This window comes from Chinchilla lanigera, unplaced genomic scaffold (assembly GCF_000276665.1).
Source record: "Chinchilla lanigera isolate Chin_1 unplaced genomic scaffold, ChiLan1.0 scaffold00007, whole genome shotgun sequence".
Taxonomy (NCBI): domain Eukaryota; kingdom Metazoa; phylum Chordata; class Mammalia; order Rodentia; family Chinchillidae; genus Chinchilla; species Chinchilla lanigera.
In genome coordinates, this window is record NW_004955408.1 from 16,630,673 (window position 1) to 16,681,647 (window position 50,975).

General features: G+C 36.8%; 1 long non-coding RNA gene across 1 annotated transcript; it reads right to left on the reverse strand.

Annotated features, from left to right (window-relative positions):
- Positions 1 to 7,235: 7,235 nt before the first annotated feature.
- Positions 7,236 to 35,022, reverse strand: LOC102004356. The gene is made up of 3 exons (XR_259690.1): positions 34,736 to 35,022; positions 7,607 to 7,644; positions 7,236 to 7,423 (listed from the first exon to the last, which is right to left on the reverse strand). It is a non-coding gene; the product is annotated as an uncharacterized LOC102004356 (long non-coding RNA).
- Positions 35,023 to 50,975: the final 15,953 nt, after the last annotated feature.

A 50,975-nucleotide genomic window follows, 5' to 3' on the forward strand; every position in this document is an offset into this window, starting at 1 on the left:
TGTTTGGAACTCTGTATTGTCTGTATTGTGCTTGTGATATGTTGTAAAATGTTGTATGTCTGTTAATGTTTCCCTCCTTTTATCCTTAAAATAAAAAAAAAAAAAAATACCACTTCATGTCCTCATCTCATCCCATGTGCAGATTTTTAATCCTTTAAAAGGCAAAAACTAATCTATAGGTGATGTTTTATTGGGGGTGAGGGTATATTTTCTGTATCCCTTTGAGGAGGACTACTCAAGCTCAAATGTATATCAGGTGTAGAAATTATCTTAGAAAGAGAAATTATGTGAAATGGACAAATGGTGTGTGATGTCTCAAAGATATAACCTGGCATTTAATTTCAAAGTATGCTGTATGAAGTAGCGGAGCTATAACCACCTGCAGAAAACTAAATCAAAGAGCCTTGTAAGAATCACTTCAATCTATTCGCCATCAAGAATTCCTCAGAATTTATTATGAATTTTCATTCTATTTATGAGATATAGTGATAATTTAGACAAAAGTAATGTAAAAAGTGTAAAGGTTGAACTCAAATAACTAAAGATTGGAGGTTTGTTCTGTGAAATTGATATATCTTAAATATATTAAGCCTGTAGTAATCTATGTAAGTGGGGGAAAAATTGAAAGCAAGCTGACATTCTTACTTACCTTCCACCTTTTGTGTTACAGACTATAAAATGCATTAATAAAAAGGTAAGTAAAAATCACAGATTTCCTCCCTGAACAATGAAGAGTGAATCTCCTTGATCATTCACATATTCAGCCTTTTATTCACTCAACAAGTATTTTTGAGCATATGCTAGGTAGCAATCACTGTTCTACTGACCATTTCAATGCCACAATAACTAAGCAAAAAATAAAATAAGCTGGAAATCAGATGCCTATGATTATCCTTCAGGTTTCAGAGGAAGGACCTTGAGATTTTGTTTTGTCTATATTATATGAAATTTAATTTGTATGTTTGATAATGCTGCTCTCATAAAACACACATTTTCCTGTAGGAGAAGTTTGACATTAAATTAACAAATAATAGATACTATGAGAAATAATTATAAGTATTAAACAAAACATATAAAGCAGGCAGATGGTATTATTTGACAACCAGTAATGAGGAAAGGTCTCACTAATAAAATAGAATTTAGACAAGATCTGAGGAAAGGGAAGTGTGAACCATGGTATTTGGAGCAAGTGTTCTAGGAAGAAACTCCAGGGAAGGACCTAGAGCAGGAGCTTAACTGGGATGTTTAAAGGACAGCAAAAGGTTAGTATGATTAGGAAACCAACTGAGAGGTCAAAGGGTAGGAAATGTAGCTAAGGAAATAATAGAGGGCTGATCTCTGTAAGCTATTGAGATATCTCTGCTATTTATTCTGAATGAAATATGAGATCAGTTGAGGATTTTGAGAAGGAAGTCTTGACCTTATGTTTTTCAGGAGAAAATTCAACACCCACACCAATATTCCTCTGCCTACTATATTGAAAGTGGACCACAGGATAAGTAAGGAAGGAAGTGGGAAAATCAGGGAGATAAACCAAGGCAGTAATGTAGGAAGAAAACAAAATTGACATCTGATAATGACAAAAGTGCTAAGAAATGGATCAAATCTATATGTATTTTTTTTTTTTTTTGTCTTTTTGAGTCAGGGTCTCACTGTACAGTTCAGGCTGGCCTGAGCTCACCTTGTAGCCCAGGCTAGTCTCGAACTCCCAAAGATCCTCCTGCCTCAGCCTCCCAAGTGCTGGGATTACAGGTGTGTGCCACCATGCCTGGCTCAAATCTATATGTATTATGATAGAAAATCCAAAAGAATTTTCTGAGGACCTAGAAATATGTTACAGAGAAATAAAGAAAAACTATATTTTTAGTTTTGTTCTTTTGTTTTGTTTATTTTCATGCAGTACTCTCCTCCCACCAGACTTTTTTCAATTTTATCTTGATTTATCTGAAGGAAGCTGTTTCCATTTATGAAAATAGGTAGACTCTGGGAAGAGTAACGTTGAGAGAAAAACACAAAAGCTAGAGTTCAGTTTCGAACACATGATGTTAAGTTTGCTAAGCCTGAGAAATAGCAAGTGGAAATAAAAGGTAGGAAGGGGTGGGAGCTGAAGACAGACTTTTAATTCAGTATTCAGATTGTATTAGCTATGTGATGTTATGGATTCACAAAGTAAAAATTTGTGTATAAGGAAAGGACATGCTGTAAGGATTTAGCTCTGAAGCAACCCAGAGAAGTTGGGGACATAAGGAAGGACTAAAAAAGACTAAGAAAAAGTGATTAGTGTGTTAGAATGGCCAAGAACAAGTGGCACCTCCAAAGCTATGCTGAAATTTAGAGCATGAGCAAAAATGTCAAAAAATCAGAAAAGTCAAATAAGAGCAGAGACTGTTCATTACCTTAAGCAAAAGAAGTCAGTGAGGATCTGGAGAAGTATAATTTTGATATAATGTGGAGGCAGCTGCCAAGAAAAAGTGGACCTGAGTCCAGATAATATCAACAGTTGTTTCTAAGGGTTTATTATAGAGGAGCTAAATAATTGGGGTGGGAGTCAGAGGAGGAGATATAAACAAGAGATGTTTTTAATGGATAATATTTCCTCATGCAATTATACTGACCAGAAATCACAGCAAAAAAAAATTTTTACAGGTGAGAAGAGAATCACTTCAAGAATATCTTTGCTCGGTTAGAGGAAAACCAGAGAAAGTGTTGGTCTTAGTAGAAGAACAGATAATTTTTCTACAGTCAAGGAAGGGAAAGCAAAATAAATGATATAGATGCAAGTTTCTCATATGCGTGGTTGCGTCAAATGACACCTGTCTTGGTTACTTTTCTCTCGTTGCTGAAACAAAATACCTGAGGCCCAGAATTAAGGAAGGAAAGGTTTATTTAGTTTATGGCTTGTGGAAGTTCCGGTCTATAATCAGCTGGTTCCAAGGCAGAGTTGCACATGGCAGAGGGCAACAGGAAGACAGCAAAAGTAGAAAGAGATAAGGGGAGGAGCAGTGGAAAGCAGCCTCTTTCCCTCCCTTACATTGTTTCTAAGGGTTTATTATAGAGGAGCTAAATAATTGGGGTTATTGGAGCTAAATAATCTAAATACTGAATTTAAAGTCTGTCTTCAGCTCCCAACCCTTCCTACCTGGCAAGCTACCCACCCCAGGGCAGGTGTAACCCTCACATCCATGATCTCAGCATTGGACCATGAATCCATCAAAAATCTAGAAGCCTGCCCCATGACGGCATGAAGATTTGAGGGGACATGCAGACACAAACCATAACACCCCATATCAGCTCTAAAAAAAATCTTAAAATTTTCATTTCACTTTATAAGAGGGTAAATGAGTTATTCCATTATTACTCCAGTAAACTTCATTAGATTATTTTGATTCTAACTTCTTGGGCATAAATTGTGGTTGAATATGTTTTATAGAAGTATTCTAACTCAATTAGCTCCAAAGGAAATGCACCAAAATAATCAATATTCAGATATGTAATCAATCAAAATGATCTTGCTTTAAATGTTTCCTAACAAGGAATGGAGGAATTTAAAATCTTTCTCCCACTTGATTATGCTAAGCTTGCTATTTTTCATATTTTCCATCTGATTAATAACAAAACTCAATGATGTATAATTTCTCATGACTATAGTTGGTTCCAACCACTGAATGAGGCAACAAATTACATCCTGGCTTAGTGAATGATGCCATATCTCTATCAACATTCCCATTCAATTTGACACAAATACCTAGAGCATGGTAAGTTTGATACAGAAATAGTATTCTAAAAGGCTGGAGAAAATGATAATGCTGCTAAATCGTGTGTTTCTGAGTGGGATTCAAAAGGTGATTAACTTTACCTACTCTCCACTTCAGGCCAAAGTCCCTGGAATGCTGAAGCATCCTTTCTTTGACCAGTATCAGACTTGATCAACATCTAAAATAAATCAATGATATAGGAAAAGTTGAACAACACTGGCCCTCCAGCCCCTGAGAACAATTTGAGGTTTGCATTTCTCATTCTGATGAGCTCACCAAAAAAAATGGAATAATGAACACGCATAAGCATTCTAAAGCATATTCTCAATATTCGGTAGCTTTAGAATGGCACTTCTAAATGCAAAAGCATCTTTGCCTCTTTGAAAATCTTCAGATCTACCCCCAAAATTCTGACTGAGCCAAAGCCTGCAATTATTTTATTTCCATTAGTCATTTTGCTTCTGGTGTATTATACCACTTCTCTCTGTCTGTGCAAATTAACAGACAGAGTTGCCCTCACAGCAAAGCAATTCTTTTTGGCAGTACAAAATCAAGCTGTTTACTTTCATTTCCAAATATTGAAAGCCTTTAGAAATTGAACCTAGACTTTACACATTGCATTTTAGAATATTCTTCACCATTACTAAATGGAAATATGAAATACTTAGCTCTAAACAGGAAAAAAAAAAACCTCATTATGTAATAGGTAATATTGTCATCTTTTGGTACATTATTTGCTGAGCCCTCACTAGACAAATCTGCATGAGGCACATGTCTTTGCAAAATCAAGCCCAAGAAATATTTGAAAGGAAGCCAGGTACCTGACAAACAGGAAAGAAGATGTCCTAAAGGACAAGTGGAGCTTTCCAAGTGTTCTAACCTACATGAATCATTAATATTTCTTCAATTATTTAAGAATTTTTTTTATTTTTCACTGGAGCCATCGTGAGAAGATTCCTAATAGTTATTTTCAGTGATTGCAAAACTACCTCCATTTATTTAAAAAATAATTTATCTTATACTTGAGCCCACAGCTACAGCCCAATGCTTGTGACCAAATGCAAAGCACAACACATTTTTAAACCTTAACCAGTTTCTTTGTATTTGTGTTCACAGTTACCAAAGAGGAATATTTTAACATTTTAAAGTATATGTCATAAGGAACAGCAGCAGAAATAGCTGGAAAAATAACTATACCGACTATCATTAGCTGATATATAGTTGTTCTGCCTCCACAATGTCATCTAGTACTATCAAAGTGGAGCTAATAACATGAGTGAAAGCTTTCCCCTGGAGAAGCATGGTAGCACACATCCGTAGTCCCCGTCACTGGAAAGGCTGAAGCATGAACCTCGCTTGAGTTGAGGAGTTCAGGGCCAGCCTGAGCAGCACAGCAAAAGTCCATCTCAGAATGGAATGGAATCGAATGGAACAGAAATGGCCTTTGATGAATTCTAGAAGCATTCCTTCTTTTCACGTAACATTCGTGATTGTGAGGTGCCAATTTGACGATGCAGAATTCACAGCTCTGATCACACCTATGAACAGGGTCTCTTCACCTGGATTTTTTCCTTTTCTCCACCAGGAAGAGTTCAATCTCAAAGTTCTTCAGAAATCCAAGACTCAGACTGCTTTATTTATATATTGTAAGGCAACCTCCAGTAAACACAATAAGTGGAAGTGCATTTGAATTTCACTTGTTCTATGAATACTGACAGCAGCTTGTCATGTCGTTTGCAGTAAACTCTGGCATTCTTTCACACATGGACTGAAAGGTAGGAAGTAGATACTCTCAGCATCTATCAAAATGTGAATATAATTTCTGATCCTCTTGCTTTCTGCTGAACCTCCCAATAAGTAACAGCCTTTAGATACTCAATAGGTAACATATTCAACAATACCGTACACACAAGCTAACGCAAACGGATTGCAGTATGGTAAGAAAAATTCAGTGAATATTTAAAACTTTTATTACACTAAAAAATACATTGCCATTAATCCCCCCAAAATACTTCCCCTGGCTTGCAGCATGCTTGTTCCCCCAGTCTTTCCCCTTTCTAAAGCAGTTCTGGGAGTCTTCTTTCATGACTACCTTAGTTATACTGTTGTCCTGGCTATGTCGATGTCCTGAATCAATCCTAACATGCGTCTTTCACGGTCCCTTTGACTTCGGCAATGAGCCGGAAGTTGTGCAGTGTGGTATAACATGACTAAAGGAGATGAGGACACACTGTAATGTTTTTATTAGTTGCTGCTTTTGCATTGGACAACACTTGGCAGTGGCATTCACTGTTTTTTGATCATACCTCCTAAAAATACCACAGAGAATATGGAGGACCACCTAGGCAGCTGTCCTTGAAAGAGGAGCAATTGCCTCCATTTTGGCTGAGCCTGACCTTATTTCTTTGTATTGATATGTACAGAGCTGGCTAGGACTTTTTCTTATCCTTTAATTGGCTTTAAGCAATGCAGGTCAGTCTAGCTGAGGTGCTGATGGTAGTCTTTGGAAATGGCAGCGTGTTTCCTGGATCCCTGTTGTTCCCCGAGTGAGCTGGGATGAGGCGGGATGTGTGAGCCAATGCTCTAAACTCTCAGCTGGGATTGAGCCTTGGGATAGAGGCTATGACTTCCTGGGGCTTCAAAGATTACACATCAGAGCTGAAGGAATAACCCCCAAACATTAGATACTATCTCAATTGTGTTATGCAGATTACTCTTTCTGCAGATCCTTCTCTCTGTATTTGCAGAGGTGATTTCAGGCCTCCTACCTAGCCCAGCTCATGGTACTCACATACTTCCCACAGTTCTCACAGTCACTCGTCCTCAAGCTACTCCCTTCTTCATGAATGAATAAAACCTGGGTTCGGCCTTGGATCAAGGCCTTTGTTCTGGATGGCCATCATCATGGCTGGATTTAGGAGCCCTTGGCTCCCCACAACTACAAATATACCTTAGTGTCTTTATTCTCGCCATGGGTTGCACTGGAAGTGGTAGATTGGAATTAACTCGCTAGAATTACAATAACTTTTCATGGGATTACAAATACAAACTTCCTTGGCCATGATGAGGCCTCGGAAGGGCTCTCTGTAGAGAATTTTTAAAGCTGCTTGAGAAAGTGGTGAGAACAATGAGACAAGTATATGTGAAGTGAATGAATATTTTGAGGGGGATCAATGGCAATATGTCCTTTACTGCAGTTATTTTCTATTAAACACACATTGTCATTTTATTTGCCTTTATATTTTTTATGCAAAAGTATGACTGTGGGGCTGGGGATTTAGCTCAGTGGCACAGCGCCTGCCTAGCAAGCGCAGGGTTGTGAGTTCGACTTCTGGTACCAGAAAAAAAAAAAAAGTATGACTGTTTTGGATCTTTGTTCACCAATAATCCATTAAAAGGTGGTTTCTATATATTCTAATGACAACATAATTCAGTAAGAAAAAGCAGACATAAATGATTAAAGACTTACAGGTACTCCAAGCCACCAAACATTTATTATGGCTGTCTTGCAATTTTCTGGCTTGCTTGCTGGGACATGGGAATGGATCTTGATTAACAACAAGGGCTGTGAAATGCTGATGGAGAAGGCTGGACACATGTTTTCAGCAGACAGATAATGACCAAGGACAGCAGCACTTTTCAGCCCCAGCAGCATGGCACTCCTCCCCCTAAAGGAATAATGCAATGGCATCTGTTAGGTAACACCCTCAATGGAGAATATCTTTGAGATTTGCAGAATGTAAACAAGTGCAGTTCCCAGCAGTACTAAGACTTTTAATAGCTTCCTTTGAGCTTGTTTCCACAGAAGCAAGGATCTACCTATAACTTTCTATCCTGCTCATGGTACTTACAGTAGGCACCAGGGTTCACATCTAATTGGTTAATCATTCTGAAAGAAAACACACAGAAACAAAGCTTACTTTGATGGTAAAATTTTCTTTTAATTTCCCAATTGAAACAAAATCCAGCAATCTTAAGAAAAAAACAAATAAAAACTGTCAGTGAGTATAAGGCACAACCCAGGAGTCCAGGTACTTTATGAACACTTCCTTTGGAAGACCTCTTAATTAACCTCCACTTAAACTACTTATTAGATTAACAAACCCATTCTGTTCCCTCCGATAAACTCATCAAACTAACTGATATCCATGTTATGATAAAATTATACACATTTTTAAGAAATAGGAAACACTGAAGTGTTTTTATGTTCTCACATACTCAACACACTTTATTTGGGGGTTACAAAATGTCTGTCTGGATCTCTGCCCAACACAGCCGATTTTCCAGTGGACACTAATGTAATTCACTTCAGTCCTGACACTGTCTACCTGGAGATAGCATCAGATCCTACAAGTTAAAGACTCAATCCCACGAAAGACTCAGGGCTCCTGATTCAGAAGCCCCAGGCTGCGACCTGTCCTTCTGCAACAGGCTGTATTCCCATGACCGCCTGCCTTGAGGTTAACTAATTTACTATACTGGTGCGTAAAACCCTACAAAACACTTATGTTCCTTGATTGATTAGAAACAATATTACAAAAGACACAGACTAACAGGCAGATGAAAGGGACGTATAGGGCAAGCTATATGGGAAGTATACATACTATAGCTTCCCATAGCTATATGGGAAGGTACATACATACTCTCCAGTAACATCATGTATTCAACAATGTATATCCACTTGGAGGTTTGTTTATTTGTTTTTGTGGATTCTTTATGATGTAGACATGAGCTATTGGTGCCCAACTCTATCTTCATGTCCTCGACCTTCTCAAATATTGAGGGGTTTAACTAAAATTTCTAACCCTCTAATCATGCCTCCGTCTTTCTGATGACCAGCTTTCATCCTGATGCTATCTACATATTGTGTTTCTGCATCCTATTCTGCACCTACCACTTGAACTTGTTAAGGTAACCAAAGTATTTAATGTATTTTACAAACTATGAAATGCAAGTTCAAAAAAATTTTTAATGAAAAGCTAGATGAGTATTTTGAAAAGATCTTTATCTTTATCAAAAAATTGTTATTGTTTTAGGTTATAAATGAACTCTACAAACCATTAAAATCATGGCATGTGGAAGCAAGCCATTTCACAAATATTTTTAAATTCTTAACTTTAGAAGAAATAGAAATTAGAAACCCAATATGAAGTACAAAGAATAATGACTATAGGTTAGCCACAAAAGAATAACAGCACTGCAACCAAAGAAAGACCTCAGATTATGTTAATGAAATTGGAAAAAGAATATATATTTAAATGTTTTGCAGTAAAATAAATTATTTACATTGTGTATTAAGAAATTTCATTTTCATAGAAATTTCATTTTCTATGATTTCTTCTCTGAATGGTTTTTTCAATTAATCCATTACTCGTTTTATACGCACCTATTTTCTCCTGCTTTTATAATCTAACCAAATTTCATTTTCTCCTTATTCTTTACCTCTCCCAAGGCAAACCCTTAGAATGCTACTTGTTAGGAAATCTCATGATTAAAAGAGATAGCAAGGCTTCGCATTCTAACAGTGCACAGGGATAAGGAAGCCTATCAATCTGCATGAATTAAGATTTCTTTCTAGTTTCAATTTACCTTTAACCCTGCTATCATCCCACTACATTTTGCGCTGCTGGAGGGTGGGAGTGGCTAGGTAGGTCATACGGATGTAATTTATGGCCATTTAAAGTGAGTCAAAAAGTTAATAACTTTGAAATAATGCATGCACCTCATACTGAGTTTAATCAGGGTTTATAAAAAGATGGGTTACTTATTCCTTTTTGCCCTTCATCGATCCTCATTTAAAAACAAGTTTAGCAGGAATTAAGTAACAGGCTTTATGGTGCCCTTTGTACTTTGTGAATTGTGAGCTTTCTATAAAAATGCTTGAAGTTAGAATTTAAATAGTTAAATAGGATTCACCCGCTCACCTTCATAACTCCGCAGGTGCAGTATCAGCAGAAAGCACCCTTCCCTTCCCTCTGAAACTGTAGAAAATAACACTGTTGCAAAGCCTCTGGGACTCCTCACAAAACATGAATATTCAGCAACAGGAATAGAATTAAATGTAACTTTAAGAAGAGCTTATCATTTCTACCTCACTTTCATCTCACCCCTCCCCAGACTTCTCTTCCTAATTGCATAAGAAACTTGGAGTCTGTACCTAGTCAGCATGAATTTTATTTACAGGAGTGAGGAGGCAAATGTTTCCCTTCTCCGAGTCCCTAGGGTGAGGAGCATGGGGCCAGTCATTTGAAGATCTGTTGAAGACCAGTCGGAATTAAATGCAGTGTGCTAGTGTGCTATTCAAGTAAGGATGTATTGGGAATTTTCAACTAGAATCCTTTGCTTACAAATATCTGAAACTTAACTGAAGCTGCTTTAAACAACAGCAGAAACTCACTGTTTTCCTTCACCTGGATGCACAGTAGATCAAATGGACTCGGGCACAGTTAGTCAGAGGTTCAAACAATGGCGCCATCTCTTACTACTTCCCTAGGTAATCCTCACATCATAAGACACAAATATTGTTTCTGTGTCCTCAAAGCCTGAAAATTCAGTGCAAAGAGCATCTCCAGGATGTTTATGTCAGTTGCTTGACTGCCCTATCCCTGTTTGGGTTATGTGGCTATATTTTCATAGAGAACTACGATGCACATAATTAAAAGCCCTTTCTGCATTTCAGGGTATGGAGAAAAGAATATCGTCTTCTAAAAGAACAGATGCTGAACAGACCAAAAATAAATAAGACGGCAAACATCCGCAAATGTTTCTTAATCAAGTCAATAGGAGTGGCACTCAGGGGGAATATGGGTTGGGCTGTGAAGTGATGGGAGCTCCATGGGCAGAGCTCTATGCTTGAAAACTTCCTACCACATACAAGGGCCCGAGTCACCTCTTTCAGCTTTTCTCATCTGTCAGGCAAGTCCTAGTTTGTAGAAATATTTCAAGCATTAGATACCTTCTTGTAAAGCAATTTGTGTGAGTTCTGCTACACATTAGATGTTGAATAAACGATAGTAATTTTGATGAAACAAGGGAATCAAGATTAATTTTAAATTTCAACAAAAAGAAGCAGAGATCCGAAAAGATGAGGAAACTATAAAGTTTACTCTATCCACAAGTAAGTAAGTAGCCATATTTGCTTTAAAATATTTCAAATAAGAATTAGTATTAACATAAAATATCAGTTATATTTAATATAACTATGAAAGTGTTGTTGTATGATGGGGGTTTAGGGTTGTTTTGTTATTTGTTTTGGGGATTTGGGGGGGTTGGCTTTTTGAGACAGGGTCTCGCTATGCAGTTCAGGCTGGCCTTGAGCTCACTTTGTAGCCCAGACTGGTCTCGAACTCACAATGGTCCTCCTGCCTCAGCCTCCCAAGTGCTGGGATTCCAGGAAAGCACCACCATGCCCAGCTCTGTTGTATGGTGTTTGATGGGGTATTATGATGACTTACTGACAAACTAAGCCTGTGCTCAGCATTAATTACAGTAAGAATGTTGCCAGTTTTTTTCATTCTTAATATTACCATTGATATTTATCATACAGTGAATAATTAACTCAACTCACAACGGGCTAAAGTGTTTCTAAAAGCTGAACCAAGCTCAGGCAGGAGCAAAGATTTGTGGATAAATAGGGAACGGAAGGTTACTTAGAGTCTGAGGTCCCATCTCCGGCTTTCACACTAACCTCTGCAACCTTGCTTGACAGCGCATTGAAGTCTCAATGCTACCTTTTCTGCAAAAGAGGGAGCTGTTGAGCCCTAATCACCTCCAAAAGATAGTTTGTACTTAAGAACATAGCATAGAAAATAAAGATTTATTTCAGTTCTTAAATTTCACTTAATTCTCATGCAATTTTTTATATTAGTACATGCTTATAGTACATAATGTATACATTCCTTGTGGGAACTAGTACATTTACATGATCTGTCATAATTCCTTTTGTTCCTTCCTCTACTCTTCCCTCTTATCCCAATCCATTCATCTCTTAATCCCCTTCTTTTTGTTTGGGTTTTGGTGGTTTTTCATACGTGTTTGCCATGTTTACATTTCTTGTGTGGAGTTGGGGCATGTACATAACATATTACAATTCCTTTTTCATCCCCTTCCCCTCCCCCTGCCCACTCTTCATCTCTTGATCTCCTCCCTCACTGAGAACAATCTATCTCCCTATTTCCTGTTATCTACTTCTTAAGTGTGTAATTAGTGAATACATATCTAACCTCCATATGACACTTTCATATTAATCAGGTTTTGGTTTAAGATGAAATCAAGTAAATATACTATCTATAAAATAAATATACCTACAGTTAATACAGGAATTCAAAGTCACGGTATCACAGAGGTATAGAACTAGAGGTAACCCCAGAATTGAACTAGTCCAAACTCTTCATTTTAGAGATAGGAGGAATCAACACAGAGCTCATAGTTTCAAGGCTCAATTTTAGAGAACTTCCATTTTATCATCTAACTGTGGCAGTTCATTCTGATGTATCAAATTCATTGAATTAAGAAATGCAGAACAGATTATTGTAGCACACACTTGGGTGTGTCTGGGTGGGTCATGAGGCATGGCATCGGATACTCTATGTTCTACAGCCCATACTTCTCTGATGCTCTTCTTTTGCTCTGCCTCTTAGCTGCCATGAATGGCTTTGTGCCACCATGTCCTTCTGCCATTACATTCCTACCTTGGTGCAGCTAACTATGGACTGAACCCTCCAAACCATGACCTAAATTCCACCTTTCCTCTATGAAGTTGTGAATAGTGTTGGGTATAGCGCCCAGCAACAGGAAGGCTGAGTAACACAACACTTAACCAGGAGAAATTTTAAAGATTTAAAAGTTATTTTAAAAACAATATTAGTTCTTTCAAGTAAAAACAGTAGAAGAATCTAAATTACAGAAAGATATACATAAGAGGAAGAACTAAAGAAAAATGGTACAGACTGAGGTCTAGAAACTTAAAGGGGGAAAGAACCTCTAAGAATTTTCACATCAGAATTTCCAATCCTACAAAAACAGCACGTGCCCTAGGGAGAAACAGGTACTAGAATTCGTTGAAATTTTTCACTTTACTAACCAATGTAAACTTACTAAATCAGCCCTTGATAAAATAATACTAATGTTAAAATAATATATTAATGTACTTATTTAATAAATGCTACCTTAGTAAACTTACATTGGTTAGTAAATAAAATGTTATTATCCTACATAGTTGTTTTGAATAAATATACACAAATTCTAAACCAAAAATGGGTGATTATTCATAGGCAACATGCGCCAAATAGAAAAACAACAAATCAACTGTTCTTAAAGGTAGAAATTTTCAAAAACTCTTAGCGTCACTGTGACTTTGTTTTAATAGCTCTGAGAGTAAGTGCTGACCAATGAGTGATGGAACAAGACTTTTGCAACAATGTAATGAAGAGTTTAGCAAATTCTGTCCTCAGAAAGTACTAATTCTGATGAACACAGGGCAAGAGACCACACAACAGGCTTTTGTGATAGCAAGTAGGCATATGTTTTAATACCTGGGTGCAAGCAGGCAGAGAGGAATAAGGCTGTCTGCCCCAACAAAGAGAACTGCGTCCCTTTTACAGAGATGGAAAGAAGGCAGGGGACTTTAAGTGGGAAGACTTTAATAAATAGCCATGGTCAAAGCTTCTGGCTTTCTTGCATCTCCATGGACAGGGTCCTTAAAGGTCTGATGTAAATTTTTGGGTGTCTCCAGATGTCCCAGATGTCCCCAGGACCTGGAAAATTCCTTGTCCTATCTTATCTCCTCCATGGCATTCTGTGCTTGCCTATGGCAACTTCAGTGCTAAGGATTCCTAGATGTTAAACTCAGTGCACGGTGACTGCAAGATTACTGAGACCAGGCGATAGACAAATAGTCACTAGGATGGAGATCTGAGTACACCAGGATAAGCCCTGGGAAAACTGGAACACAAGGGAAAGGGGCTCACTGAAGTATGCTGTAGAAAGTTCTGGGTGGGAGGTGGGGTACAGGTGACATCTGTTCTCCTTAAAGAGGTCTAGCTTAGAAAAATGCAACCCCACTGTGTCAAAGGACAAGGGCTTGGGTAAACTGAAATAAGCCCTGGGAAGTTGAGGTGCAAAGGAAGTCTGCTCATCCTGATGTCTGAAGCCTAGCTAACAGCAGAAACCACACTGTTTCATTGTCTCATTTTCACATGGCCACCAAAATAGCCCAACAATGTGAACATAATCCCTTGAACTCATGCACCTCCTCAGCGTCCTATCTTGGAATCCCTCTTGGATAGCGAGAGCTTTTCTTTCTAGTAAACTATACTCGGTTCATTTCACATTGTTCTGTGCTGCACTTCATATCTCACTGTCTTCAAGACAAGAGCCCAAAGGGAAGAGAAACTGGTCACAGGATTACAAACATGTGAAATCATCATAAATATGTTCAAAGTCCTAAGAGAACCATGTTCATAAGAATTAAAGGAAATTAGAATAAGCATGGCACAATCAATAAAGAATCTCAATAGAAAGAAAATTTTTTGAAAAAAATAGAAATTTTGCAATTTCAAATCCGTGTTACAGACCATATACATTTGTTTGTTTGCTGTTTGTCTTGGTTACTTTTCTCTCAGTGCTGGGACAAAATACCTGACACCCAAAATTAAGGAAGGAAAGGTTTATTTCGCTTACAGTTTGTGGAGGTTTTAGGCCATACTTGGCAGGTTACAAGGCAGACTGGCACATGGCAGAGAGCTACAGCTCATGGCAGCAGAACACAGCAAAAGCAAAAAACACACAAGGGAGGAATGGCGGCAAGCAGCCTCTTCCTCTCCCTTACATATGCAAACTATCACCCCAGGGTGGGTGTAGCTCTCACACCCATAATCAATCAAACTCTAAAAGCCCGCCCCATGGCCGCATGAGGCTTTGGGGGGACACCCAGACACAAACCATAACACTGTTATACAAATCAAAAGAGGTCATTTATTTTCACAAAATGAAAAAGGATTTATTTAGAGCTAACTTAAAGGGGATGGAGGGACCCACTTGCTTCATATGGTCATCTCGCCACATACCAGTGTGTTGTGGTCTTTATGGTGAGGAAAAGGAAAGAAGGAACACAATGGAACAATAGACATGTTCAGCTTCTTCCATTTCTTTCTGGACCCAGATATTTCCTTTCCTAGGGAAGTGAAAATGGGCTCGACCTCCTGGTACTACGATCCGAATATTCTATTCATTCATCTGATCTGAGGAAAGGTGAGGGTGGTGTCCACACCCTAGTAATTAAAAAGTTTGGAGAATCCACTTGTCTCTAAAGAAAAAAACTAACTTTCAAAGTTTCATTTTGCACCACCATTTATAATATTAACCAATTAACTTTCCCAACTTCCTAAACCTCACGAAGGAAAGAAGACAAATAATATTTGCTCATTAACTCTTCCATAAAACTTCCATAAAACTCTTCCATAAAACTCATCCAAAAGTGCATTTTACCAAAAACAGAGAAACAAGAAAAGTAAAAGAGACAATATCCTTCATGAAAGTAAATACAAAAATTCCTCCACAATAATTAAGTCCATTTGTTCACATGTTTGGTTCAGCTCTGATATTTCTTTGTTGATTTTTTCTGTCTACTTGATCTATTTATTTGTGATAGTGGGGCATTCAGGTCCCCCATTGCAACTGTGTTAGGGCCTAAATGGGCATCTGAAATGAAGAGACACTTCTCAAAAGAAGTACAACTGGCAAACAAATACATGAAAAAATGTTCAACATCACTGGTCATTTGAGAGATGCAAATTAAAACAACACTGAGATTCCATCTCACTCCAGAAAGAATGGCTATCTTCAATAACAAATGCTGAAGAGACCTTAGGGAAAAAGGAACCCTTCTCTACTATTGGTGGTAGTGTTGAATGGTGCAACTGCTATGGAAATCAGTGTGAAAATTCCGCAAAAAAACTAGGACAAGAGGTCCCATTTGACCCAGAGATTCCTTTTCTGAGTATCTTCCCTAAATAATTAAAAACCTCATACCACCATGATAAATGCATACCTATCTTTGTAAGAGCACAGTTTATAACAGCTAAATCTTGAACACAATCCAAATGCCCATCAACTGAGGAATGGACAAAGAAGATGTATTTTTTATACAATGGAATACTGCTCAACCATAAAGAAGGATAAACGAGACATTTATAACTAAATATATACACCTGAGACCATAGTCTTGCATGAAATAAATTAGATACACATGTGTAAACGTTGCATAATTTCTCTGGTGTGAGAAACTGAAAGTGTAAACAAGAACCAAACTATGAAATGGATTTTGTGGCATAGGAAGAAATTCTTTAAAAGGAAAGGGGAATGGAGCAAGGGGAAAGAAAAAAATTAGAAAAAAAGGATGAAATGGAAACAAAGCTTTGTAAATAAGGAGAGAAAGAGGGGTTGAGGAGTGGGGAATAGGAGATAAAAAGAGTAACTAAGACAAATCATGCACAGGTGTAAGTTCCCTATGATTAATATGATCATTATACATATTTACACTGCACTAATAAACTTAATTTAAAAATTCCACAACAACATATTAACAAACCAAACCAAGTAATATATAATGAGAATTATACATTATCACCAGGTGACATTTCAGAAATGATGTAAGGTTTATTTAACATGTTTTTTTTTTATTTTAAAGATAAAAGAATGAAAACATATTAATAAGTGCACAGACATTTACAAAATAACACAAAAACAAAACAAGCAATAAGGACTTTCAGACAAGGTGATAGGAAATTAACAATGGTTGTTGTATTACATATTGTTATCTTCAAATTGGTTACTTAGGTAAACAAATACAGGAATGAAAGATTGATCAAACAATGAAACATTAACTGTTCCTTTCAACAAAGAGATAGATATCAGTAGTACAACTATCTTAACTATCCTGTGTATACATAAATATATATTTTCCCATCTTTCTTTTCTCTTTTCCCTCATCCGGTTGTTCTTCCCTTTTGAGCAGTCTCTTTCCCTTTCACAATATCTATTGGATCTTTTAGATTTTATTCACTCTTTCAGATTCTTACACTAGTGAGACAATATTGTGTTTATACATGCAGGTCTGATTTATTTCACTTATGAGTATGGTCTCTAGTTGTGTCCATTTGCTTATAAAAGCCTTGAGTTTATCTTTCTTTATAGATGAGTAATATTCCAATAAATAAAAATATCATAACATTTTTTATCCATTCCTCAATTGATGGACATTTGGGTTGCTTCCACAATTTAGCTATTACAGATTGTGCTGTTATTGGTATCTGTGAATTTAATGTGCCTATTAAAGCAAAGGATAAAAATCACATCATCCTTCCAAAAAACACAGAAAACATATCTGACAAAATCCAACAGCTATTCATGTTATGAACTCTACAGAGTGGGAAAATAAAAGAATCATCTTCAACCTCAAGCATTTAAGAAAAATCTCTAATAAACTTAAAACTAAACTATCCTCCCTGCTAAGTCCGAGAACAAGACAAGACTGTCACTGTCTACTCTGCTAATGCTACTTCTATTCAACATTATACTAGGATTTATAACCAGCGCAGCAAAGCAAAATAAGAAGAAAAAGTTTAGAGGAAAAAGGTGAAGAGGGAGAAAGTAAAACTGTAAAACTTTATTCATCTAAAGACCATAAAATATTGAAGAAAGTCCTTAAAAAATCCACACAAAATGCTCCTGAGAAAAATAAATTGAGCAACAGGATTCATTTTTTAAAAAAATTTATTTCATTTTTCCACCTTAATTAGGTGGAAAATTCTGTATAACTGTTATACAGAATCTGTGCACATGCATATATACAATTTGAAGAATTCTGATATGTGTATATGCTAATGTTAATGAAACAGTTAACTCTGTACAAACTGCATAAATCAGAATTTATTGTCTCACAAGGTCAAAAACAGAAGTCAGGGACAAATGGAGGAAGTGAGGACAATGATAATTGGAAATAAGGAGAGAAACAGCTCCTGGTTTCTAGGCGAAGATGGTGAGAGTGGAATTCCAAGGTTCTTTCTTTGTTTTAGTCTCATATACAAAAATAGAGCATGGGAGCTTGTTTGAAACAGGTGGCTCTATGCTCAACTTACTCACTTAGCATAATGTTTTCCAGGCCCACACATGTTATTCCAAATGGTAAAATTGCCTTCATAAAAAACCACTATAATTTTATAATCTAACAATGACCAATTGAAAAGGGAAATTAGAGAATAAAGTTATTCATAATATATTTAAAACTACAATACACTGTTAGAAATAACCAAAAAAAATAAGACTAGTATACTGAAAAGTATACAATACTGTAGAAAGAAGTTAAAAACCTAAACAACTGGAGAAATATTCTATATTAATTGTGATAGTTAATTGATTATTGTTCAACCTGAGTAAGAAATGCCCAGCTATATTGGCTCAGCATAGCTCTGGGTGTGGAAGACGTACCTTAGGGAGGATTGTCACCAGAATGGTATTAAAGACAGACAGAGAAGGAGGGGTTGATTCTGTTGATTCAAAGGAACTCCAGCCTTCACCTTTACCTTGGACATCATCTCTTGGCTTCCAGTGCAGGTTCTTCAGCCTCCAGCTGACCCTTCAGCGTTCCATAACAGACCTCTTAAGGTTCCTGATATGGACCCATATGGGACACTATGGAGAGCTCAGGCCTTCCACTGGATCCTTCAGATCCCCAGTGAGCAGACAGACCTTTGGCACTCTTCCACACCTGACTCTGTGGGCAACCAATGTAAGCCAATCTTGTAAATTCTTATATACTTGTGTATTATGCACTAAACCTGTTTCTCTAGTATGCACTAATACATTAATGAGTTGAAAGATTCAAAATTGTTAAGATGACATTTTTTTCCAAATTGATCTTCAGATTGAATGCACCCAATCAATAGTAACTTCTAATAAGAAGTTTTATAGAAATTGACTCTAAAATGTATATGCAAAATAAAGAACAACCAAAGAATAGGTAAAGAATCTTAACAAGAAAATTGGAGGAGTTATTCACTCTGATCTCAAAATACACACTAAAGCTATAGCAATTAATCTTATATGGGGACTGGGGATTTAGCTTAGCGGCAAAAGCGCTTGCCTGGCAAGCACAAGGTCGTGAGTTCGATTCCTGGTACCAGAAGAAAAGACAAAAAAAAAGAAATCTTATATGATACTGTTATAAAGACAGACATAGATCAAGGAAATAAAACAGAGTCCACAAATAAATAGAAAAAAACTGCATTTAATTCGTGTATTCAACCTAAGTTTAATAGACTTAAGTAGAAAACTAGACTGTTCCTAACCAGTTATGAGTACTAGGCAATTTCTTTAATGTCTCTCAGCCTCTGCCTACTACTGGTTTGTACACAGCCTTTGGCAAAAATTCTAGCAGAATAGAGCATGACTATGATTCAAAGGGGTTTTTTACAAATCTTAAATTCTGAGAAGGTTTGAAATTAAAATTAAGATGACTTAACATATTGTCCAATTGCAATAATCAACTTTCAGACAATGTAGAACAAGTTTATTATTAAAGAGACATCTTGCTTGAGTGACATTCAGGTATCAAGAACTCACAAAAATTCTAGCTCATGGGCAATTAGAGTCATTTTTCTCTTGTATCTGTTTTGAACTTTAAACAACACTGCTCTTATGACAGCAACTCATGGAAGATGATAATTTTTCAGCCCTTTTTAACATAGAATGGTAATAGCACATTATCCTTAGGAGAAGGAAAAAATAGCTTAATGAATTCTATTTGTTTAAATGTTCCATGACATCAGTAGACAAAGCTGAGTACTAAAGGACTATGACTTACTTGCATTGTCTTGACAAGGTATAAAATGCTCTACTCTATATCGTGAGTTTGACTTTTGAGAACTGTCTACGGAGGAGGAATTACTGAGAGGTAGACAGGCAGTAAAGACTACAAAGAAACTAGAGATTCTCCATAACTCTGGCATCAGATGCCTCCTAGTTATGAGATTTTGGACAACTTAATTAAATTTCTTTTCTGTTAATTCAGGTGCAAGTTAGATATAAATAATAACATCTTCATAAGGCTGATAGAAGGATTAAATGTAGTTAAGCTTGTTAAGTGCTTAAAATGTAATAGGGGCTCAATAAATAATCATATACTTTTTCCTTGTTGTTTTTACACCCAATTCTCAAAGTCTTCCAGCTGAAAGATCACTTTAAAAGTAGCATACAATAGTCAATCACAGCTCCTGGTGAGCAGGATATCTAGATATGGGAATTGACTTAGAAATGGAGAATGTCATTGGGAGTATCCTTTAGATTTTCTCAAGGTGCTACTCAATTTAAAGACTTAAACTATTAAGGAGTTAATATTCTTACTAACTTCTGTTAGAAAAATAATGCAATTTGATAATGCTAAAATTTTTGAGACAATGGCTCATATCTAAATAAAGCATTGGAGATTATAGGCTTCTTGGGAAAAATTTTTCATCCTTGAAGAAAATATAGTAATTAAGGAAATGCACATTTCTATTTTTTCATAATTAAATCTTGGTAAGGCCTATATGTCCAGGAATTTGTTCATTTCTTTGAGATGTAAAATTTGTTGTTATGTAGCATTCATAATAATCTCTGATTGTCAGTTGTAACATCTTCCTTTTATCTCTATTTTATTAGACTTCTCTCCTTTCATGGATTAAATGATTGTCTAATTTGTCTGTCTCCTCAAAGAATGAACTCTTTGTTATAGTGATCATTTATATTTTTAGTTTCTATTTCCTTTACTTCTAATCTGATATTTATTTTGTTCCTGCTACTAATTTTTTGGTTTGGTTTGCTCTGGTCTTTCACATTCCTAGAATACAGCAATAGGATGTTTATTTGAGATCTTTATGCTTTTAAGTGTGGGGCTTGATCATTACAAAGGTCTCTCAGTTCTATTTTTGCTATACCAGAGATTTTGCTGTTTTATGTCTCCATTTCACTTGTTCCAATAAATTTCTAAATTTTCTATTTGATTGCGTTCTTGACCTATTGGTAAGTTACTTAATTTCCATGTATTTGCATAGTTTCTGAAGATGCTCTAAGTTTATTAAATTATTATCAGAAAAATACTAAACCTGATTTCAATTTCTTTAATTTATTGAGCTTGTTTTACGGCCTATCATGTGATCTTCTTTGGAGACTCCTCGCTGTGTCAAGGAGAAGCATGTATACTTGGCAGGTCCAGGAAAGAATTTTCTGCAGATGTATATCAAGCCCATTTGGTCGGGAGTGTAATGTAATCCTGCTTTTTCTTTGCTGATTTCATATTCAGGTGATCTGCCTATTGCCAAATTGAGGTAGTAAAATGTTCATTTGCTAATATATTGAAGTCTATCTTTCCATTTAGGTATACTATTGCTTCGCATATGTGTGTACTCTAAAATTGAGTGCACATATATTTAGAACTGTTATTTTGTTTTGCTGAATCCACTCCTTCATCATTATATAATGACTTTTCTTGCCTCTTTTTTTGCTTTGGATTGAAAGTTCTATTTTATGTGACAGTAGGATGCTACTTATCTGCATGTAGGATCTTAATGCATCCCATCACTTTTGGTCTGTCTGTGCCCTTAGAGGTGAAGTGAGCTTCCTTTAAGCATCATATGGTTGAATTTTATTTTTCTGTTCATTCACTGTACATCTGTGACTGAATAATTGGAGAATTCAATCCATTTACATTCATAGATATCTTTCTTGCAGCCATGATGTTTTCTTGTTCTTCTATCATTCCTTTGTTTCTTTTTTCCCTCTTACAATCCTTTGTATGTGTGTGTGTTTAAATGAATTGCTCTACTAGTGTATTCTGATTCCTTATTTATTAGTTTTGATTTATCTATTATAGATTTTTTCATGCTTCCTCTGAGTTTTATAAAAATGTTTTGATTATAATCCGCTCTATTGAATGATAGCAACTAAATAATATCATAGAGGTAAAAACAGAAACAAAAGAACAAGAAAATAATCCACTTGTGTTCCATTCCTCCCCACATTTTGAATTTTTATATCCCATTTTCCAATTTTCTATGTTGTCTGTCTCTTAACATAGTATTGTGGTTACTATTATTTCAATTATTTGGGGATGTTATTTTTATACTAAAAATATGAATGATTTATGCACCATGTTTATGACACTTGAGCATTCTGAATTTGTCTATTACTCTTGCAGTATATTTTGTATCACCTTATATGTTCTTACTCATTAATTTCTTTCTTTCAGTTTGAAGACTTCCTCCTAGCATTTCTTGGAGGACAGGTCTGGTGTTGACATAGCTCTCAGCTCTTGTTTGCTTGGGAATGTCTTTATCTCTCTTTCATTTCTAAAGGATAACTTTGCTGGGTTAAGTATTATATAAGTTGGTGCTAATTTTCCTTCAGTGTGCTGAAAAATCCTATGTCATTCTTTCCTGGTACATGAGGTTTCCACTGAGAAGTCTGTCAGGATAATTGGAACCCCTCTACATGTTATTTGATTCTTTTTTCTTGCAGTCTTGAGGTTCTTTTTATGCAATATACTATTTTACTTAAGGAGTAAAAAAGTTGATCTTTATGCCAGCACCATATTGCATTCCAGTTGACTATGAGAAAACTTAAAAATTCAGAGTTGAATCATTTATTTATTTCTTGCTGAGCTCCTACCAATAATAGCTACAGGGAATTATTCAGTCATTTATAGTTAACAGAGCATCTACATAAATATTATCTTACTTCTTTTTTACAATTTTTGTGTTAGGTAGAAAGATTTTTTCCATCATACAGAGTAGGGAAAAGGGGCTTTAGAGAATTTAAATAGACTTTTCCTAGCCAGGTGCCATTCTACACAAAATGGAGCATTTTTCTCTATCTTTATGAAGATTCTGGATTTGCAAATATCATATTTAATAATTAGAGAAAATGTAACAAAGTGTTCCCGTTTCCTCTACAATTAACAGCAGGACCTTTTTATACCATGCTGTTATGATTACAGTAATTATCACGCTAACAAGAATAGAACGTACTGTAAGAAAAAGGGAAAATGTGAGCCTAAACATTCCTCAGAAGTACTCAGAACAGCTCCTTAAACTTTCAGGTTGTAATTCCCTCCCTGTACTTGTTCCTTCTACCCAAACTACTTTAGGTAACTTAAGTTACTATTTCCACAACTTAGTTCAGTAAGATACTGCATCTGTGAAACTTTGGGGGAAGTCAAAACAAAAAGTCTTAGTTTTTAAAGGAGGTATGGAAATCATATAATTTAAATTTCAAAAGTATGGTTGCTTTGGCTATGCTCTGATCCAGGAGCTTAAATAAAGACATAGGGTTCTAGACCAAACCCTAATTTGATTCCACTTTCCTCAGTATCAACTTCAGTCTTGGGGAGCAAAATGATCACTAGCAGCTCAGACACAGGCCTGCAAGCTCAAATCCAGTAGGAAAAGTACACCCACTTGCTTTCCTTAACATCGCACATAACTTCTTCCTGTGCCTCATTGGCTCTTATTGAGTAACATAATTACTCTCATCTTGGGTCAAGGGAAAAGCGATACTGTGAATGGATAGGTCTAAATGTGAAGTCAGTTCTGTTAAGCTGGGGGTGAATTAATGTCATGTAAAGCACAAAGAATGAGAGTATCTTTACAGCCTAAACTGGATAGTGGAGTATCAAGAGACACGGAAGGATTCATGGGTCTTTCCACTGTATGGCAGCAGTCCCACCTCTTCCTGATGACGAGGGTCAGTTATCACTGCCAGGACAGTGCTTCTTTCCCTGCCTCTGAATTCTTGGCACAGGGCTTCCAAAGTGACTTAACCATTAGCTGTAACTTAGAAGTTGAGAAGATTCTTGTAATATACCCTAGAAAAATATCCTTCCTCTCTCTCTCTCTCTCTCTCTCTCTCTCTCTCTCTCTCTCTCTCTCTCAAAAATAATATCTAATGGGAAAAGAAATCTCTGAGATATTAAGAAAATGATACCAGATGGAAATGTGGATTAACACAAAACAATTAAGAATACCATTAGTGGTAAATACATGGATAAACACGTCATTTTAATTATTATTTAAACATAACTTGTCTAAAACTGGTAACTAAAATCAGTGCACTGTGGAACTGTAACATACACAAATGCAATGTACTGCAAGAGTACCACAAAGTTGGGGAACAGAAGTGAAAAGTTCTAAACTGGATGTGGTGGTGGCACATGGCTGTGATCCCAGCACTCTGGCAGGTTAAGGCAGGAGGATTATAATTTTGAGCACAACCTGGGCAAAACAGCAACTTAGTGAGGCTCTGTCTCAAAATAAAGAAAAAAATTAAAAGGAGATGTAACTCAGAGCAAAGATACTAAGTAATTCAATAATACAAAAACTAAATAAATAAGACAAATAACAGTTACAGCTAATGAGCCAGCCAAAGAAATAGAAAGTTTCTGATAAGATGACATTCTTGGGCATGGAGACAGTTTTGTTTTGTCTTCTGAAGGAAATTTCTGGATGGGCACTCAGCTGTAAGTGTCAGTAAAGTAGAGAACAAGTTAAATATGTGTACTATAAATCTCAATCTCTAAAATAACATCAGAGTGAATGACTGCCTTGATTCTAAAGGTGGAGGATGCTATGGAAAAGAGAAGCAAAAGCATGTCATTTGGGTAGCACATCATGAATCTACCGCAAAAGGCAATGAAATGAAAAAGGTGAGGAAGTTAACTTTTGTTCTTAGGGTTCCATGGGGCAGATATTAGGAAAAGGTATCAATGTCGATTCATTTATGAAAGAGACAGAGAGACAGAGAGAAAGAGATGACAATGTGCAAACAGTATAGTAGGAATTTTTGGCAGCTTCCAAAATATTCTAACAAAGTAGGTCCCCTTTGTTATAGTTGTCCAATAGTAACACACTTACTATAGATAGTTCTTCTACTTTTTCAGGTTCACAGATGAACACATCATTCAGGAATGGAAGCAAAACACTTTCCTTTTTCCTCCCATTCTCTGAGGTACAGAGAATCTACCTCATACTCATTTTCAAAATAATCTGCCAAGTGCTACTTTCAATTGTCAACAGGAGCTCAAATGTGTCCTTTCATCTTCATTGGACACGTAAGAGGATTTGTGTACTTGATCCAACAATGACCAAAGTCTCTTTTCAATACATAGGCAAAGAAAAATCTGAGTTTTTTCCCAGTAATATCATGTGAAATAAGTATTAAGGATCACAACTTCCATTTGCCTTCACTTAACTGAAGTCCTCTTGTAAGGAAGTTCTCTTATGAATTTACTGTAAGATATTCTTACTGTAAAGAAAAGCAATGCCAAAACAGAAAATCCATCAGATAGTTTCATGTCACTGACTGACTAGCCTTACTCCAAATTCTATTTCAAACTCAAATCACCAGGTTCTATTTCAAACACAAATTAGCCACCATGTACACTGTCACACAACGGTTAACAAAGTCACAGAAACCACCAACATACAACAACCAGAGATTCTAACCATACCGCTGAAGTAACTTTGACAAAATAGAAGACATGAAACACTGTCACAGCCATACTATAGTTTGGATGGTGCCAAAAACAGAAAAAATACTAGATGCCTTTATATTTTTTATGAAAATGCATAATTTCAATTCCTGGGTCACCAACACCAGAATATAAAATAACTAATATCCTCCAAGACTCAAGATTATGTATTCTTTTGGTGAATATTTCAAGGCTGTAAGTGAATGCTTCAGTTAGCTCCCTTGCTATATAAGAATTAAAACTGATAACAAAAATATAGCTTAAAAACCATTTTAAACACAATTTCAATACTAATAAGTAATTGGAATGATATACACTCTTGGACATGGTATTAAATTTCATTTTGTATTTCAATTTAAATATTCTATCAGGTAACATAAACATTTTATATTATACATAAAATTCAAGCACTGAGGGATTCACACATACTCAGATAGATATATGAACACACAAACATAGTGTATAATTTAATTTTTTGGTGGCTTCCTTGCAATTTTTTAAGGCTGCTACAAGACTTTTATCAACCCTTATATTATAAATGTTGATGGTGATGGTCCGCATTAGGTTTTGTTTGTGCATATCAGGAAATACGGGCTGAGTGTGCTGGCACACGCCTGTAATCCCGGCACTCAGGAGGCTGAGGCAGGAGTATCACTGCAAGTTTGAGGCCATCCTGGTCTACAAAGTGAGTTCAAGGCCAGCCTGACCTGCATAGTGAAACCCTGTCTCAAAAAAAAGGAAAAGAAAAAAAAAAAAAAAAAAGTAAGCTTCTGTATTTTTCCTCCTCCAAAAGGGAAATGGAGAAATAATTTAGAGTCTTCCATTAAAAGAAAGTAATAATACATAATAAGAAACAACATGCAGCATTCCAGTCAACCAGAAGCTTTAGAAACATCCCTGTTAGCAGAAACAACAGAATTATCACAAATAATCATTATATCATAAAGCAGACTGTAAAATTGTTTGCAATAACAGAGTCATGTTGGCCTTATTCCTCTTGGTTACAGAACATTCTGTAGGATAAAGTAATAATTATAGACAGTTATTTGGTGTTGACCAGTATAATGAACTTCAACAAAAATATCCTAATTTATATTTCTTTGTACAGCATGTACATGTCACAAACTGAGGAACTGATTGATGCTATTCAGTATGAAGACTTTGTATCAAACCACCTACCTATTGATTAATTTTTATTCCAAAGCAATCTAAGCAGTGTTGGATTCTCCTCATATTCATCCTATATATCTAGCCTCTGGTCTCATTGATGTATCCAACTCTGACCCAATCATCTGTGCTAATTCAAACAGTGAATACATGTCCCTAATAAAGCATTCTGCAAAAATGGCTAGGATTGAAATAGAAATGTAAACATTTATAGACACTTTCTCCAAATGTAGCTTGGTGTGAAGGAGAAATAACAGTGTAATTTTATGGATACATACAAAATAAATCCTATAATACTATATAGAACCACAAAAGACTCCAAATAACCAAAGCAATCTTGAAAGGAAAAACAAAACCAGACATGTGAGACTGTTTTCAAAATCAATTACAAAGCTATAATTATCAAAAGAGTATAGTACAGACCAATGGAACAGAATAGAGAGCCCAGAAATAAACCCACATACTGAAGATCAATCGACTTTCAAAAAAGGTACCAAGACTACACAATGGGCAAAGGATGATCTTTTAATATATAGTGCTGGAAAAATTAGCCACATCTCAGAAGAATGAAATTAGACCCTCTGCTGCATCATAGTCAAAAATTAACTCAAATAGATTAAAGACTAGAAAAAAACATAGTGAAAAGTTCCATGACATTGATCTGAGCATGATTTTAGATATGACCTCAAAAGTATAATTAATAAAAGCACAACAGACAAATGGAATTACATCAAAGTCAGAAGCTTTGTATCAAACTCCCTCACAATCTACTCATTTTTTATGTAGAGCAAAAGAACCAATCCCCAGAGTGAAGAGACCATCTATGGAATGGGAGGATATATTTGCAACATGTACAACAAATAAAGGTCCATATCCAAAACACATTTTTAAATTTTAAATAATACAATAGTGAGAGAGTAAATAAGTGTATTTTAAAATAAGCTAAGAAGCTAAGTAGACATTTCTCAGATAGAAAACAAGTTATTTGTAACAGGAATATGAAAAACAGTTAAACATCCCTAGTCATCAGAAATGCAAAATAAAACTACAGAAGTACTACCGCACATTTGTGAGAACATCCTTTATCTAGAAGACAAATGACAACAATTGCAGACAGTGATGTGGAGGAAAGGGAATCTCTGCCCACTGTTGATGGCAAACAGTATAGAGTTTCCTCAAAACATTAAAAATGGAACTTCCCTATGATCCAGCAATCCTACTACTGAGTATATGTTCAGAGAATATGGAATCAGTATGTTAGAAAACTACCTACACTTCCGTGTTCATTGCAGCATTATTCACAGTAGTCAAGATATGAAATCAATTTAAATGTTCATCAACAGGCCAACTGATAAAGAAAATGTGGTGCATATACACAAAAGAATGCTATGCAACCTTAGGAAAACAGGAGGAATTCCTGTCACTTGAAACGACATAGATGAAGCAGAAAGGTATTCTATTAAGTGAAATAAGCCAGGCAAAGAAAGATAAAAGTCACACGACCTCACTTACATGTACAATCTAAAAATGTTGAATTCATAAGAACAGAAAGTGAGATGGTTGGTGTAAAAGGCTGAAAAAAAAAAAGAAAAAGAAAGGAAAAGGTAAGGTAATGTGTATGGCAAATAACTTGATTTATCTATACCACTATGTTCAAAACGTGGTAAAACCCTGAGAAACTATCTTTAAGATGCCAATATGTAAAATAACAACCATTGATAATGTCCTACCACTTTGTCTGTAATTCGGTAAATCCCCTTATTACAATGTTATTCTTCTTTTACTCTTTTAAATAAATGTTTAAAAAAAAATTTTAAAAGGTGGTAAAACATATAATGAATGCTTAAATGTTTAAAAGTTGTTACAGTAACAGACACATTGTCGTTAATCCCCTTGAAAATACTCCTCATTTCCAACACACTATTTCTGTCATTCTTGCCACCTTCTGAAGCAGTTCTGGAAGTCCTTTCTATGAACGTCTTTACAAGGTAAAACCAAAACCATGTCATTGTGTCCTCATCTATGTTGTTGTTTTTGTTTTGTTTTTTTTTGTTTTTTTGGTTTTTTTTGTTTTTCTCCAGTACCGGGAACCGAACTCACGACCTTGCACTTGCCAGGCAGGCGCTTTGCCGCTGAGCTAAATCCCCAGCCCCACATCTATGTTGTTTTGATGTGGTACCATGTGACTTCTGGTTCTTCCTCAAAGTCAAAATGACCAAGAAAAGAAAATATTTTGAACTATTTCAGGACATTGAGGCAGTCACAACAGCATGCTTGAAAATATTTACAAAAGAGGAGTTCCAGAACTGCTTCAGAAAATGAAAGGATGATGGGAAAAGTGTGTTGAAAGTGAGGGGGAATACTGTAAGTGAGGACTCAGGCCAATGTGTCTTTTTTCTAATACTTTTTAAAATTAAAGCATTCATTGTATTTTTTTATCCTACTTCTTATATAGGTATCAATCATTTGTTTTAACCACAAATTTGATAAATTTTACTTATCAGATAAAAAATTACTATGTAATATAATGTTTCTAGTAAATAATTATTAAAATCTGTACATACACCTGAGCATGCACACACAGCCAGGTTTTGCTGTAACAGAAGTTAATTCACAGGAATTAATTTGACTGGATTTCTTATCCAGGAGACTGTGGGAACATTCCCTTTCAAAAGGCCTTTTCTCCTAACTTCATCACACAAAACAGCCTGAAATCTTCCTCTTTACTAGATCAAGAGTCCATCTTTGATGCAGCACCAATATTTCTTCCTATACTATTTACAACTCTTCCACCCAAACTTCATTTGAATATCTTATGCCCCGACCCAGAAGTCAGAAAGGCTCTAATTATTTTTCACCCTTTCCTGAAGTATGCATGCATTAATCTTCTGGAATAATGTCTCTTAGAAAAGACTTTCTATATTTCACATATCCTTGAATTTATTCAGAAATGTTTGGGTTAGTTGCATATATGATTCTTCAGCAGGATGCTAGAATGTGTCCTTTAGATACACTGGACAAGAAAGAGAAATTACCAGTCCTGATTCACATTCAAGGTTACTTTCTTCCTCTCTGAGAAGTGAGCTTATAGATTATCCCTTGAATCTAACAGATGAAGATGGTTTCACATCCCCCAAAGAATTACTCTTTCCCCCACATACACACAAAGTTAGTTATCAGCTTGAGCTGATTAATATTTTTATTAGTTTAATTTTAATCTACAAAATAAATTCTTATCCAATGCAAGATGAATTATAATAGGCAGCTAAATCATGGTCTTGGGTTTGGATGTAACTCAACTTCAAATTTCTCACTCTTTGTAAAATGTGCTGTGCTAAGAACCTTTTCCCTGTTTAACATTCAGGACAAAAGCAATGTTCATGTCTACAGGCCTATTTGTCAAGAAATAACAGTAATGAATAAGAGTCACATTTGAATAACAAGAGTGGACTAGACATGAGAGAATAGAACAGGCCCAGCAGCTTCAATTCTCCATCTTAAAATTACTTGCTATTGTTGAGGATAATAGAACATCAAAAGGACAAATTCAAAACTCAAATTAGTTCCTGTCCTCCCAGGAGAAGCTGCTGCCTGATTCTGATCTGTCTTTCATGTGTTGCTCTCACTCAGATGCACAATTTCAAGGGCTAGGGTGTCATTCCTATATGCAAAGAAGTGCTGGCATTAATGAGAGTTATATTTAGACATCTTTCTACTGTGAGAGAGGCTACAGTGTAATGTTAAACTTGTGAATTTTAAGGTCGCAGTGAGGACATAGAAACTAGCTAAAGTTTCAAAACCATGGAAATTAGCTACTTTAGCAACCACAGGTTTTTCAAGGGTTTTCTTCAAATTAAAGTAAGTTTGTTCATTCTTTCTTCATCTCACAGAACTACTATTTTACAATTAGTGCCAGCTGACAGAGCAGCAACCATGTGAAATATTTCTGATCACTTTGAAAGTAAGAAAACATAGCTACAGAGTATGCTGCGTGAGTGATAACGTATTTCTACTTCTAGAAGTGATCAGAACTTACTGACTTCCAAAAAAAAGAGACACACCCAAATTTAATGGGGCCGAAATTATTATTATGTCCTACCACTTTGTCTGTAATTCAGTAAATCCCCCTATTACTATGTTATCCTTGTTTTACTTTTAAATAAATTTTTAAAAAAATTTTTAAAAAAGTGGTAAAACATATAATGAATGCTTAAATGTCTAAAAGTTATTACAGTAAAAGACACATTGTCGTTAATCCCCTTGAAAATACTCCTCAAATACTCCGTGGGACCCACAGAGAAGGAAATACAAAATATCCTGAAATAAAGAGGGAAATAGAAACAGAGAAATGGGAGGGGGTTCTACTTTGAAGTAAGTAGAATGAATAATGTGATAGAAAAGAATGTAAGGTGAAAGGGATAAATAGTCTATGTTAGATACAGCGGGTTCGTTATAAGACAGGGAGCAGGTTCATCTCGCAGTCCTCCCTTTCTCCTTCCAGATCCCTGCTCCGTTTTCCCTTTGGTTCTATGCCTTGCAAATCAATATTCAAGGCTTCCTTCAGTGGGTTTCACTTCTGTCTGGCTTCCAAATATCAAGCAGCAGAAAAATGCATAGAGAGGTAGAGGGAGGCAGCGGAGTGACACCCTCACCCTTTTTGCAATGAGGTTGCTTCCTATTGGCTGTATCCCTTGATGATGTGTACAGCTCTTGTCAGGCAGCCCTTGCCATAGCTGTTCTCAATGGATAAACTTTCCCAGCTCCGTCAGATCTAAAAATGTAACTCCCTGTAGTTTCTAGTTCTAGGAAAGTAGAGGAACGATTTATGGTGGGATCTATAACTGCTATCAACTGAATACCCTTTCCCTGAGATTAATGTATTAGACATCTAACCTCCACTGAGCAATTTGAAAATGAGTCTTTTAGGAGATAATCAGGTTTAGATAAAGTTCTTAAGAGTAAGAACTTTTATGATGTGATTTATGTCCTTATAAGAAAGGATATCAGAATTATTCTCTCTTCCTTCCTCTACCTCCCCTCTCTGCCTCCCATCTAGAATACAAGAAGCAGGTCAAGAGAAGAGCCTTCATGAAGAACCCAACCACACTGGAATCCTGCTTCCAGAACTATGAGGAAATACGTTTATGTTGAGAACTCCAGGTCTATGATTTTTTTTTTTTTTTTTTTTTTTTGGTACCGGGTATCGAACTCAGGACCTTGCACTTGCCAGGCAGGCGCTTGTGCCCCTGAGCTATATCCCCAGCCCTGCAGGTCCATGGTATTTTGTTATGGTGGCCTCTGAAGACTCAAATAGTAATACTACACGTACATACTATTATTAAATACCTTTATTCAATTCTTCTCAGATTGCCCAATATGAATATCCCACCCCTCCCCTACTGAGATCTTTACTAATGTATTTATAATTCTTTACACATATTTTTAATGCTTAGTTCCTTACATCTATAATTTCTCCCAAACTTTTAATTTCCCATTTATATAACAGTTGATGACTTAGAATATTATAATGAAATTTGTTTAAAAGGGTGAAAATTAAATAAATATACCACTCATATTTTATTTAAAGCCTTATAAAGATGTTGCAATATGGCATAATCATTCTGAGGTAGGGACTTGGGTTTAGGCAGACCTGGGGTTTGGTCGTATCTCTGCATAGCACAATGGTGGCAAATGTACAACACACTTGCCTCAGTGGGCTATTTGTTATCCTTGAAAGCTCTAAAAGCATAACCATCGCTGGCATAGTGTGACAGAATTACTTACTAACTTCTCTAACATCTCTTACATTTCTGCTTCTTATCTCTTAGGGAAGAATCACCATTTGAATTATAACCAACTCACAATGTTTGTCCAATGTCTGGAATAGAGGAATCTACTACTATCACTCTTACCAACATCCTTTTACGATATTGCTATTGTTTGTGATTTTGCTATTTTTGGAAACTTCTTTACAGTTGAGCATATCCATGCACACCAGGCCTCACAGCCATCGAAGAGTATGGGATTTTCACATGAAGGAGAATTGATTAATTCCCATCCACAGACTCCAAAAGCAACATGACCCGAGGCAAGAAGGACCCTGCCTTTTGTCTACAGAACATTCTCTTCATAGGAGAAACTAATCAAGGCTTTATTACACTTAATGAAGTTCTCATATTAAATTCAGGACACTCAATATAATTTATCTTAATTAATCAATTTTTATGCTTAGAGGGTGATGTTTGACAAGTTATTTGCTCTGCTTGTACATTCTCTCTTTGTCCTTTCTCTTGCCTAGCATCACATTAGACACAGGCGCAACTCAGACAGACAGCTGAAAAATGCTAATGAGCCTCAAAACCTCTACCTCAACAATTAACAGGAGACTTATTCCCACAGGGCGCTGATATACTTTGATAACAGCATTTTCCACGGCTCTGTCAGTGAGGATCTTAAGGGAAGTGAAACGGGGCTCTGGCATCTGCACATATTATGAGCTTCTACAATAGGGAAGAGATTTCTTCACAGACTGATGAAATCAGGCAAGATACTAAACCCAACAGTTTGGCGACACAACCGGATATTCTTAGCTTTTTAAGTTTCACGTCCAAAATTAATTTCTAGTAAATTGCTGTTCATGCATGATTTTGAAAGGAATCTAATCAAACCATCGTCCTAATATGAAAATGAACAAATGAAATAAATGACTTTCTGAACTTCTTTAACCTCTCTAGTTTAGAATTCTCATTAAAATGGTGGGAACTGTAGTAGAAAGGATAAAGGTAACTGACAGAATGAAATCAAATAAGGCTTCCCATGGATAGCACCTGATAAATAAGAAAAGACTTAATAACTGTTCAGTGTTTTACTCTAATGATATCTGATATCTACTGTAGTAATGGAATACTATAACCCACTGCCATTTAGAAAATTTGACCTATCCTATGAAGGAAACAGGTTATTCTCTGTGTTATATGACCACTACCTCATTTCAAACTTTCAAGCTTTCTTCTAATTATTTGTACCCCAAAAATATGTAACAGTTTTGAATTTTTAAAGATGTTCCCATGTGAGAAACTGTGGCCTCATCTCTTCTATCAAAGGATATAAACAGGAGAGCCTCCACCTTAGACTCCAGTTCCCCCTAAGCGGCCCATCCCCAACACACTGAAATTACAGAAAAGTCCTGTTCAGTTCAAATTCTAGAAACATAGTTACAGACCAAGAGAGCTTATCAATAGCCAAGGACTTTCTGTTCCCTCCACTCTCCCCCCTCCCGCTCTTCCTCCCCTTGGGACTCTCCCCCTTACTCTGCTTAAACTAGCCCACTGCACTAGATTGTAAGCCTTTGAGTTAAGCCAATGAATATAAAGGTTAGCTACTTCCCAGATGGAAGGGCTTAAAAGCCCCATGCTCATGGTGCTTGTTGCACCTGCTACCTCCTGTCTGCGAGCACTCGTGCCCTTCTGCAGAAGGGAAATTGAAACTCTGCCTTGTCCAGTTCTCTTGCCTGTTGTCTGAGTGCCTTCTTTCTGGCACCTACAAATGGGGACTTAGTTCTAACACCCAGGTAAGCATCATTAATGAAACAGTGAAATAATTAACCTACTAATAAGCAAAACATTTTTGGTTAGTCACAGTTATCAAATTGAATAAAACAAGGTCAAACTTAACTCTAACTAGTCTAGAGAACCTCAATAGACTTAGGTTTTAAATGTTAAACCTTAAATATCTGCTAATTTTCTTTGAAGATTTAGTCTCACTATACAGTTCATAATTTTAAGAAATTTTAAAGGAGCTGGGTGTGGTGCTGCGTGCCTGTAATGCCAGCCCTCTGGGAAGCTGCAGCAGGAGGATTGTAAGACTGATTCTAGCCTGGGAAATTTAGTAATTTGGCATGACTGGGATGCAGCTCAGTGTGAAGGCCCTTGGTACAATCTCTAGCACCACAAAAAGAGGAAGAAGGATGAAAAGGAGAAAGAAGAGGAAGAAAAAGGAAGGAAGGAAGGAAGGAAGGAAGGAAGGAGAGAAGGAAGGGAGAGAAGGAAGGAAGGAAGGAAGGAAGGAAGGAAGGAAGGAAGGAAGGAAGGAAGGAAAGAAGGAAGGAGAGAGAGAAGGAAACCAGGTAGCACTTAGAAGGTTGAGGGAGGGGGACTGTGCATTGGAGTGCAGCCTCCAACAACAACAAAAAATAAATATTAATGAAAAACATGAATAAGGAAAAGAGTTCTTATTCACATCTTAGGTTTCTTACTTTTCTGATAGACGTGTCTTTTGTAACTCCAAAGTACCCTCTTCAAATGGGGAGGGAAAGTGGTAGAGTCCTTGGCTAGTATGCAGGAGGTTCTGGCTTCAACCCTCAGAATGTGAAATAAAATGGGGAAGGAGTACAATCCCAAATACCCTTAGCAACTAATCTATAACTCTCCTGTTCCTTGAGGCAATGTTTTCTTTTCTTTTCACACAAGGCTTTGCTTTGTTGCTCACAACAAACAGCTCACAACCTCTTGTCTCAGCTCCCTAGTAGCTGGGGTGACAGGCGTGAGCCACCATGCCCAGCGTTTCAAGGCAGTGTTTCTAAAGTGCATTTGTGACAGCAGCTGGTCACTATGACATCATGTACTGATCAAAAAGAAGGCGTGTTCATGGAGTCAAACATTTCTCATCCAATTTTTTTGCCAGTCAAGGAATGGCAAAAATGCCAGGAATCAAGGAATCTTTAATGCAAGGAATCAAGCAAATGAAATTCTCACCCTTTTACATATTTTTACCTTTCACTAACTTTCCTTGAAGCTGAGAAGTCTTAAACAAAGATATCAGTTTTTACTTCAGAAATTATTGCTATATTACCCTAAGAGAGTGATGACATAAAAATACAATTTAACCAAATTTGGCAGGTCCCTCGAGATATTTTACTTTATATTGAAGTCTAACGCTGGGTGAAATTTGAGCTTTTTCATAGGATTAGAATATTTTAATCACGGTTTTTCCTAGAATAAATTTTTATAAGACAAATTTCTAGTATCATTCCATGAGCAAACACATCCTGCTTTGTATCTATCCTCATCTGGATTAATCCGAGAATTAAAGTGACAACCTCCCAAAGACTGGAATATGAGTGCTCAGTTACACTCTTTAGAACAGTTCCCAAAACTCCTGAAATGTGCCTGGGTCTATGGAATGACTTATATTAAGAACTCTTCAAAGGTGAATGTCAAGGAAAATAAAACAAACAACCACACCAAAAACTGAAGAGATATACTGAAAAGAGAGAGAAAAAGAGAGAAGAGGAGAAAGGGGAGGGAGGGAAGGAGGGAAGGAGGAAAACATTGGGTCAAATCCACTATAACGGCTAAAATTTTTTAAACCTTACCTTACAGATAGCTGGCAAGGAGGAAATGGACACAGCTGATGGAAATAAAAAATGGTGCAATCATGTTTGAAAACAGTTTTGCACTTTAAGATGTTAAACATATACTTTGTGTATGATTAGGCCATTCCAATCAAGACATACATTCAGGACAAAAGCAGCATATGTGTATTTAAATACTTGCATACAAGTATACACAGCAGCTTTATTTATAAATGCCAGAAAAAGTAACACCCCAACGTCCATCCACAAGCAAACTGAAAACTTACCATATATCCAGAAGGTGGAAGAGTGTGCAGCAATTAAGAAGCTAATGATACATGCAAAAACATGGGGTAACCTCAAAATAATTATTACTGAAGATGCAAAACCAGGCACAAACTAGTACAATAGTGTGACTCGACTACTTAATGACAAAAAATGACAAAAATATCAGTGATCAGATGGGCCATGGAAGGTGCAGAAAAAAGGCAGAAGAAAAAAAGTAGGAGGTGATATATATGATTTTCTTTAATTGTTGTGATAGTTGCATGCTGAGTACTCATATAAAGTTATTCAGTTGTACACTTTAAACCTGCAGATGTTAATAACAACTATTTCTCAATTTGAAGTGAAATAATGAGTCTGTAGTTTATTGAGAGAAACAATCAGTGCTTAAAATTTTCTTTTTTTCTTGACCAATTTTACACGCTTGAATTTGGTAATTGATCTGATAACAATATGCAGTATAAGAACCATTGTTGAACTCCTACTATTTTGTATAGTGAAGCTCTGCATCATTTCCAATGTTTTTTAAATTATTTTTATTGTTTATTACTTGTTACTGTCTTTGTTCGATCAATCTTACATTCTTATGTCTGATGGACTGAGCAACTTCATTGAGGATAAGTGAATGTAATATAGCAACCATTTTAAATTCCTATCATTTTGTCTTGAGGTCATGTATCATTTTTGTTGTTCTTGTGTGGTTTTGATTTTGTCTTCATTGTTGTTTTGTCAGTTTTTTAATTTTTAAAATTAAAAAAAGGTTAAAAAGAATTTTTAAAAAGTGAAATAATGAACAGGTTCCTCTGTAGAAAAAAGAGATTAAAAATCATAGCAGTGTGTGAAAATCCACTAGAACCTTATTAAGTAAGTAAATAAATAAGTAAATACGATACTTGCAAAAATTTACATATGAATTTGCATATGAATCTCAGGTTATTTTTTTGCTAGGTATAACAGCAGTATCATAGCAAATCTTTCCCTAGAAGATGCATACAAAAGGATTTAAATTCAAGAGTTATGATTTCTGCAAATCACACAATCAAATAAGAGAAAAATGCTGAGAGAAAGAATATGGTATGATGCTAACTACTGAAGCTAGGTTGAGATTATGCAAATATCCATTTAACTATTTTTAAAATTATGTTGAATCCTTGCAATTCATACACGATTTTCTTTCATTTTACTCATCTTCATTCAACAAAAATAGCTGGAATATATTAAACTATCCTCTATAGTAGAAAATAGCAGTCATGAAATTTACTTAATTGGTGAAAATTTATTCTATGTGTGGCTGGAATCACACCACAGATAACAGCCTAGGGCCAACCCAGTTGGTCTAACAAAAATAAAATGATAATATCTGCTGCTATTGACATTATGTCCTATAGTCTTTGCATGTATTTTAAATCTCACTCTGCCCCTCACCCCAGTGTTACTAGCAATTAAACCCAGGGCTTTGCGCTGAGCTACATCTCCAGCTCCTTTTATTTTTATTTTTTATTTTGTGATAGGGTCTCTTTAAATCTCTAATTTCCCAGGCTTTACTCAAATTTGCAATCCTCCTGCCTCAGCCTCCCATAACACTGGAATTACACACATATACCTCCATGCGTGTTTTCCCGTTTCTTTTAATGTAATTCGCTTAACAACTCTACGATGTAGATATGGTCATGATCTACTATGACTGCATATTTATGTTCCCAAATTCATATGTTATGATATTTGGTGGCAGGGACTTTGGGAGGTAGCTATGTCATGAGTGTAAAGCTCTCTCTTTGGAGAAATGACACCAGAGTGCTCTCTATGCTCCCTGAGTGCCTGCTCTGTCCTCTTTTTCTTCCTCTCTCTCTTGTCACATAAGAATAAAATGAGAAGACAACTTCTGCAAACCAGAAGTGCCCTCACCAGAAGTACTCTCACCAGGGTCTCCAGAGCATCTTGAATTTAGCCTTCCCAGCCTCCAGAATAGTGAGATCCAGTGGTCTTTTGCTTAAAAGCCAACCAGACAATTGTAGTCTTTTATAGCAGTCCAAACTGACCAGAGCATCATCCTGAATTTTGTAGATGAAAAAACAGCACAAAGATTAGCCAGTGTGGTTAGAGTTAATTACAAGGATCACTAGAAGAAAACACCTATGCCTGGGCAGTCCAAGCCCCACCCGGTGCTCTCAGGGCTGAGCTGATGACTCCCGAGGCTTACTAATGGCCAAGTGAGGCAAGAACATCACAGCTGAAGCAGCCCCGCTGGGAATGGCCAAGGTGGGCCTATGATGAACAGCTGTGCTCACGCCCTGCTCTTTGACCAATATCGCTAAGTGCTGGGATTTTCAAAGGGAAATCAGAGATTTGAGTTTTTAGGTAAAATTTCCTGATAGCTTCTGTTTTCTTTGTATCGATGACTTGTACTATTTTTTATAACACAGTGCTAGTAAGAAGTAAATATTTTAGGATTGAATTTGGCTCAAATTCTGCCAATTCACAGTCAATGGCAAAACATATATAAGCCCATTCACATTGCTGCATTAAGAAATAGAGTAAGAATTTCCAACAAATTCTATCTTTTTAGACTCCATGATCTAAGCCAAAAGTTCAACCATTTGTCCCCATTCACAGGTGTACTGATTTGGGATATTTCTAGAAATATCTAGAAACATATAGAAATATCTATTTCTAGAATATCTAGAAAGTAGAAGTACCTAGGAAACAACAGATGGATAACAGACTTTGTGGAATGAACAAGCTGCACACACAACTCTGCATTCCTCAGTTCTCCACCACTTCACCACCGCTCTCTGGCAATAATACACAAAGGAGGCACTAAACCCAGCAAGGACAATGCTGGAAAAAGAACCCTTTGCTTACCGTCTCCCTACCCAGTCCCACCTCATCAAATTTCAGGAAGGATCGGCCAGATAAGACAAGAACAGTGCCCCTAAGAGATATCACAACTGTAGAGAAATACCACATTTTATCTTGCCTGTGCTTCTGCTTTTGAGCATTCTACAGAGGATCAAGGGTTTCTGAAAATCTCACTGCATTGTGTGGTCTTAGCTCCACTCTCTCATCTCCAGTCCCACTTGCCTTTCTTCGCACCAATGTTAACTCAGCTCCTCACTGATGGGTCTTCATTCAGCACAAAAGACTTGGTGTTAGGTTTCATCAGCAAAGCAAAGTCATCGGCCTCAGCACCAGGACAAATTCTTATGCTTACTGCCCTGTTCCACCCCTGGCAAATGCAATCCTGGACACACTGCACTGCCTGAGACTGGGGCAGTGTAGGTGGAGACAGTCCCCTGGCCACTCTGGCTGATGCTAAGCAGGGTCATACGTGAGCCTCACAGCTGTAAGGACTTGCATGACTGAAGGATGCAGGACACTCTATGTCCCAGTGACATGGGTTGAAACATAAATCTGTCCCACTGGAGTATAGGTTTCTGCCTGGCACAGGTGTCATTTTAAAGCCCTGTCTGTTACCTGGTAATATCTGTAGTGTCAGACAAGGGGATTGGTGGTAGAGGCATACCCTTGGCCGCCAAGGTAGACCCTAAGCTGGGCCACACCTGAGTTTCACAGGGACCTGCACAGTCCTAGGAGCACAGCAGGCATGCCCTGGGCCCACTGCAAGGCTATAAATGGTGACATCTGAAACCCAAGTGTGTCCCACCTGTGCAAATTCTCCACCCATGCCAGGGCAGGTCTGGAGGCTCTGTCATGGGTTCTAACCCATGCATAGGTCTTACAGTTTCTACAGGACATTGGATCTTCCCAAGGCAGGCCTGTAACTGAACTCTAAAACAAAGCCCTGTGATAGCTTTCATGCCCATCCATCCATGCTGATGGAGTCCGAAGAGGTGGTTGCATTCAGCCGCCTGACCTAAGGCAGCAGCAGCAGCTTATTCTGTTGGTATCAGCCTGGTGGGAGGGCTTGTGAGGCTTTGCTCATTACCTGAGTTCTCCCTTGGTAGGCCTGGTATTAGGTTTCTAGTCTAAGGCCTGCAGTTAATTTTCTCTTTTTCTCCCAGGTGGGCTTTTTATTTTGTAATACTAAAGCAAGCACATACTCTCTCACCTGATGTCTTTGGCTCTTGTAAAGGAAATTTGAACCATGATTCAAGCAATTTGGTTGTGCTGTGGGGAGACATTCCTGGGAGGATGTTACTCTGCCACTGTCATGCTGCATCTCTGGAAAAAAAAAAAAAAAATCTAAAGTAATAGTGCTCAGGAACGAGGTTTTGCTGTCAGACTCATATAATTCTTTTGAGGAGAACAATTAATTTTAACAAGCACATGTAGGAAATCTTGTCCACTTATTTTACTTGTTTGGACATCTGCAGATAATGACAAACTCGGGGGAAAGAGGCTGAAGGATCGGAGCCATTAGTTAATTTGTGACTGATTATTTAAAAAATGTATGCAGCGTTCTGCTGCTCCAGAGGCAACGGTTACAAATTACTATGGCTGTTCTTGTTGCCAGCACCACCGCTGACGTTGTGCTGTTTTTAAAGGATTAGCAGCTCCATGTGCTTGTGAATATTAATATAGTTGAGGTTCTCGGTCGCCATAGGCACCAAGTGCCTTTATCCGGTAGGACCTGATGCACTGAGGTTAGACTTCTGAAGTAGTCCGTATACGTACGTTCCACAAGGGAAGCTGTTCATTCCGGAAAAAGCCTCTTCCCTTTTGGCAATCCCCGCCCTTTGTCGGTTTAGATCCATTGACAGAAAGGCACTTGCTTTCATCCCGCCAGCCCTCTCTCACTTGTGTTTCCACCACAGCAGTCATCCTCAGTCACGTCCTCCATGCCCCTGGTCAGCCTCCCCGTGCTCTTTGAACCCTTGCGCATGTATTCCTGCTTTCCCCTTCTGGCCACACTTTATCTTCTCTTCTAAACAGGCACCTCAGGAACTTGGCTTTTTCCTGACCACGTTAGCAGTGAGCTCAGATTACATGGATACTGGAGATGGGTCTTTTTTTCTCTGACCTATTCTTGCCCCCATTGTCCCAATCTCTTAGAAAGTTCAGGTAAGTCAGCATCAGCCTCAATTTTTGTCCTTCCACTTTCTCCGCATTTCCCTTCAGGGACTACTACACCTTTTCACCTCCTCCATCTAATTACGCCGTCCTTTTCTGACGGTTCTCACGGTCTTTTCACTTCTGCAGAACCCGAACCTTTCCTTTTCATCCTGTCCCCGCTCATCTTCTTGAACAACTGCACACAGGTCTAGACTAACTAGTTTCTATCCTCTGATCCAAAGCTGTTGCTTCACTTCCGTCTTTTGTTGATTTAGGTTCTGCCTAAGGATCTAGCTCAGATGCTTGCACCATGGTGATAAATTTTCTTATTTAAATGATAGTCTGTCCTCCCAGATGCATGGGAAGCTGCTAGCTGTAGTCCTTAGGAATGTGAGCTATGGGTTAAGCTACACAGGTAAAGTTATGGTTTTACCATTTAGTGCTACTATGATTCAGGTTATTTAACCTTGTGGTTCTCAGTTTCCTCCTCTCTAAAATGGTAATACTATTATCATATATGTCAAAAACATATTAAAAGAGTTCATTCATGGATATAATTTAGACTGGTTGATGATAAGAGAAAATCTAATTCTGAATAGCATTTAAAAAATCAAAAGTCTGTGATTAGCTTGCTTATCTCAAGGTCTAGAGGAAGAGTCATTCGGGCTAGGTTTGACTCAGTCGCTCAGCCATGAAATCAAGGACTTGGTTTCTTTTTCCTCCATCTGCTCTGCCTTCCAAGGTATCAGATTCAGTATAAAGTTGCCTGTCCCTCCAACTTACAAAAAGCGATTATTGTGCTATAGGTGTTAACATAATAAAGTGAATAAAATGATCCTTTTAAGAAGTTTTCACAGAATAGTGAGGGAGAACTTTTGCAAGCCTGCTCAGGATCTCACACAGCTTGTTCAGATGTGAACAGCACCTCACTCCTGAACGAGGCTCAGACCTACTCAAATGGCCAAAGCCCTGCAGCATGGGGAAGAGATTAGAACTCTTGAGGAATACCTTTCCTCCTATAAACTGAATAGAAAGTACAAGACGGGGAAGGAGAGAAAGATGGACGGGAGAGATGGCATAACATCTTCCATGGAATGGCAAGTCGTGGGCTAAAGATAAACAATAAATACTACGGAAACCAGCAGTTAATATCGCCCCATTTTCACCACTGCTGCCATTCTTTGCTTCATTTTTCTTTATTAAAGTTCCTCTTTATAGCTGCCCATCCTCAAACTTGCAAAGTCCTTAAGATAATGTGCTTTAGTGATCTGCTTTACAATTCCACTACCAGGAAATTTAAACACCAATATATCAGCCCAAACTCAGTACATAGCAGCATAGAGAATATAGTTTCAACACATGCTAGTTGAATAAATGAACGGAATATAACAAAGTTGCTATCCAACATCAACATCTCTCTAGGATTTAGAGAATACAGAACAATACAGTACACCTTTCAAATATTCTTTCTTATATAAAATAACATCACTAACCCACTATCAATTTCACAGACACAAGAAGAAGGAATAAGCCTTTGATATTTTCTAAATGATCAGTAAATGCTTTTCTTTGAACACAATTATATGCAATTTATTCTTCTTTAATATTCTTTCACAATTCTTTCACTTTTTGAAGTAAATTATTTCATTTGACTAGACTAGATTCACTACAAAGAATATCCTGTAACACATGGCTTGTTTTAATTTATGTAGCCTCATAATAAAAGTTTACAATCAATACATTTTAATATGACCTCTAGTTCTCAAAACAACAAATTATCAAGGAACACTCCAGGATTATATAGTGTGAAGTTATAAAGTATTATACAGGAAAAGACTTCTGCATAAAGATTAATCTAAAAAAGTCTCATCTTTCCATGAAATATATTTCATCAATTTTGTATTAATATAGCAAAGATATATGCCTTATTCTGTCCTATTTTAGTAAATAAAATTACTTTTCTAACCCAGTTAGTTTTAATACTTTAAAAACATACATAATATTGGTAACTCCATAATAATACAACACTTATGTATCTATGGTTTTTAGAAAGATGTGTAAATGACCTGTGAGGGGTTTTTTTATTCTCTATATTCTATTAAAGTCAAAAGGATTTCAGAATTTTATTACCTGAAAATTATCTCACTTTTTTTAACATACTAATCTTGGAAACATCTTTGAGGAGCTAAAACACACTGGTATCTCAGGGTTAAGAGAAGAGAAAATGTGGTTTCTCTGAATTTAACAGAAATGTTGTAACCATGCAAAACCATTTTTCTGGTCTGCAGACACTACACAGTGAATTTTAAGAGTAGAATCTGATGAAAGAGTAAAACAAGAAGTGTTTAGAGAATATAAATGTTAAATCATCTGAACTTCATGGAAAAAAGTAATAAATTTTAAAATCAGAATGATGACACATGTGCTCAGTCTAGGTAATGCTATATACATAAAGCTCTGTTACACATTATACATCTAATAATCCATATGCATAACCATTTTTATGCACATTTTTATTTCATATCTTTTGAAACTTGCCACTTGGGTTTATCTCTAGCTGCAAGCTTTTCAACATGCAGTACAGAGTGAAGCCTCAGAAAATAATGAAACAGCATAAAGGATAGTTAATGCAATGGACAGTAGTATATCCCCACAGAATTTTATTCCTAGTGAAGCTCAGTGAAGTAGATATTGTTACCGGAGGCTAAGGTGTTATATAATTTTGCTCTATGCCTCTGAGCGTTGTGAATCAGATCCCAAAGCCCCTAGCAGGAGTGCAAGGTGAAGTCTAACCAATAAATCTCCTTCCCAAAGCAAATTCCAGCAGAGAGAGTAGGCACCATTGATTTGACACAGCCAACTAAATAGCCAACAGGCTTGTGAAATATATTATTTTGTTACCTCTGTTGAATTTTGCTGATGAGTCACTCAGCTGAGACTTCTGATGCTTCCTCAGTAATCAGCCTGCTTGATGAAGTAGCCAAAGTTCATTTAAGCCACTACTCCCTGCAGTCTTCACTCTGGTTTCTTTGGCAATGATAAGTACAAAAACAGGGATGCAACCGTTATCATGAAAAGAATTCTCTTGGTAATCTTTATAAAGCCACACAGTCTCAAGAGATACAGATAAAAATAGGCTTGAAAAGAGATTTTCAGAGTCACTCATTCTTTAAGGAAAACAAATTTAGTACAAACATTAAATGCCACTTTTACCCATAAAATTTAAGCAACGTGAGAATCTGAAAGAAGAAACAGCAGAAAAAATTCTTACTTGTGGAAGGATAAAAGATGCACTCTTGTTGAATTTAAAACTTAAACCTGCAGACCTTCTGAAAGAGTAATTGTACTTGTATAACAATATTCCTAGAAAATGTTCGGATACATAAAGATGTTACAGTGTTCAATAAGGAAGAGGCTATATTAATCATAGTAAGTCCACACAGTGACAATCCATAGAGCCTAGAAAGAATGAAACAAATCTACATGTACTGGTATGTAAAATACCTCAATTATATTGCAAAGTGTGAAAAAAAAGTACTTTGAATAACTGCTTTTTTCATACAATGCCATTTTGCATACTCTAATGCCCATTTTTTGAACAATGTGAAAAAATGCTTTGACATATTTTCCCAGTATACACAGAAATTTCTGAACGTACTCACAAAATATTGGATATCTAGCAAATGGAACTCTCAGTGCGCAGGCCAGGGGGAACAGGTTCGGCCCCATGTGGGACATTTTAAGACCTTGCCATTTATTTATTTCTGATTTTTTTCCCAGTGAGAAGAACAAGAAATCCTCTTCCCTCCTGTTCGTATGAGGATGAAAGTAGGTAATAACTGTCTAGATTTTTAAAACTGTCAGACTGCAGGAAATCAATGAATGTTCAACAGAAGTGAGCATGTGCACAAGCATGGACATGTGTACACACATGCACACACACACAGAGAAATGCAGCCTTATACAAGCATTACGGTATGTCTACATCCACCTTATTCACTAGATCTGGCACTGCGTAACTTCTGACTCTCCCCCAAACTCAAAAAGACAAAAACAGTAAATGTTTTAAATCATTTCAGGGCATCGAGGCATCCAAGGCTGTGTAACTAAAGACACTCCCAAAAGAAGGCTTCCATAATTGCTTCAGAAGGTGGCAAGAATGATGGGATGTGTTCAAAGCAAAAGTGAATATTTTGAGGGGGACTAACGGAAATTTTTATTCTAGTAAATTTATTTTTATTTATACATTCACCATAATTTCATCACACCTCACATATACAGAAAAATATGCAATGCACTCCCTCCACCAGCTTCTGAAACCTGCTGGTAGTACAGTGTGTTACATGCTCTGATCTATGGCATGTCTCCATTATCTTTTTGATATGTTTATTTCAAAAGAGTAGGGAAGGGAGGAACAGGGAGAAGAGTTAATTTGGGTATTATCTGCTGATACCTAGCTTAGATTTTTTCAAATGACACAAAATTTATGTTTTATTTTCCATTTCCAAAATGGGAGGAAGTACACTCTTCCCAGGTACTATCAATAACATAGGAAATTACTTCATCCTGCTCCCTGTTTCGATCAGTCTTGAAAGAAAGGTTAAGGTGGAAACACTTAAAAAATACTTGTTTTTATTGAAAACCATAAGAATGATGAAATTTCATGAATAATGCTGTTGAGATAACACATATCAAATGGTAAGGATTTTGACAGGCAGTGTGACGTTCATAACTCACTTCTTCCACACCAAATCACAGAAACAAAACAAAACACTATTACCTGCTAGTAGGTGGTCTCTTAAAAAGTTGTTCTCTCTCTCATATTACACCACTAAAGATATTTTGGGTAAGCAGCTCCTATGTATATTCATTTGTTTATAAATCACATACATCTCACAATTTGACTAATATACCATGAATATTATGAAATACGAAATCTGAAATTAAAGTAGATGGTACTTAAAATACAATCAAGTTTCTAGTATTTTTCTCATATCCACTGCAACACTGCTCCAAATTATTCAGTTACTATGATGATGTCTCACATACAACCAAAAAGAATATACATACACCTAAAGCATCACAATCTCAGCTACTACAAGTGAGAAATTTCAAGACAATTCTTAGTGCTGGTATGTCTCCTGAAAGAGCTTAGGGAAAAAGAATTAAATTGAGAAAATAAATTATTCCTTCCATTCGAGTGAGTCAAAATGAGTATTTTCTGCATGCCACACGTTGTCAATATCTTAGACCTAAACTTCCCAACAACTCTACGCGGCAGCTGTTCTTCCCACTGTACAGTTACAGAACGAAGGAGTAAAGCAGCCCAGGATCAGCTAGTTAGAAACTAGAAAAGACATGGAAGCAAAATGTCCAGAAAATGATTCAAAAACCTGCACACATCATTAGTGCTATTTACTACATCTAAAAGGGAAATATTTGGTGTTACAAATGTGTGAAAGAAATTGTAAAATCTGAAATTAGAAGACATTATGTAGTCAAAAAGAGGAGAAGCAGTTTTCAAGCTGGGTCTTCCCTCCCGCAGCATCTCTGAGCTCTATCACCTATGCTGAAAGAGAGAGATCCCCTAACTAAAGATGAGATAGGACCCACAGGGTTTATCACAGGGCACAATGCATCCCGAAAACTTCTGTAGGAAAGACATAGAATAATTTTTTCCACAAATATCTAGGTTGCTTTTTACATCCCCATATTGATCCCTTTAAATTAAAAAAACCTACATGGACTTAATTTTTTAAAACTCTAAATTATAAAATTATACATACAATTTGTGGGAAAATGTTTTCAAAGAATCTATTCTGAGTCAGTGGTTCTCCGTGGGGCAAGATTTGGGGTCTTGGGAATATTTGGCGCTATCTGCAGGCAGTTTTGATTGTCCCAGTTGAGAGTTCAGGTGCTACAAGCGTCTACTGAGTCAAGACCGGGACAATCTACCCCAGAACAATTATTCTTCCCCAGACATCCATAATGACATGGAAGAGAAATTTTATTCTGAGAAAGCAATCAGTGATATATCAGAGATAATTATCCAGATGTGTTTATCATAGTACTACTAACCATGTACCTTAATACTATAAAACTCACTAAATTACAGTACCTGCATTCATTATAAAACTATCAGCTGGGCATGGCGGTGCATGTCAGTAATCCCAGTGAAGCAGAAAATGTCCCCAGCCAGTCCGCTAGTTGCCCAGGGAATAGTTTCTGTCGCAGTTCCTGTTACTACTCTCTGCTAACAACGGCTGGTAACTGGGATGCCTAGCTGGTCACAATGACGCATATAAGAACCAATCAAAGACAGCCAAGTACTCTGCTCCTTGCTTGCAACCCCATAAAAACTCCCCTCGCTGAGCCTTTGGAGCCTGATATTTTGAAGGACAATTGATTCTTTGTCCACGCCAAGTGACACAGATAAATGTGCCTCCAAAGCCTGGGTGTCATTTCAGTGTTTCTGTTTGCTGTTGCACCAGCACTCAGAAGGCTGAGGCAGGAGGATTGCTGTGAATTTGAGGCCAGACTGGGTCACAAAGTGAGCTCAAGGCCAGCCTGAACTGCATCGCAAAACCCTGTCTCAGAAAGACAAAAAGAGGAAAGAAAAGAAAACTATAGCCGTTAATAAGATACTGCAAAAGAATTTTTAGTAACGTAAGAAAATATTCACATCTATGTCCTAAAATAATATGGATCATATGATTAATATATCAGTTTGTAGACATAAAAAATATTTTTCAAGACTGTCAAACAAAATATTAATACTATCTGTTGCTGAAGAGTGGTACAGAGCTTACATAAAAGAATATTTCATGTACAATTCCATTAAAACATATACTATCACAGTGCAAAGGAAAAGCGTAGTTGATATTTGCTATTATTTCAAAATCTACGTGAGCATCCTAACTATGTAAGCTTTTGAATCCTTTCTTTTCTAAATTTGTCATTGGGAGAATTTTCTTTCCTGACATCAAGTTCTTTAATAATAGAAAAGAGAAGCACCAGGTGCTTCTCACCAGGAGTCTTCTCGGTGACAGCAGAGTTCACTGGAATATTTTTGTTCAGAGCCAAAATAGTACCTACTATTCTCATGCCACCTTCTTAAAAGCCTTCATCGTTACATTATGACTCCAAAGCAGAGTTACTCACTTTCACCCACACCAGGAATAGTACAACCAAGACACTCTGCAAATTGAATGTCTGAAAAGTTGTGAGCTCCCATATCCCCACAGCAGAATATTTTATGAGTAGAAGGGATTATATTGTTTGCTATGCAGCCTCATAACTTCCATACTGGATTTCAGAAGTAATATTCATGTTCCTCCAGGAATGCATACTGACAAATTATCCTTTATATTAATGACCAGTAACTTCATTGTGAACAGGCAAAAAATAAAAGTAATAAAATGACAGGAAATCATCACAAATACCATAAGAGCTATATGAACAAACAAAACATTTCTACTAAGAGAAGGTTCACTGCCCACTAGAGCTGGATTTCTGAGTCTCTGCACTGGCCAGGGAAGGAAAAAGGAAAGGAGAAAAATCTGTGGAAGGAAAAAGGGAGGGGTAAAGAAAGGACTTTCAATCACTGACAAAAGACTAGTGGTAAAGTAAAATATAATTTGCTCATTTGTTTTCACCTGAAACGGATCCAAATAGTGTGAAGCTATGTCTAGTGCCAGGACCATTTACTTCACTCCTGAAGTATTGAATAAGAACAATATTTTTTAATGACTCCAGAATAGAGAAAGTTCTTTTCTAATGGCACTTGTTCACCCATATGGTACATGCCATTTTAAATCATTGAAAACACATTAACTCTCTGATTCAAGATGATAAAATAATCACACACATACACACATCTTCATTCCTTACTAAAATTTTATGGTAATAACTATATATATATATATGTTCCACACACACACACCGAGAATTGAACTTGGGACCTCATGCTTGCCAGGCAGGTGCAATTCGGCTGAGCTACATTCCCAGCCCAACAAATATATTTTTAAAACCCCTACCATTACTGAGAATTAGGAAATCACTTCACAAGTGAACTAAACTTTAGAGAAATTTTTAAAAGTGGAGAACAAGTAGAAATAGATTCCCAGAAGGGTTGAAGTAAAAGATAATCCAAGAAAGACACAAGAGAGGGGCTCTCAGAACCACTTTCCCAGCTGTGACACAGAGAAATGCTAGTCTGTGAATCAACAGGACCAGAAGCAGCAGCAGGGTTGGAGGGAATCCTTAGAGTCATTACTGAGTGGGCTAGTTACCTCCACCCAACATCCAGTGCATACACAAAAGTGACTACAATATGCAACCCTGATCAAATGCAGTAAGAAACAGGTCTCCAAATGGGCATGGTCCAGCATGGTAGCTCACAATCTGATAGTGGTTTCCATATTGGATAATGCAACTACAGAACATTTCAAAATCATTACAAAAAATGTTATTTGATGCCACTATTCCAAACAAAGTGGGAAGTCTGATGATAGGGGTAGGGGTGGGGACATCAATGCAAGAGAGATGGCATAGAAAAATGAATTTTGTCATAAGCACCAGGCCTAGAAGTGAATCAGGAATGATCTAAGACAACTGTAGGCAAACAGGAAGAGAAAAACGCAGCTCTGTGTAAAACTGAAATGAGCTTCCATTTTCTTTTCTTACTTGAGTAAAACTTAGTGAGAATTATAATATTAAAGATCATGGACTCCGAATGACTAGGGGTGCCCACATTTGTAATTATTCAGTTTTGATCCTTCTTAAGCAAATTAGTTAATACTTTGTATATAGTTTCTCATCTGTAAAACCAAATAATAGTACTGCCTCCCTCACAGGATCAAGAGAGAATTAAGTTTATTTTATAAAGTGCTCAACCAGTGTTTGCTATTATTTCTTTTAAAATTTAGGTCAAGTAATGAAATATTACAAAAGGTCACAAGTATCTCAGTAGCAATACTTAATTAGGTTTCTTATATCTAGTAGAGAATATATAACAATTCCAACTTTCCATGAAGGATTTTTAAAAATCATTCTAGAATCCCTCCAGAAGCCATAATTTGCAGAAAGTAGAGAGTATTTGGCCATATTACCTGAGGACAACATAGCTAGGAGTCATTTGCGTAGACCAAACAAATTTCCATTAAAAGAAACAGATCTTGCCCCGCAGAATTCCAAACAATTTAGGAGGACACCACCTTCTTAAGGAGCTTAGTTCTCCACCCCTTAAGTATGGGCTTTACTTATTGACTTGCTTCCAAAAATAAGGGTCTGGAAAAGAGGAAAAAGTAACTTTATGTTTATAATCTTGACAAGCACTCCTTCAGCCAGATGATCTAAGTTAACATAATCAGTGATAACTAGCTTCATAATATGTTTTCGATACAACATAATGACAGTGGCGTCTCGCCTCTTTTGTCTTCCTTTCATAATCATATACTAATGAGAGGAACTTCAAACTAACCCCAAGTGAGGGATATGCTACAAGGAAAGAAACCTGACCTGAAAGTGTTCCCTGAATTGTGGAATCTGTCTAGGCTGGTGATCTATGGTGTGTAGGGTGTCTCGGCTCTTGCATCCTCCCTAGAATACATGCAAGAAGGTTCTCAGAATGGTTCTTCAAAAGTAGTTTTTAGCAAGCATGTTTATTGAGGGACAAATAATACACTCTAAACAAGACCAACTCTTATAAGAATTGTAAGCTTGAGAGAGTTTTAAGTGGACAGAGCCAGAGGAAGAGCCTTCCAGTAATTAATATATGCCATCAAGAAAGAAGAGCAGGCCTGGGCATGGTAGCCCATGTCTGTAATCCCAGCACTCTGGGAGG